The following is a 72,089-nucleotide window of genomic DNA, read 5'->3' as shown; positions in this document are numbered from 1 at the left end:
GTATACAGTGTATAGTGTAAGTGTATAGGTAATACAGTGATTACCAGTGACAGACACAGGAGTTCTATATATAGTGTATAGTGTACATGTAATACAGTGATTACCAGTGACATTATACACAGGAGCTCTGTATATAGTGTACTGTATAGTGTATAGGTAATACAGTGACTACCAGTGACATTATACACAGGAGCTGTTGCTGCGATTAATAAAAAAAATGACATACTCAACTCTCGTCGCTCAGTCCCCCAGCACTTGCAATATTCACCTGTCCTCGTTCCACCGCCGGGTGCCGCTTCATCTTCTGCATCCTCTGCACTGACATTCAGGCAGAGGGCGCGCACTAACAACGTCATCGCACCCTCTAACCTGAGGGTCACAGCAAAGGACGCGGAAGACGGTGGAATGAAGACAGGTGTATATCGTGCAATGTTGCTCACCCTCCCCATTATACTCACCTGCTCCTGGCGTGGTCCCTGCATCTCTGATGGTCTCCGGGCGCTGATAGCTTCTTCCAGCATTGAGCGGTCACCGATATCGCTCATTACTGTAATGATTATGTGGCTCCACCCCTATGGGAGTGGAGTCGCGTCCATATTCATTACTGTAATGAACGGTACTATGTGACCGCTCAACGCTGGAAGAAGCTGTCAGCACCCAGAGACCATCAGAGATGCAGAGACCACGCCAGGAGCAGGTGAGTATGTGACAGCCGCCGCTCCCCCTCTCTCGCCAACCCCCCTGGGACAATGACTCGAGTATAAGCCGAGAGGGGCACTTTCAGCCTAAAAAAGTTCTCAAGTATATATGGTATATATGTATAAAAGTAGAGATTTTATTGAGACACCATCCATAACAGTTATAAAACAAAGTGCACAACCTGACCCTCTCTGTCCTACACAGTATAAGCTCTTATGGTTAGTAGGGTCCTCTCTCTCCTGTAGAGTGTAAGCTCTTATGGTCAGAGGAGTCCACTCTCTCCTGTAGAGTGTAAGCTCTTATGATCAGTGGGGTCCTCTCTCTCCTGTAGAGTGTAAGCTCTTATGGTCAGTGGGGTCCTCTCTCTCCTGTAGAGTGTAAGCTCTTATGGTCAGTGGGGTCCTCTCTCTCTCTCCTGTAGAGTGTAAGCTCTTATGGTCAGTGAGGTCCTCGCTCTCTCCTGTAGAGTGTAAGCTCTTATGGTCAGTGGGGTCCTCTCTCTCCTATAGAGTGTAAGCTCTTATGGTCAGTGGGGTCCTCTCTCTCCTGTAGAGTGTAAGCTCTTATGGTCAGTGAGGTCCTCTCTCCTGTAGAGTGTAAGCTCTTATGGTCAGTGAGGTCCTCTCTCTCCTGTAGAGTGTAAGCTCTTATGGTCAGTGGGGTCCTCTCCTGTAGAGTGTAAGCTCTTATGGTCAGTGGGGTCCTCTCTCTCTCTCCTGTAGAGGGTAAGCTCTTATGGTCAGTGAGGTCCTCGCTCTCTCCTGTAGAGTGTAAGCTCTTATGGTCAGTGGGGTCCTCTCTCTCCTGTAGAGTGTAAGCTCTTATGGTCATTGAGGTCCTCTCTCTCCTGTAGAGTGTAAGCTCTTATGGTCAGTGGGGTCCTCTCTCTCCTGTAGAGTGTAAGCTCTTATGGTCAGTGGGGTCCTCTCTCTCCTGTAGAGTGTAAGCTCTTATGGTCAGTGAGGTCCTCTCTCTCCTGTAGAGTGTAAGCTCTTATGGTCAGTGGGGTCCTCTCTCTCCTGTAGAGTGTAAGCTCTTATGGTTAGTGGGGTCCTCTCTCTCTCCTGTAGAGTGTAAGCTCTTATGTCAGTGGGGTCCTCTCTTTCCTGTAGAGTGTTAGCTCTTATGGTCAGTGGGGTCTTCTCTCCTGTAGAGTGTAAGCTCTTATGGTCAGTGGGGTCTTCTCTCCTGTAGAGTGTAAGCTCTTATGGTCAGTGGGGTCCTCTCTCTCTCCTGTAGAGTGTAAGCTCTTATGATCAGTGGGGTCCTCTCTCTCTCCTGTAGAGTGTAAGCTCTTATGATCAGTGGGGTCCTCTCTCTCTCCTGTAGAGTGTAAGCTCTTATGGTCAGTGGGGTCCTCTCAATCCTGTAGAGTGTAAGCTCTTATGGTCAGCAGGGTCCTCTCTCTCTCCTGTAGAGTGTAAGCTCTTATGGTCAGCAGGGTCCTCTCTCTCCTGTAGAGTGTAAGCTCTTATGGTCAGTGGGGTCCACTCTCTCTCCTGTAGAGAGTAAGCTCTTATGGTCAGTGGGGTCCTCTCTCTCCTGTAGAGTGTAAGCTCTTATGGTCAGTGGGGTCCTCTCTCTCCTGTAGAGTGTAAGCTCTTATGGTCAGTGGGGTCCTCTCTCCTGTAGAGTGTAAGCTCTTATGGTCAGTGGGGTCCTCTCTCCTGTAGAGTGTAAGCTCTTATGGTCAGTGGTGTCCTCTCTCTCCTGTAGACTGTAAGCTCTTATGGTCAGTGGGGTCCTCTCTCTCCTGTAGAGTGTAAGCTCTTATGATCAGTGGGGTCCTCTCTCTCCTGTAGAGTGTAAGCTCTTATGGTCAGTGGGGTCCTCTCTCTCCTGTAGAGTGTAAACTCTTATGGTCAGTGGGGTCTTCTCTCCTGTAGAGTGTAAGCTCTTATGGTCAACGGAGTCCTTTCTCTCCTGTAGAGTGTAAGCTTTTATGGTCAGTGGGGTCCTCTCTCCTGTAGAGTGTAAGCTCTTATGGTCAACGGGGTCCTCTCTCTCCTGTAGAGTGTAAGCTCTTATGGTCAACGGGGTCCTTTCTCTCCTGTAGAGTGTAAGCTCTTATGGTCAGTGGGGTCCTCTCTTCTGTAGAGTGTAAGCTCTTATGGTCAGTGGGGTCCTCTCTCCTGTAGAGTATAAGCTCTTATGATCAGTGGGATCCTCTCTCTCCTGTAGAGTGTAAGCTCTTATGGTCAGCGGGGTCCTCTCTCCTGTAGAGTGTAAGCTCTTATGGTCAGTGGGGTCCTCTCTCTCCTGTAGAATGTAAGCTCTTATGGTCAGTGGGGTCCTTGTTATGATCTGGTGACCTTGGAGCCACATGAAACTTTCTATGGAGTCGGTGGAACCTGTACTGACCTTAATCCTGAACTAACACCGCAACTAGAAGTAGCTGTGGGGTGTGCCTAACACTCCCTAGACACCTCCACACAGCCGGAGGACTAAATACCCCTATAGATGGAAATGGGAATGCTATCTTGCCTCAGAGCAGACCCCCAAAGGATAGGCAGCCCCCCACGAATAATGACTGTGAGTAGGAGAAGAATAGACACACGCAGGTAGAAAACAGGATTTAGCAAAAGAGGCCACACTAGCTAAATAGGAAAGGATAGGACAGATTACTAGGCGGTCAGCATTAAAACCCTTCCAAAAATATCCACAGCAGATAATACAAAAAGTTCCACAATCTAACTAAAGACATGGAATGTATATCTGCCACTCCAGAGAATCCAGCAGGACTGAGAAAATACTGACACAATCTAAGCTGGACAAGAAAACACAAAATATAGCACTGAATTGTAAAGCACACAACATGTGTGCCACAGGGAAAAAGAACCAGACACTTATCTTTGCTGATTTGGCAGAAAGGCAGGAGGAACAAGGCAGAGGTCCTACACCTCCCAACAACAATTGACAACTGGCAAGGACTAATGAATCCTGCACGCCTAAATACCCCAGTCAGATCTGCAATCAGCAGATACACCTGACCAGGACAGCAACTCAGGGGCAACTGCATTACCACCTACAACCACCGGAGGGAGCCCAAAAGCAGAATTCACAACAGGTCCTCTCTCTCCTGTAGAGTGTAAGCTCTTATGGTCAGTGTGGTCCTCTCTCTCTCTCTCCTGTAGAGTGTAAGCTCTTATGGTCAGCGGGGTCCTCTCTTCTGTAGAGTGTAATCTCTTATGGTCAGTGGGGTCCTCTCTCCTGTAGAGTGTAAGCTCTTATGATCAGTGGGCTCCTCTCTCTCCTGTATAGTGTAAGCTCTTATGGTCAGCGGGGTCCTCTCTCCTGTAGAGTGTAAGCTCTTATGGTCAGTGGGGTCCTCTCTCTCCTGTAGAGTGTAAGCTCTTGTGATCAGTGGGGTCCTCTCTCTCCTGTAGAGTGTAAGCTCTTATGGTCAGCGGGGTCCTCTCTCCTGTAGAGTGTAAGCTCTTATGGTCAGTGGGGTCCTCTCTCTCCTGTAGAGTGTAAGCTCTTATGGTCAGTGGGGTCCTCTCTCTTCTGTAGAGTGTAAGCTCTTATGGTCAGTGGGGTCCTCTCTCTCTCCTGTAGAGTGTAAGCTCTTATGGTCAGCGGGGTCCTCTCTCTCCTGTAGAGTGTAAGCTCTTATGGTCAGTGGGGTCCTCTCTCTCCCGTAGAGTGTAAGCTTTTATGGTCAGTGGGATCCTCTCTCCTGTAGAGTGTAAGCTCTTATGATCAGTGGGCTCCTCTCTCTCCTGTATAGTGTAAGCTCTTATGGTCAGTGGGGTCTTCTCTCCTGTAGAGTGTAAGCTCTTATGATCAGTGGGGTCCTCTCTCTCCTGTAGAGTGTAAGCTCTTATGGTCAGCGGGGTCCTCTCTCCTGTAGAGTGTAAGCTCTTATGGTCAGTGGGGTCCTCTCTCTCCTGTAGAGTGTAAGCTCTTATGATCAGTGGGGTCCTCTCTCCTGTAGAGTGTAAGCTCTTATGGTCAGTGGGGTCCTCTCTCTCCTGTAGAGTGTAAGCTCTTATGGTCAGTGGGGTCCTCTCTCTTCTGTAGAGTGTAAGCTTTTATGGTCAGTGGGGTCCTCTCTCCTGTAGAGTGTAAGCTCTTATGATCAGTGGGCTCCTCTCTCTCCTGTAGAGTGTAAGCTCTTATGGTCAGTGGGGTCTTCTCTCCTGTAGAGTGTAAGCTCTTATGATCAGTGGGGTCCTCTCTCTCCTGTAGAGTGTAAGCTCTTATGGTCAGCGGGGTCCTCTCTCCTGTAGAGTGTAAGCTCTTATGGTCAGTGGGGTTCTCTCTCCTGTATAGTGTAAGCTCTTATGATCAGTGGGGGCCTCTCTCTCCTGTAGAGTGTAAGCTCTTATGGTCAGTGGGGTCCTCTCTCTCCTGTAGAGTGTAAGCTCTTATGATCAGCGGGGTCCTCTCTCTCCTGTAGAGTGTAAGCTCTTATGGTCAGTGGGGTCCTCTCTCTCCTGTAGAGTGTAAGCTCTTATGGTCAGTGGGGTCCTCTCTCTCCTGTATAGTGTAAGCTCTTATGGTCAGTGGGGTCCTCTCTCACCTGTAGAGTGTAAGCTCTTATGGTCAGTGGGGTCCTCTCTCTCCTGTAGAGTGTAAGCTCTTATGGTCAGTGTGGTCCTCTCTCCTGTAGAGTGTAAGCTCTTATGATTAGTGGGGTCCTCTCTCTCCTGTACAGTGTAAGCTCTTATGGTCAGTGAGGTCCTCTCTCTCCTGTAGAGTGTAAGCTCTTATGGTCAGTGGGGTCCTCTCTCTCCTGTAGAGTGTAAGCTCTTATGGTCAGTGGAGTCCTCTCTCTCCTGTAGAGTGTAAGCTCTTATGGTCAGCGGGGTCCTCTCTCTCCTGTAGAGTGTAAGCTCTTATGGTCAGTGAGGTCCTCTCTCTCCTGTAAAGTGTAAGCTCTTATGGTCAGTGAGGTCCTCTCTCTCCTGTAGAGTGTAAGCTCTTATGGTCAGTGGGGTCCTCTCTCTCCTGTAGAGTGTAAGCTCTTATGGTCAGCGGGGTCCTCTCTCTCCTGTAGAGTGTAAGCTCTTATGGTCAGTGGGGTCCTCTTTCTCCTGTAGAGTGTAAGCTCTTATGGTCAGTGGGGTCCTCTCTCTCATGTAAAGTGTAAGCTCTTATGGTCAGTGAGGTCCTCTCTCTCCTGTAGAGTGTAAGCTTTTATGGTCAGTGGGGTCCTCTCTCTCTCCTGTAGAGTGTAAGCTCTTATGGTCAGTGGGGTCCTCTCTCTCCTGTAGAGTGTAAGCTATTATGATCAGCGGGATCCTCTCTCTCCTGTAGAGTGTAAGCTCTTATGGTCAGTGAGGTCCTCTCTCTCCTGTAGAGTGTAAGCTCTTATGGTCAGTGGGGTCCTCTCTCCTGTAGAGTGTAAGCTCTTATGGTCAGTGGGGTCCTCTCTCTTCTGTAGAGTGTAAGCTCTTATGGTCAGTGGGGTCCTCTCTCTCTCCTGTAGAGTGTAAGCTCTTATGGTCAGCGGGGTCCTCTCTCTCCTGTAGAGTGTAAGCTCTTATGGTCAGTGGGGTCCTCTCTCTCCCGTAGAGTGTAAGCTTTTATGGTCAGTGGGATCCTCTCTCCTGTAGAGTGTAAGCTCTTATGATCAGTGGGCTCCTCTCTCTCCTGTATAGTGTAAGCTCTTATGGTCAGTGGGGTCTTCTCTCCTGTAGAGTGTAAGCTCTTATGATCAGTGGGGTCCTCTCTCTCCTGTAGAGTGTAAGCTCTTATGGTCAGCGGGGTCCTCTCTCCTGTAGAGTGTAAGCTCTTATGGTCAGTGGGGTCCTCTCTCTCCTGTAGAGTGTAAGCTCTTATGATCAGTGGGGTCCTCTCTCCTGTAGAGTGTAAGCTCTTATGGTCAGTGGGGTCCTCTCTCTCCTGTAGAGTGTAAGCTCTTATGGTCAGTGGGGTCCTCTCTCTTCTGTAGAGTGTAAGCTTTTATGGTCAGTGGGGTCCTCTCTCCTGTAGAGTGTAAGCTCTTATGATCAGTGGGCTCCTCTCTCTCCTGTAGAGTGTAAGCTCTTATGGTCAGTGGGGTCTTCTCTCCTGTAGAGTGTAAGCTCTTATGATCAGTGGGGTCCTCTCTCTCCTGTAGAGTGTAAGCTCTTATGGTCAGCGGGGTCCTCTCTCCTGTAGAGTGTAAGCTCTTATGGTCAGTGGGGTTCTCTCTCCTGTATAGTGTAAGCTCTTATGATCAGTGGGGGCCTCTCTCTCCTGTAGAGTGTAAGCTCTTATGGTCAGTGGGGTCCTCTCTCTCCTGTAGAGTGTAAGCTCTTATGATCAGCGGGGTCCTCTCTCTCCTGTAGAGTGTAAGCTCTTATGGTCAGTGGGGTCCTCTCTCTCCTGTAGAGTGTAAGCTCTTATGGTCAGTGGGGTCCTCTCTCTCCTGTATAGTGTAAGCTCTTATGGTCAGTGGGGTCCTCTCTCACCTGTAGAGTGTAAGCTCTTATGGTCAGTGGGGTCCTCTCTCTCCTGTAGAGTGTAAGCTCTTATGGTCAGTGTGGTCCTCTCTCCTGTAGAGTGTAAGCTCTTATGATTAGTGGGGTCCTCTCTCTCCTGTACAGTGTAAGCTCTTATGGTCAGTGAGGTCCTCTCTCTCCTGTAGAGTGTAAGCTCTTATGGTCAGTGGGGTCCTCTCTCTCCTGTAGAGTGTAAGCTCTTATGGTCAGTGGAGTCCTCTCTCTCCTGTAGAGTGTAAGCTCTTATGGTCAGCGGGGTCCTCTCTCTCCTGTAGAGTGTAAGCTCTTATGGTCAGTGAGGTCCTCTCTCTCCTGTAAAGTGTAAGCTCTTATGGTCAGTGAGGTCCTCTCTCTCCTGTAGAGTGTAAGCTCTTATGGTCAGTGGGGTCCTCTCTCTCCTGTAGAGTGTAAGCTCTTATGGTCAGCGGGGTCCTCTCTCTCCTGTAGAGTGTAAGCTCTTATGGTCAGTGGGGTCCTCTTTCTCCTGTAGAGTGTAAGCTCTTATGGTCAGTGGGGTCCTCTCTCTCATGTAAAGTGTAAGCTCTTATGGTCAGTGAGGTCCTCTCTCTCCTGTAGAGTGTAAGCTTTTATGGTCAGTGGGGTCCTCTCTCTCTCCTGTAGAGTGTAAGCTCTTATGGTCAGTGGGGTCCTCTCTCTCCTGTAGAGTGTAAGCTATTATGATCAGCGGGATCCTCTCTCTCCTGTAGAGTGTAAGCTCTTATGGTCAGTGAGGTCCTCTCTCTCCTGTAGAGTGTAAGCTCTTATGGTCAGTGGGGTCCTCTCTCCTGTAGAGTGTAAGCTCTTATGGTCAGTGGGGTCCTCTCTCTCCTGTAGAGTGTAAGCTCCTATGGTCAGTGGGGTCCTCTCTCTCCTGTATAGTGTAAGCTCTTATGGTCAGTGGGGTCCTCTCTCACCTGTAGAGTGTAAGCTCTTATGGTCAGTGAGGTTCTCTCTCTCCTGTAGAGTGTAAGCTCTTATGGTCAGTGGGGTCCTCTCTCTCCTGTAGAGTGTAAGCTCTTATGGTCAGTGGGGTCCTCTCTCCTGTAGAGTGTAAGCTCTTATGGTCAGTGGGGTCCTCTCTCTCTCCTGTAGAGTGTAAGCTCTTATGGTCAGCGGGGTCCTCTCTCTCTCTCCTGTAGAGTGTAAGCTCTTATGGTCAGCGGGGTCCTCTGTCTCCTGTACAGTGTAAGCTCTTATGGTCAGTGGGGTCCTCTATCTCCTGTAGAGTGTAAGCTCTTATGGTCAGTGAGGTCCTCTATCTCCTGTAGAGTGTAAGCTCTTATGGTCAGTGAAGTCCTCTATCTCCTGTAGAGTGTAAGCTCTTATGGTCAGTGGGGTCCTCTCTCTCCTGTAGAGTGTAAGCTCTTATGGTCAGCGGGGTCCTCTCTCCTGTAGAGTGTAAGCTCTTATGGTCAGTGGGGTTCTCTCTCCTGTATAGTGTAAGCTCTTATGATCAGTGGGGGCCTCTCTCTCCTGTAGAGTGTAAGCTCTTATGGTCAGTGGGGTCCTCTCTCTCCTGTAGAGTGTAAGCTCTTATGATCAGCGGGGTCCTCTCTCTCCTGTAGAGTGTAAGCTCTTATGGTCAGTGGGGTCCTCTCTCTCCTGTAGAGTGTAAGCTCTTATGGTCAGTGGGGTCCTCTCTCTCCTGTATAGTGTAAGCTCTTATGGTCAGTGGGGTCCTCTCTCACCTGTAGAGTGTAAGCTCTTATGGTCAGTGAGGTTCTCTCTCTCCTATAGAGTGTAAGCTCTTATGGTCAGTGGGGTCCTCTCTCTCCTGTAGAGTGTAAGCTCTTATGGTCAGTGTGGTCCTCTCTCCTGTAGAGTGTAAGCTCATGATTAGTGGGGTCCTCTCTCTCCTGTACAGTGTAAGCTCTTATGGTCAGTGAGGTCCTCTCTCTCCTGTAGAGTGTAAGCTCTTATGGTCAGTGGGGTCCTCTCTCTCCTGTAGAGTGTAAGCTCTTATGGTCAGTGGAGTCCTCTCTCTCCTGTAGAGTGTAAGCTCTTATGGTCAGCGGGGTCCTCTCTCTCCTGTAGAGTGTAAGCTCTTATGGTCAGTGAGGTCCTCTCTCTCCTGTAAAGTGTAAGCTCTTATGGTCAGTGAGGTCCTCTCTCTCCTGTAGAGTGTAAGCTCTTATGGTCAGTGGGGTCCTCTCTCTCCTGTAGAGTGTAAGCTCTTATGGTCAGCGGGGTCCTCTCTCTCCTGTAGAGTGTAAGCTCTTATGGTCAGTGGGGTCCTCTTTCTCCTGTAGAGTGTAAGCTCTTATGGTCAGTGGGGTCCTCTCTCTCCTGTAAAGTGTAAGCTCTTATGGTCAGTGAGGTCCTCTCTCTCCTGTAGAGTGTAAGCTTTTATGGTCAGTGGGGTCCTCTCTCTCTCCTGTAGAGTGTAAGCTCTTATGGTCAGTGGGGTCCTCTCTCTCCTGTAGAGTGTAAGCTATTATGATCAGTGGGGTCCTCTCTCTCCTGTAGAGTGTAAGCTCTTATGGTCAGTGGGGTCCTCTCTCCTGTAGAGTGTAAGCTCTTATGGTCAGTGGGGTCCTCTCTCTCCTGTAGAGTGTAAGCTCTTATGGTCAGTGGGGTCCTCTCTCTCCTGTATAGTGTAAGCTCTTATGGTCAGTGGGGTCCTCTCTCACCTGTAGAGTGTAAGCTCTTATGGTCAGTGAGGTTCTCTCTCTCCTGTAGAGTGTAAGCTCTTATGGTCAGTGGGGTCCTCTCTCTCCTGTAGAGTGTAAAGCTCTTATGGTCAGTGGGGTCCTCTCTCCTGTAGAGTGTAAGCTCTTATGGTCAGTGGGGTCCTCTCTCTCTCCTGTAGAGTGTAAGCTCTTATGGTCAGCGGGGTCCTCTCTCTCTCTCCTGTAGAGTGTAAGCTCTTATGGTCAGCGGGGTCCTCTGTCTCCTGTACAGTGTAAGCTCTTATGGTCAGTGGGGTCCTCTATCTCCTGTAGAGTGTAAGCTCTTATGGTCAGTGAGGTCCTCTATCTCCTGTAGAGTGTAAGCTCTTATGGTCAGTGAAGTCCTCTATCTCCTGTAGAGTGTAAGCTCTTATGGTCAGCGGGGTCCTCTCTCTCCTGTAGAGTGTAAGCTCTTATGGTCAGTGGGGTCCTCTCTCTCCTGTAGAGTGTAAGCTCTTATGGTCAGTGGGGTCCTCTCTCTCTCCTGTAGAGTGTAAGCTCTTATGGTCAGCGGGGTCCTCTCTCTCTCCTGTAGAGTGTAAGCTCTTATGGTCAGCGGGGTCCTCTCTCTCTCCTGTAGAGTGTAAGCTCTTATGGTCAGCGGGGTCCTCTCTCTCTCCTGTAGAGTGTAAGCTCTTATGGTCAGTGGGGTCCTCTCTCTCTCCTGTAGAGTGTAAGTTCTTATGGTCAGTGGGGTCCTCTCTCTCTCTCCTGTAGAGTGTAAGCTCTTATGGTCAGCGGGGTCCTCTCACTCCTGTAGAGTGTAAGCTCTTATGGTCAGCGGGTTCCTCTGTCTCCTGTACAGTGTAAGCTCTTATGGTCAGTGGGGTCCTCTCTCTCCTGTAGAGTGTAAGCTCTTATGGTCAGTGGGGTCCTTTCCTGTAGAGTGTAAGCTCTTATGGTCAGTGGGGTCCTCTCTCTCCTGTAGAGTGTAAGCTCTTATGGTCAGTGGGGTCCTCTCTCTCCTGTAGAGTGTAAGCTCTTATGGTCAGTGGGGTCCTCTCTCTCCTGTAGAGTGTAAGCTCTTATGGTCAGTGAGGTCCTCTCTCTCCTGTAGAGTGTAAGCTCTTATGGTCAGTGGGGTCCTCTCTCTCCTGTAGAGTGTAAGCTCTTATGGTCAGTGGGGTCCTCTCTCTCTCCTGTAGAGTGTAAGCTCTTATGTTCAGCGGGGTCCTCTCTCTCTCCTGTAGAGTGTAAGCTCTTATGGTCAGTGGGGTCCTCTCTCTCTCCTGTAGAGTGTAAGCTCTTATGGTCAGTGGGGTCCTCTCTCTCTCCTGTAGAGTGTAAGCTCTTATGGTCAGCGGGGTCCTCTCTCTCCTGTAGAGTGTAAGCTCTTATGGTCAGTGGGGTCCTCTCTCTCCTGTAGAGTGTAAGCTCTTATGGTCAGTGGGGTCCTCTCTCTCTCTCCTGTAGAGTGTAAGCTCTTATTGTCAGCGGGGTCCTCTCTCTCCTGTAGAGTGTAAGCTCTTATGGTCAGTGAGGTCCTCTATCTCCTGTAGAGTGTAAGCTCTTATGGTCAGTGGGGTCCTCTCTCTCCTGTAGAGTGTAAGCTCTTATGGTCAGTGGGGTCCTCTCTCTCTCCTGTAGAGTGTAAGCTCTTATGGTCAGCGGGGTCCTCTCTCTCTCCTGTAGAGTGTAAGCTCTTATGGTCAGTGGGGTCCTCTCTCTCTCCTGTAGAGTGTAAGCTCTTATGGTCAGTGGGGTCCTCTCTCTCTCTCCTGTAGAGTGTAAGCTCTTATGGTCAGTGGGGTCCTCTCTCTCTCCTGTAGAGTGTAAGCTCTTATGGTCAGTGTGGTCCTCTCTCTCTCTCTCCTGTAGAGTGTAAGCTCTTATGGTCAGTGGGGTCCTCTCTCTCCTGTACAGTGTAAGCTCTTATGGTCAGTGGGGTCCTCTCTCTCCTTTAGAGTGTAAGCTCTTATGGTCAGTGAGGTCCTCTCTCTCCTGTAGAGTGTAAGCTCTTATGGTCAGTGGGGTCCTCTCTCTCCTGTAGAGTGTAATCTCTTATGGTCAGTGGGGTCCTCTCTCTCCTGTAGAGTGTAAGCTCTTATGGTCAGTGGGGTCCTCTCTCCTGTAGAGTGTAAGCTCTTATGGTCAGTGGGGTCCTCTCTCCTGTAGAGTGTAAGCTCTTATGGTCAGTGGGGTCCTCTCTCTCCTGTAGAGTGTAAGCTCTTATGGTCAGTGGGGTCCTCTCTCCTGTAGAGTGTAAGCTCTTATGGTCAGTGGGGTCCTCTCTCTCCTGTAGAGTGTAAGCTCTTATGGTCAGTGGGGTTCTCTCTCCTGTAGAGTGTAAGCTCTTATGGTTAGTGGGGTCCTCTCTCTCCTGTACAGTGTAAGCTCTTATGGTCAGTGAGGTCCTCTCTCTCCTGTAGAGTGTAAGCTCTTATGGTCAGTGAGGTCCTCTCTCTCCTGTAGAGTGTAAGCTCATATGGTCAGCGGGGTCCTCTCTCTCCTGTAGAGTGTAAACTCTTATGGTCAGTGTGGTCCTCTCTCTCCTGTAGAGTGTAAGCTCTTATGGTCAGTGGGGTTCTCTCTCCTGTAGAGTGTAAGCTCTTATGGTCAGTGGGGTCCTCTCTCTCCTGTAGAGTGTAAGCTCTTATGGTCAGTGGGGTCCTCTCTCTCCTGTAGAGTGTAAGCTCTTATGGTCAGTGGGGTCCTCTCTCTCCTGTAGAGTGTAAGCTCTTATGGTCAGTGGGGTCCTCTCTCTCCTGTAGAGTGTAAGCTCTTATGGTCAGTGGGGTCCTCTCTCTTTCTCTCCTTTCCCCCGGATGTATTTTGTGAGCAATTACCAGCCGTCCATATTTGCAAGTTTATTCACAACAAATTAATTTTTGGGGGAAAATTCAATGAAGTTGGCAAATTTGAATTTCAAAAGATCTGCTCTTTTTTAGTGGATAAGTAATTATGTATTTATAATGCCATATATTACAAGTAAATATACACAAGTGCAAATCACGTTCCCACAAAGACAACAGGAAAATATTTGAAAATATTTGTACAATTCTCAGTTCATCACTGAATAATAAATTCCTTATCTGTAAAAACAAACAACAAACAAAAGAGAGCGACAAATAAATTAATGGCTTCATTCATGTACAAGAGGTATAGGATTTTGTCTTCTATGAAGGTTTCATTGATGGATGTCTGGTCTTGTCTGCTGAGTTCCTTTATATTCTGTGAAGTCGCCGGCTGTGCTGTATATGGTATTGACTTTTTCAGTAAAACTAGCATATGGCTCCACTTCTTCAAACTAGTGAGAAAAAAGAGATAAAAAGTTCCATAAGTTATTGACACAAAAATATCCAAATAGGCAATGTATGGAGTTGGTTATTTTTCTTTTCATTTTTTCCTCCCTTTCTTCCAAGACGCATAATTTTGTATCATTTGCATTATTTTCCTATCAATATAGACATACAAGGGTTTATTGTTTGTAACACAAGTGGCAGATGTGAATATTATAATTCATTTTACCACATTCGTGGCTAAAAACCGAAAAAGAAAAACTGAAATGTTGCCGTTATTTTTTGGGTTTCGTTATTACATCATTCACTTTATGAGAAAAATAACTTTCTAATTATTTTTATCATTAACTTTACTTTTTATAGGCACCATTTTGAGTTCCATATGATTTTCTGATTTTATTTTGTTCTATTTTGGATGGGATGCAAATAACAAAAAACATTGCAATTCTGACATTTAACTTTTCTTCCTCTTTCCGTGTCCATATGGCATAAATATATTAATATTTTATTAGTTTGAATAATTTAGCAAACAATACTTTATATATATGTGTGTGTATGTACATATATATATATATATATATATATATATATATATATATACATACATACAGCACAGACCAAAAGTTTGGACACACCTTCTCATCATTTAAAGATTTCTCTGTATTTTCATGACTATGAAAATTGTACATTTACACTGAAGGCATCAAAACTATGAATTAACACATGTGGAATTATATACTTAACAAAAAAGTGTGAAACAACTGAAATTATGTCTTATATTCTAGGTTCTTCACAGTAGCCGCCTTTTGCTTTGATAACTGCTTTGCACACTCTTGGCATTCTCTTGATGAGCTTCAAGAGGTAGTCACCGGGAATGGTTTTCACTTCACAGGTGTGCCCTGTCAGGTTTAATAAGTGGGATTTCTTGTCTTATAAATGGGGTTGGGACCATCAGTTGTGTTGTGCAGAAGTCTGGTGGATACAAAGCTGATAGTCCTACTGAACAGACTGTTAGAATTTGGATTATGGCAAGAAAAAAGCAGCTAAGTAAAGAAAAAACGAGTGGCCATCATTACTTTAAGAAATGAAGGTCAGTCAGTCCGAAAAATTGGGAAAACTGTGAAAGTGTCCCCAAGTGCAGTGGCAAAAGCCATCAAGCGCTAAAAAGAAACTGGCTCACATGAGGAACGCCCCAGGAAAGGAAGACCAAGAGTCACCTCTGCTTCTGAGGATAAGTTTATCCGAGTCACCAGCCTCAGAAATCGCAGGTTAACAGCAGCTCAGATTAGAGACCAGGTCAATGCCACACAGAGTTCTAGCAGCAGACACATCTCTACAACAACTGTTAAGAGGAGACTTTGTGCAGCAGGCCTTCATGGTAAAATAGGTGCCAGGAAACCACTGCTAAGGACAGGCAACAAGCAGAAGAGACTTGTTTGGGCTAAAGAACACAAAAGAACACAAGGAATGGACATTAGTCCAGTGGAAATCTGTGCTTTGGTCTGAGGAGTCCAAATTTGAGATCTTTGGTTCCAACCACCGTGTCTTTGTGCGACTCAGAAAAGGTGAACGGATGGACTCTACATGCCTGGTTCCCACCGTGAAGCATGGAGGAGGAGGTGTGATGGTGTGGGGGTGCTTTGCTGGTGACACTGTTGGGGATTTATTCAAAATTTAAGGCATACTGAACCAGCATGGCTACCACAGCATCTTGCAGCGGCATGCTATTCCATCCGGTTTGCGTTTAGTTGGACCATCATTTATTTTTCAACAGGACAATGACCCCAAACACACCTCCAGGCTGTGTAAGGGCTATTTGACCAAGAAGGAGATGACCTGGCCTCCACAGTCACCAGACCTGAGCCCACTCGAGATTGTTTGGGGTGAGCTGGACCGCAGAGTGAAGGCAAAAGGCCCAACAAGTGCTAAGCATCTCTGGGAACTCCTTCAAGATTGATGGAAGACCATTCCCGGTGACTACCTATTGAAGCTCATCAAGAGAATGCCAAGAGTGTGCAAAGCAGTCATCAAAGCAAAAGGTGGCTACTTTGAAGAACCTAGAATATAAGACATCATTTCAGTTGTTTCACACTTTTTTGTTAAGTATATAATTCCACATGTGTTAATTCATAGTTTTGATGCCTTCAGTGTGAATGTGCAATTTTCATAGTCATGAAAATACAGAAAAATCTTTAAATGAGACGGTGTGTCCAAACTTTTGGTCTGTACTGTGTATATATATATATATATATATATATATATATATATATATAAAAATACCGTACATATGTTTACTATATACTCATTGATGCTTTTGCTATTCTTAATTAACATTCTTAAAGGTGTTGAACATATGGTTATATGATTGCCTGATTGGTTACAGAATGATATCGAGGTGTAAAAACATGACGGACAAGGATGCATTCAGTAATTACAGCCCACCAGCACACCAGCATCCCCAATCTCATCACGGGGGGTAGACGATGGGCATCAAAGTTGACACCCCCAATACCTACCCTCAAAAATGTATATGTCATGATTGACATAGGCTTCTAGGAGACTAAAATGCTGCAACTGGTGCTAGCTCCGATCTTGGGTGTCGACTGTATTACACAGCCAGCACTTGAGCTATATGGAGCTGTTTAAGCTCCTGTATCCACCCCATACAGTAATATATTGTTGATGGATGTCAACAAGGGCATTAATGGGGTGTGAAATCATGCTTAGGGCTCATGCACCTCGGAGGCAGAACTGTTTTGATTCCGTACAATAGTCTCTTTAAGTTGACAAAAATTGATTTGGAAATGTGAAATCTAGAGTCTCAATGGTTTACAACGTGCGATGATCAGTTAGAAAATTACAATTGAGGCCAATAGTCTTTCACATCTGTTGTTTTTTTCACCCTTCAATTTAATAAAGCCTTTTCACCTGTCTTTTATACAAACTGTGACAAAGCCAGTGCGCTATTCCAATATTCCAGAATTCAAGTAAAATACAGTGAAAAGTAATGATAATAAATAAATTCTTACCATGACGGGATTTTCTTGCATCGTGGGACTGTTGGTATTAACGCTGAGACAAGTTCTGGAGAGTAGAAAATGATGGTGATGTTTTGGGAGGATCTGGTCATAGAAATTTTCAGTCAGGTGTCAAAAATGTTGTGCTATAATCAGGGCTTACCACCTATCCATAAGGTGCTGATCACTTGGGGTCCTACGACTTCATAACCCTTGAAATTATGAGATTGGGGTCCCCCAGTTTTCTCGCAACAGTGGTCAGTTGTGCACTGACAGTTGATGGAGCTGCTGGAAATAACCAAGTACAGAACTCGTCTGTATCCATAGGAGTCTTCCAAATGTCCGTGCCAATCGTATGAGATTGGACCATAATGCACGGACTGGCCGTTGTTCTCTTGACTGGAGCATGACAGCTTTGTGTATTTCTATGAGACTATTCAAATCGTCTTTTCAAAGAGGAAGAGGATTTGAGCTCTAGTGCCACCTATTGAAAGTAGCAATCCTAAAAGTCAATATTGACTCTTTAACGAGCCTTCTCACATGATCTAGGATAAAAGCCAATTCAGAATCTTAATTTGCAAACACGTTTCAGGGTGTTGTTCCTTCATCAGTGCAAATCATGAGATCTGATTTGGCTGTATAAGAGGTCTCTGACTGGCATCTGAGGGTTAACATTTCTACTTGTGAAGTTTGACATGGCTCACATACCAGGGTTATGGGATGGTAGACTGTCACGCTCGGGTCAGGAGAACTACGGTCAGTCCATGCATCAGAATGAGTCCTTAGGTTGGGTTAAAATCATGTTTGACCCTATTTTCAAGCCTTTGTTGGGAGCTTATATTTGAAGCACCATAAAAGGAGATTCAGCCTAAACCTCTTCAATGGAGCCCTTGCAGAGCCATTTACTATAATGAGGCAGCTGGAGACACTTTGCACTGTGTCTGGCCTTGGTGTCTGAAAAGTGCTGTCTACCAAAGAGACCAGGGGGAGCACAAAGTGACTTGTGTGATCCATCAGGGTGTTATGCTAGTGTAGCTACTCACTCGGGATAATAGGTAAATCTAAATACTGCAACTGACCCTGCTGGTTCCTCCCCTCAATGTGTCTGGGATGCAGTTACTGACAGCCAGCCATCCTATCTGGTACAGGGGCGTGCTGAAGCTGTCGGTACTTTGATTGACAGCTCAGTCATCCAGGCTGGTGCAGGGGCATGCTCAGCTGTCAGTGTGTTGATTGACAGCTCAGCCGTCCAATCTGAGACTGGGAGGTGCTGGCTGTCTCCAGGTGTTCATTAACTCAGGTGATTGCCAAGCTACTTAACTGGGCTGTTACTCTCAGACCTCTGCCAGACAAACATTCAGCTACTGTGTGGTTTGTCTCTCTGTGCCTTGAATTCTGTTTGTAGAACTTGGTTGCCTGACCTTGGACCTCATTCTGACTATCTGTCTATTTAACCCCTTGTGCTCTGATCCACTATTTTCCTGGTATTCTGACCTCAAAACATAACCTGACTATGTCTTTGTCTCTTCCTTCTATTTACGATGTAACTTCCTGGCTTTTGACCTTGGACTCCTGACTATCCTGTCTCACTTATTGGCCTTGAGAAGTGACTCAGTGTAACACTGTATAGACTACAGACCCTGACCCCACAGTCCCTAGTGGTTCCTGCATGAGCAGAGATTGCCCTAACCACAGATTAGAAGACATCAACTCGAACCCTTGCTGCCTAACAGACCATACAGTGCATCACATTCATCCTAAAGAATCGGAGGGCAGAGCAGAGTGTGAATTACCTGCAAAGGGGAAAGGGTGCTGAAAAAAGGAAAGATCCCAGAGTGAATAAAATAAACCATGAAATACGAAATAAAATATAAAGTACACACTGTTCTATTATATTGCTCCTTCTTCCTAAAAAGAAACATAAGCTAGGTGCAGAGCAAAAAAACAGAAAGAGCAAAGAGATAAATCGTAGCTGGAAATACAGTGACTGCCTTTTAACTACAGCAGAATGGCTGAACACTCAAATGAGAATATCACCAGCAGGAAATGCCAGCAGAATATAAAGACGCACCTGAAAGGTGATAGGGCAGAGAAATGAAAACACCTGTTTTATGCTAAACAGACTGCAGACAAAATAGCAGAACTCAAACACCCAGAAAAAGGTGTGTCTGCTGTGGCTCGGGGTAAAGAGTAGCCAACCACAAAACACAGGTTCAAGGGTTCAAACTCTGGAGCATGACACAGGGATTCCATAAAAATGCTGTTTTTTGGTGGAAGCCTCTATAGCAATCTCAAAAGTGGGGTGAAACGTGAGGTGAGTCCAGCATGAGCTTCATAAACTTTGAATGGAACAGCAGTGCAAGATGTTCTGTCATTTCTCTACTGAAATGAGGGACTTGTTCTCATAAGTGTGGTCCTAATGGAGGGATCCCCAGTGATCAACAACTTATTACCCATAGTACGCTCTTGTAAAGTGATAGTTTGCGATTATGGCACAAGTATAAAGAGACTGAAAGGAGACACTTTTGGGGTATATTTTGATATTTACTCAAGGACCTTTACATTGATGACCTACCCTTAGGATAGGTCATCAACATCTGACCGGTGGGGGAGCGACACCCGGCACCCCTGCCAGTTAGATGTAGATGTTATTAGTGCCATGTGTGAAGGAGGATGTTTGATTGCTAATTTCAATAGCTTAACCAAACTAGCCACCTTCTTTGAGACACATCTAAACCTTTTTATTGTCCACTTAGGAGCCTCTTTAATAAGTGTCTTTGCTGTCACTTGATATTAATCTTATACCAAATAGCTAAGAAATATTAGATTTCAGTAGAAATACCTGATATATGATCGCTGCCAGAACAGAAGGATCCCAAGAAACAGCACAAAGACTAATATTAAGCTTACGCTTAAGATTAAGTGATTTGGTCCGGCACCTTTAATAAAAAAAAGAAGAAAGGTAAAAATAGAATATGAAATACATCTGCATTAGGGGTTTTCAGTACCAACCCATGTAACCCAAGCTTTAAAGAGGTTATCCAGCCTTAGGGTACAAGTCTGGAGTCACTCCATGTGACTGCAGACTTGTGAATCCTCACATTGAGTGCACCGAGCGCTGCGAGGATACTCTGGTGTCAGCGCTGGGGACGCGTTACTGCAAGTATCTGATTTGCATATATATTATCACATGCTGACTAGATGTGTGCAGCCTCGCTCAATGCAAGGATATAGAGCGAGGCCGGAAATGTCTAGTCGGAATGTGGCTGGAAGAATCGCACAATGTGAGGATTTACAAGTCTGCAGTCACATAAAGTGACTGCAGACCAGTAATCTAACTGCTTTCACCCCTTTCCTATGCCGATGTCAGAAATCGCCCCTTTGATGTGGGCTCTGGCAGTGAGCCCACAACTTTCCCAGCACATGTCAGCTGTTTTGAACAGCTGACATGTGCCTGGAACAGCCAAGGGTGGAATCGCGATTCACCTGCAGTTATTAACCTGTTAAATGCCTCTGTCAAACGCTGACAGCGGCATTTAACATGCGCTTCCAGCAACTGCGCCAGAAATCTGCCCATCGGTGACCCCCCGTCACGTAATTGTGGGTCACCAATGAGTTGGCATGACAACCAGAGGTCTCCTGCAGACCTCTATGGTTGTCACTGCCGGATTGCTATGAGCACCGCTCGTTGGTCAGCGCTCATAGCAAGTGAGTTATACTGCTACATACAGGCGATTTGATCATCACCTGTATGTAGCTGAGCAGATCGGTTATGGCAGCTTCTAATATCCCATGGAGAATATTGAAGCATGCCAAAAGTAAAAAAAAATGTTTTAAAAAATATAAAAATAAATAAAATTTCAAATCACCCCACTTTCGCCCCATTCAAAATAAAACAATAAAAAAAAAAATCTAACCTACACATATTTGGTATCGTCGCATTCAGAATCGCCCCAATATATATCAATAAAAAAAAAATTAATCTGATCGCTAAACGGTATAGCTAGAACAGTCAAAACACCAGAATTACGTTTTTTTGGTCGCCACAACATTGCATTAAAATGCAATAATGAGTGAGCAAAAGAATGTATCTGCACAAAAATGGTATCATTAAAAACGAAAGCTTGGCGCACAAAAAATAAGCCCTCACCAGACCCCAGATCACGAAAAGGGAAGACGCTACGGGTATTGGAAAATGGCGCAATTTGTTTTGTTTGCTTTTAACAAAATTTGGAATTTTTTTCACCACTTAGATAAAAAAGAACCTAGACATGTTTGGTGTCTATGAACTCGTAATGACCCGGAGAATCAAATTGGCAGGTCAGTTTTTGCATTTAGTGAACATGGTGAAACAAAAAAAAAAAACGACTGTGGGATTGCACTTTTTTTTGCAATTTCACAGCACTTTTTTTCCCCGTTTTCCAGTATAAGATATGTTAAAACCAATTGAGTCATTCAAAAATACAACTTGTCCTGCAAAAAACAAGCCCTCACATGGCCATTTTGACAGAAAAATAAAGAAGAAGGGGAGCAAAAAAACTAAAACGTAAAAATGAAAATACCTCTGGTGGTTAAGGGGTTAATCATAGAATATAGATATTATTAATTTAATTACGGCAGGGTATTTGCTCATTATTTTTATCCTAGGTTCTGTCTGTTAATGGCCACAGTGTGAACGTGCTCATACACATTGCACTTATACTAACATAACGTGTGCCGGCTCGTTTCTTTGGTTTAGCCATATCTGAGGAACATAGAGGCTCAGGAAGAAAAGAAGGACATCGCCAGATTCAGGAGAACAGCAGCACTTACAGTAATGACTAGGGTTGAGCGACTTTTATTTTTATAGGATCGGGTCGGGTTTCACGAAACCCGACTTTCTCAAAAGTCGGGTCGAGTGAAATCGGCCGATCCTATAAAAAAGTCGGGGTCGGGGTCGGCCGAAACACGAAACCCAATGCAGTGCAATGGGATACTATGGTTCCCAGGGTCTGAAGGAGAGGAAACTCTCCTTCAGGCCCTGGGATCCATATTTAAGTGTAAAATAAAGAATCAAAATAAAAAATATTGATATACTCACCCTCGGACGCGCCCTGGTACTAACCGCCAGCTTCCGTTCATAAGAATGAGCGCTTGAAAGTCCTTAGATGACTTCGCGGCTTGTGATTGGTCGCATGAGCGGTCACATGGGCGGTAGCGACCAATCACAAGCCGTGACGTCATCTAAGGCCCTTCACGCGCTCATTCTTAGGAAGGAAGGCTGCCGGAAAGAAGCCGAGGGTGAGTATATTCCTATTAGGTATATACTCACCCTCGGACGCGCCCTGCTTCTTTCCGGCTGCCTTCCTTCTTAAGAATGAGCGCGTGAATGGCCTTAGATGACATCACGGCTTGTGATTGGTCGCGGCCGCCCATGTGACCGCTCACGCGGCCAATCACAAGCCGTGACGTCATCTAAGGCCCTTCACGCGCTCATTCTTAGGAAGGAAGGTTGCCGGAAAGAAGCCGAGGGTGAGTATATTCCTATTAGGTATATACTCACCCTCGGACGCGCCCTGCTTCTTTCCGGCTGCCTTCCTTCTTAAGAATGACCGCGTGAAGGGCCTTAGATGACGTCACGGCTTGTGATTGGTCGGGGCCGCCCATGTGACCGCTCACGCGACCAATCACAAGCCGTGACATCATCTAAGGCCCTTCACGCGCTCATTCTTAAGAAGGAAGGCTGCCGGAAAGAAGCCGAGGGTGAGTATATTCCTATTAGGTATATACTCACCCTCGGACGCGCCCTGCTTCTTTCCGGCTGCCTTCCTTCTTAAGAATGAGCGCGTGAAGGGCCTTAGATGACGTCACGGCTTGTGATTGGTCGCGGCCGCCCATGTGACCGCTCACGCGACCCATCACAAGCCGTGATGTCACCGCAGGTCATTCACGCGCTCATTCTTAGGAAGGAAGGCTGCCAGTTAGTACCAGGGCGCGTCCGAGGGTGAGTATATCAATATTTTTTATTTTGATTCTTTATTTTACACTTAAATATGCATTCCGATACCGATTTCCGATATTGCAAACATATCGGAACTCAGTATCGGAATTCCGATACCAGATTCAGAAGATCGCCGACCTCATGGCCGACCCCACACAGGGGTCGGGTTTCATGAAACCCGACTTTGCCAAAAGTTGGCAACTTCTGAAAATGGCCGACCCGTTTCGCTCAACCCTAGTAATGACCAAACGTTTTGCATTTTAATTACTTCTGTCTGGTTGTAGTGATGCCATATTCCTGTTGATTTTAGTAAACTGGAGACAAATGGTTGTCAGCTATAAGGATGAAAATTGTGTTTGACCCTGTTTTTTCCCTTTATTAGTTTTCAACATTTGCTGGGCCAAATGTTTTGCATATTTTTTCATGGGTAGTCGAATTTTGCCTAAATTTGTTTTTTTTTTGTGTGTGTGTTTTTCGGTTAAAACATGGCAGAGACAGCCAAATTTATCACCAGATATCAGGAAGCTTATTATGAGTCAAGTGAGACAAAAGTCAAAAAGAGCGAACTATGGAATTCAGCTGTTCTCAGAGTCAAGTGTCAAGTATAATAAAGAAAGAAAAAGAAGGTTATGGAACATCTGACAAATCTAGTGGACGACCACGGAAAATTTCCTCCAAAGTTGATCACATTATTAAGAAAAAGTCAGTATCTGACGTCCATAAAAGTTCTGCACAAATTTCACACAAAATGAACAAAGAATTTGGACTCAAAGTGGGGGCAATGGCTAAGAGCTGCAGGTGAAAGCACTAGGTCCAGTCAAGAAGCTTTTCATCTCTGCAAATAACTGGAAGGTCCAACTTGAGTTTGCCAAAGAACAAGGCCAATGGAAAGAGACACATGTTAGATGAATCGAAGTTCAATCTGTTTAGTAGTGATGGCAAGCATTATATATACCACCCAACTGGAAATTTAATGATGTAAGGTAACAAACGCCTACAGGGAAACATGGTGGTAGCAATGTCATGGTTTCTGGCTGCTTTATGCACCTGCCATTGGCCCTCTGCATAGAATTGATGGAAATATGAATGCTACCATGTACAAGGACATACTGGAGAATGTAATGCCGCCATATGGTAAAACCAAAGTAGGCAAAGGCTGGAAATTACAGCAAGACAATGATCCTAAGCACATATCCAATTTAGTCAAATTGGTTAGCAAAGAAAAATGTTCGCCTGTTGCAATGGCCAAGCCAATCACCTGATTTGCACCCTATAGAGCTCATTTGGAATGAGTTGGGGTCCGTACCCATAACAATATACAGTACAGACCAAAAGCTTGGACACACCTTCTCATTGAAAGATTTTTCTGTATTTTCATGACTATGAAAATTGTACATTCACACTGAAGGCATCAAAACTATGAATTAACACATGTGGAATTATATACTTAACAAAAAAGTGTGAAACAACTGAAATTATGTCTTATATTCTAGGGTCTTCAGAGTAGCCACCTTTTGCTTTGATGACTGCTTTGCACACTCTTGGCATTCTCTTGATGAGCTTCAAGAGGTAGTCACCGGGAATGGTTTTCACTTCACAGGTGTGCCCTGTCAGGTTTAATAAGTGGGATTTCTTGCCTTATAAATGAGGTTGGGACCATCAGTTGTGTTGTGCAGAAGTCTGGTGGATACACAGCTGATAGTCCTACTGAATAGACTGTTAGAATTTGTATTATGGCAAGAAAAAAGCAGGTAAGTAAAGAAAAACGAGTGGCCATCATTACTTTAAGAAATGAAGGTCAGTCAGTCAGAAAAATTGGGAAAACTTTGAAAGTGTCCCCAAGTGCAGTGGCAAAAAGCATCAAGTGCTACAAAGAAACTGGCTCACATGAGGAACGCCCCAGGAAAGGAAGACCAAGAGTCACCTCTGCTTCTGAGGATAAGTTTATCCGAGTCACCAGCCTCAGAAATCGCAGGTTAACAGCAGCTCAGATTAGAGACCAGGTCAATGCCACACAGAGTTCTAGGAGCAGACACATCTCTACAACAACTGGTAAGAGGAGACTTTGCGCCGCAGGCCTTCATAGTAAAATGGAATTTATGGAGGAAAAGGGCTGCCCTTTCATATGTTAAGGGTCTTTTTATCTCATTCCTTTCATTGACTCACAATAAAGCTGCTACATTAAGGATTATGATTATTATTTGTGGCTTTATATGTTATTATTTATTTTGGAGTGGGATGGTTTGTTTTGGTATATGTGGTCCCCGGGGATGGTGTGCAGGTATGGGTGTGTTGTATGAGTGTGGTTGGTATGGGTTATGCTTCCCGTAATCCATATGTACATATTGCTTTCGCCCCCATTCATGCTCGTGTTCTATTGTCCTTCTCCCCCCTCCCCTTTCTTTAATGTGCGGGGTTTTTTGTGCTTATACTGGTTTTGATAGTATCTCCCTTCATGTTGTATGATACACAATTTGGGTGCAACGCTTTATCATGAGCTTTGTATTGATGTCCGCGGTGTTCAATTTTCCCTGCCGTCTACTCCGTGCCACAGATGACAAGTTATTTTCCTCCTCTCTTTTATTGCGCTTGCGCGGTTGTGGTCTATATCGCGCATGCTCGGGCGCCAAGCTTGCGGCTCAGCCGGCAGCTGTGCACCCTTTCTCGTTGCGTTCCAATGCACGCTTGCGCAGTACATTCCTTACTTCGCAGCAGTATTGCACGGGCGGCTTTTACCACTTCCGCCTTGAGATGGATCACAGCATCGGTGGCTTGTGCTACTTCTGCCTTGGATGGATCACGGCGTCCACACCAGTGGGCTATTAGGCATTATAATCTTGTATATATATCCACGTTTGGATGGTTTTCCTTCACTTCCCCTGACGAAGCCTCATCTTTGAGGCGATACGTGTGGGGCCATGGTCTGTGGTCCGTCCCGGGTCCTCTAACCTGCTTCTCTTCAGGTTCATATTACTTTGGTGATTTTCTCTTCTCATGGTACATGTATGGATTATCCATATTTAGGGTTGTAGGTACATGGGTTGTTATAGGTAATCTGGGGTTTGCCGTATTACTAGCGCCCTTTATATACAGCCATTTCATGCCAGTATTGCTTTTTCTTTTTGGATGGTTTACCCTGGGTACCCCATTAGCCATTGAGGGAGGGAGATATTCCATATGTATGTATATGTATTCTCTGCATATGTATTATCGTGTACCAGGTTGTGTATTGGGGTCATGATATATGCCTGGGATGGCAACAGTTGTGTGTTCATTTTAATTATGTTTTAACTGTGTACTAATAAAGTGGATCTTTTTCTCATATTATTATTACTGCGGTGTGCATACTATGGTAGTGCTTTGTCTTCTATTTTTTCAATTGTTGTCCTCTACCTATTGCACCCCGGCTTTTTTACAATGTTCCTGGGTGTGCGCCGGGTTTTCTTTGTTTTGATATTGACACTTTCCATTCATCACCAGGAAAATGACCTCACAACAACCAGAAAGAAGGAATCACTCTTTAAAAAAAATACAAAAATGACAAATTATTTAAGAAACCAAGAGTCATTGTATCCTACAAAACAGACAAGGTCCACTCTACCCAAGTAATATTTCTTACAGATCTGCCAGACTTGTGATGACTTGATTGACCTCTGGCTTGTGTTTGCACCATCTAAGAAGGGGTTGGGCAAATAGTGGACAACCTCCTTAAGAAACATAATGAAACACTTGATACAAACCCAAAACAAGTCTCGATAAGCGTCTTTGTATAGGATTTGGGAAGGTCGGATGAGACACGATGCAGGTGACTTCTGTGATGTTGGATGTATTGTATGAGCTGAATACGGTCGTGGTTCCGTTAATTTCTATTTTGTTCCAAGTCTCTACTTTGTCTTCAGATTCTGGAGTCCATGAGATATTGGCCGCTGGATTCCCACCAATTGCGTGGCACTCCTGGTGACCATTTTCATCCACATTTATTGTTACAAAAGGTTCGGCTGAAAGTATAAATTAAAAAAATAAAAAAGAAGAATACTGATTGTTGCCGCTACAAAAGATAAAATCTAATCTGGACCCTAGTGAGCAGTCCCGAAGGCCAATCTGCCCCATTAGAAGAAAAGAGTCCAATGCATAGTAGCGCAAATGTGAATATCATGATAATTGCACACTAAGGCAGTAGGGGGCAGTCTTGGTACATATTTTGAATTTGGGTTCCATGAAGTTCAAGCTTCACATTTCTGAAAGTTTTACATCCTGAGATTCACTTTGCCTTTCATATGGTTACCTGACTCCTATTGAAGTGGCCTAGCAGATTTCGAGTATTATTCTCCAGAGCTGAACTCACAATTCTGCAGATATAAAGGCGTGATGAAGACGTCGGCACCTCCTGAATACTGACTGCAATGTCTTCATCTTACATTGTATGATATGTCATTATTAATGTGATACAAGTCTGATGTACTTGCTCCTTTGTACTGTGGATTGCAGTCAGTGTCAGACTGAAGAACATTTGGCCCCCCAGAGGATTTGATTCTGAGGGCCCACCTTCCTTCCCCACTCAATAGCCCCATAGCAGCTGCAATATTTGCACTATGAACTCTCCTGAAGGAGAAGGCAGGGCCCGCCGTAGGATTCTCCAGTTCTCTGGTGGGCCAGTCCAAGTCTGATTACAGCAGAGTCAAATGTAGTTGTTATTGAACACAACAACATTTGCAGAAACAATGGTTTATGGGGTTTTATTTTTATAGGAAAGTTGTGTCCTCAGACACCACTTGTAAAGCAAAAAAACAGACTGTACTTTAAGCTATTGTAAGATGGCCGCCTGTCATGATTCCCAATGGCAGGGACATGGGCAAAAACGGACTAGCTCTAGGAAGATGGTAACTCAGGTAACCGCGATGCTGAACCTAACACGCAAATAGAAATAGCCAGGGGGTGTGCCTACGTTATTCTCTAGACACCTCGCGCCAGCCGGAGAGCTAACTACCCCTAGAAGAGGAATGTAATAACGGTTAGGTAAGAGGAAAACACAAACGCAGTATGAATATAGTTTCAGCAAAGTGAGGCCCTCTGACTAGATAGATGAAAATACAAAAGAGGACTTCGCGGTTACCTCAAAACCCTAAGCAGCCATCCTGAAACTACCTTAACTCCGTTATCAACTCATGACACCGGAGTAGTAATTTCAGATCACTAGAGCTTCCAGCAGCACAAGAAATATAAATGCATGCTGGACAAAACAAACACAAAAAAAAAGCCAAAGATTCAACTTAGCTGAATTGCAGACTTGGAGCAGGTAGCAAGCAACAGAGATGCTCTGGTAACATTGATTGCCAGCACTAGAGTGACTGAGAAGCCAGACTAAATAGGAAACTCCCAATTTCCTGATGAAAACAGGTGCACTGGAAACTCAAGACCAAAGTCAACCAGTACCACCAGTAGCCACCAGAGGGAGCCCAAAAACAGAATTCACAACAGTACCCCCCTCTTAAGGAGGGGGCACCGAACCCTCATGAGAACCACCAGGGCGATCTGGATGCGCCCTATGAAAGGCGCGAACCAAATCAGAGGCATGAACATCAGAGGCAGTCACCCAAGAATTATCCTCCTGACCGTATCCCTTCCATTTAACCAGATATTGAAGTCTCCGTCTGGAAATACGAGAGTCCAAAATCTTCTCCACAACATACTCCAATTCACCCTCCACCAGCACAGGAGCAGGAGGCTCAACAGAAGGAACAACCGGTACCTCGTACCTCCGCAACAACGACCTATGGAAGACATTATGAATGGTGAAAGATGCTGGAAGGTCCAAATGAAAAGATACAGGATTAAGAATCTCCAAAATCTTATAAGGACCTATGAACCGAGGTTTGAACTTAGGAGAAGAGACCTTCATAGGAACAAAGCGAGAAGACAACCACACCAAGTCTCCAACACGGAGATGATGACCCACACGACGATGACGATTAGCAAACTGCTGAGTCTTCTCCTGAGACAACTTCAAATTGTCCACCACATGACTCCAAATCCGGTGCAGTCTATCCACCACAGAATCCACTCCAGGACAATCCGAAGACTCCACCTGACCAGACGAAAAACGAGGGTTAAACCCTGAATTGCAAAAGAAAGGAGAAACCAGAGTAGCAGAACTGGCCCGATTATTGAGGGCAAACTCTGCCAACGGCAAAAAGGCGACCCAATCATCCTGATCAGCAGACACAAAACACCTCAAATATGTCTCCAAGGTCTGATTAGTTCGCTCCGTCTGGCCATTAGTCTGAGGATGGAACGCAGATGAAAAAGACAAATCAATGCCCATCCTGGCACAGAACGCTCGCCAGAACCTAGACACAAATTGAGATCCTCTGTCAGACACGATGTTTTCCGGGATACCATGCAAGCGAACCACATTCTGAAAAAATAAAGGAACCAACTCCGATGAAGAAGGCAATTTGGACAAGGGTACCAAATGAACCATCTTAGAAAAACGGTCACACACCACCCAAATGACAGACATTTTCTGAGAAACCGGGAGATCCGAGATAAAGTCCATAGAGATGTGCGTCCACGGCCTCTTCGGAATAGGCAAGGACAACAACAATCCACTAGCCCGAGAACAGCAAGGCTTGGCCCGAGCACAAACATCACAAGACTGTACAAAGGTACGCACATCCCGAGACAGGGAAGGCCACCAGAAGGACCTGGCCACCAAATCTCTGGTACCAAAAATTCCAGGGTGGCCCGCCAACACAGAAGAATGAACCTCTGAGATGACTCTACTGGTCCACTCATCTGGAACAAACAATCTCCCAGATGGACAACGATCAGGCTTATCAGTCTGAAACTCCTGCAAAGCACGTCGCAAGTCTGGGGAGACAGCAGACAAAATCACTCCATCCTTAAGGATACCCGTAGGCTCAGAATCACCAGAGGAGTCAGGCTCAAAACTCCTAGAAAGAGCATCTGCCTTCACATTTTTCGAGCCCGGCAAGTATGAAACCACAAAATTAAACCGAGAGAAAAACAATGACCAGCGCGCCTGTCTAGGATTCAGACGCCTGGCGGACTCAAGGTAAATCAGATTCTTGTGATCAGTCAAGACCACCACCTGATGTCTAGCACCCTCAAGCCAATGACGCCACTCCTCAAATGCCCACTTCATAGCCAAGAGCTCCCGATTGCCGACATCATAATTTCGCTCGGCGGGCGAAAACTTTCGAGAGAAGAATGCACATGTTCTCATCACTGAGCAATCGGGACTTTTCTGCGACAAAACCGCCCCCGCTCCAATCTCGGAAGCATCAACCTCAACCTGAAAAGGGAGCGAAACATCAGGCTGGCGCAACACAGGGGCAGAGGAAAAGCGGCGCTTAAGCTCCCGAAAGGCCTCCACAGCCGCAGAGGACCAATTGGCAACATCAGCACCCTTCTTAGTCAAATCAGTAAGAGGTTTAGCAACACTTGAAAACCCAGTTATAAATCGACGATAGAAATTAGCAAAGCCCAAGAACTTCTGAAGACTCTTCAGGGAAGTAGGCTGCGTCCAATCACAAATAGCCCGAACCTTGACAGGATCCATCTCAACAGAAGAAGGGGAAAAAATATACCCCAAAAAGGAAATCTTCTGAACCCCAAAGATACACTTTGAGCCCTTTACAAACAGAGAATTGGACCGCAAAACCTGAGAAACCTTCCTAACCTGTTGAACATGCGACTCCCAGTCATCCGAAAAAATCAAAATATCATCCAAATACACAATCATAAATTTATCCAGGTATTTACGGAAAATATCGTGCATAAAGGACTGAAAGACTGAAGGAGCATTAGAAAGACCAAAAGGCATTACCAAATACTCAAAATGGCCCTCGGGCGTATTAAATGCAGTTTTCCACTCATCTCCCTGCTTAATCCGCACCAAATTATACGCACCCCGAAGATCAACCTTAGAGAACCACTTTGCCCCTTTAATACGAGCAAATAAATCAGTCAATAGTGGCAAAGGATACTGGTATTTGACTGTAATCTTATTCAACAGGCGATAATCAATACAGGGCCTCAGGGAGCCATCTTTTTTACCCACGAAAAAAAAACCTGCTCCTAAAGGGGATGAGGATGGACGGATATGTCCCTTTTCCAAGGACTCCTTAATATACTCTCGCATAGCAGCATGCTCAGGCACAGATAGATTGAACAAACGACCCTTAGGAAACTTGCTGCCCGGAATCAAGTCTATAGCACAATCGCAATCCTGGTGAGGGGGGAGAGAACTAAGTTTAGGCTCCTCAAAAACATCACAACAAATCAGACAGAAATGCCGGAATTTCAGAGGGAGTAGATGAAGCAATGGAAACCAAAGGTACTTCCCCATGAGCCCCCTGACATCCCCAACTTAACACAGACATTGTTTTCCAGTCGAGGACTGGATTATGAGTTTGCAACCATGGCAATCCAAGCACTAAGACATCATGCAAGTTATGCAACACAAGGAAGCGAATCACCTCCCGATGGTCAGGAGTCATACACATAGTCACTTGTGTCCAGAATTGTGGTTTATTCCTAGCCAAAGGTGTGGAGTCAATACCCTTCAGAGGAATAGGAACTTCCAAAGGCTCTAGGCTAAACCCACAACGTCTGGCAAAGGACCAATCCATAAGACTCAAGGAAGCGCCAGAATCCACATAGGCATCCACAGAAATAGTTGATAATGAACAGATCAAAGTTACAGACAAAATAAACTTAGACTGTAAGGTGCCAATTGCAAAATACTTATCAACCTTTTTTGTGCGTTTAGAGCATGCTGATATAACATGAGCAGAATCACCACAGTAGAAGCACAACCCATTTTTACGCCTATAATTCTGCCGTTCACTTCTGGACAGAATTCTATCACATTGCATAATCTCTGGTGCCTGCTCAGAAGACACCGCCAAATGGTGCACAGGTTTGCGCTCCCGTAAACGCCGATCAATCTGAATAGCCATAGTCATGGATTCATTCAGACCTGTGGGCGTAGGAAACCCCACCATGACATCTTTAACGGCGTCAGAGAGACCTTCTCTGAAATTCGCCGCCAGGGCGCACTCATTCCACTGAGTAAGCACAGACCATTTTCGAAATTTTTGACAATATATTTCAGCTTCATCATGCCCTTGAGAGAGGGCTATCAAGGCCTTTTCAGCCTGAATCTCCAAATTAGGTTCCTCATAGAGCAACCCCAGTGCCAGAAAAAACGCATCCACATTAAGCAGCGCAGGATCCCCTGGTGCCAATGCAAATGCCCAATTCTGGGGGTCACCCCGCAACAAGGAGATAACAATTTTAACCTGCTGAGCGGGGTCTCCAGCGGAGCGAGATCTCAGAGAAAGATACAATTTACAATTGTGCTTAAAATTCAAAAAGCGAGATCTATCTCCAGAAAATAACTCAGGTATAGGGATCTTGGGTTCAGACATAGGAGCATGTATAACATAGTCTTGGATATTTTGAACCTTAGAGGCAAGAGTATTAAGATTTGAAGCTAAACCCTGGATATCCATTTCTCAACAGCAGAGGTCTGAGCCATTCAGGGGTTAAGAGGAGAGGAAAAAAAAACAAAACAAAAAAAAAACAACCAGCAGATTGCAATTATGGCTAGACAGAACCTCTGAGTAAAAAAAATAAATATCAGAAACGTCTTTTTTTCTCTCCTTCTTTAGCCAATACCTTTAATACATTATGGCCGGCAATACTGTCATGATTCCCAATGGCAGGGACATGGGCAAAAACGGACTAGCTCTAGGAAGATGGTAACTCAGGTAACCGCGATGCTGAACCTAACACGCAAATAGAAATAGCCAGGGGGTGTGCCTACGTTGATCTCTAGACACCTCGCGCCAGCCGGAGAGCTAACTACCCCTAGAAGAGGAATACACAGACCTGGCTTGCCTCCAGGGAAACCCCAAAAGTTATAGTAGCCCCCCACATGTAATAACGGTTAGGTAAGAGGAAAACACAAACGCAGTATGAATATAGTTTCAGCAAAGTGAGGCCCTCTGACTAGATAGATGAAAATACAAAAGAGGACTTCGCGGTTACCTCAAAACCCTAAGCAGCCATCCTGAAACTACCTTAACTCCGTTATCAACTCATGACACCGGAGTAGTAATTTCAGATCACTAGAGCTTCCAGCAGCACAAGAAATATAAATGCATGCTGGACAAAACAAACACAAAAAAAAAGCCAAAGATTCAACTTAGCTGAATTGCAGACTTGGAGCAGGTAGCAAGCAACAGAGATGCTCTGGTAACATTGATTGCCAGCACTAGAGTGACTGAGAAGCCAGACTAAATAGGAAACTCCCAATTTCCTGATGAAAACAGGTGCACTGGAAACTCAAGACCAAAGTCAACCAGTACCACCAGTAGCCACCAGAGGGAGCCCAAAAACAGAATTCACAACAGCCGCCCGACGAGTCCTTGAGGAGATATATTTGTCATTGCAGCTGTTAGCTGCGGTGATGTGAGCTCAGTAGTATGCTCCAGCACGTATAGTGATGAGCGTTATTTGGCCTTTCCAGGACCGGGTTTTACGAGCGGTCATAAGAGATGGGTGGGAATGACCGCTCACATATCCCAACCCCAGGTGCGTGATTTGGCTAATAAAATCTAGGCCAAATGTCTCATTCAGTGTCTGTGACTGGAGGTGTGGAGACCTCCAGTGTGTGTTGCTATAGACACTGACCTGAGCGGGCGGACCCACAGGACTATATGGACTATTTATTTTTCTGTTTGCTTTTCACTTTGTGCCGTAAAAGGCTGTTCGATTGTTTTGGCTATTCCGAGCAGTTTATACAGTTTTAATAAACTTGCTTGGACATTTCAACAATTCCGCTTCCTGCGCCTACCTCAACTGCAGCCGAATGCGTACAGAGCTCTACAATTGGTGCTAGAAGCATGGGCACGAATCCCAAGAGGCAGTGTGGCTGCCAATACCGCATGTCCTGGGTGAAAGAGGCTGCAGGAGGGAAATCTGACAGCATGGAGGAGCTTGTAAAGCATTTGGTCCAGGTGCAACAACAGCAACAGCTTGCCAATCAACAGCAGCAATTGGAAGAGCAAGATGCGAATAAGCTGTCGGCACAGCAGCTACAACACCAGCAGCAGTGACAGCAGCAGGAGGTGCTAATGTGGCAGATGGAACTCCTCACAGAGGCGGTTCATGGGAGGCTTGCTGTCTCCTCCCCAACTCCAGGTGAAGCTAGTACACCAGAAAGACGGTAAGAAGAGCGTTGTAAAAGATGACCCTGGGGGATGACGTTGAGGTCTTCCTGATGGTTTTCGAGAGGGTGGCGGAATGGGAGAAACTGCCTCCGGAGCAGTGTATGGAGGTCCTGGCGCCATATTTAGCAGGTGACAACAAAAAGTGGGTGAGCGGGCACCGTCCATTTGAAATTAATTAAAGGGGATCACCATATGCATACTCTAAACAGTATACCACATAAGCAAACGTGTATGCACAAACTTGGGATCACCACACAGTAATTAGAAAAATATACACAATCTTTATTTAGAAACAGTCCACAAAAAACAATTTAAAAACATTTAAAAACCCACACCATCGTAGTGGGGTACTGAGTCCATAACAATAATTGACAAATGTCACAAAATAATTGTAAAACACACCACAGCCTAATATTTGATATAATATCAATGCACATAAACAGATCACATATATTGACCCATATACAAAGGTTGCATTGACAATCACACTGTGTACCAGTGTGATTGGCTGATATAAAAGAGCCTGCCAAAAAAACCTAATTTCCTAGCTATGAACCCTTTGGTTCCCAAAGTGGGGCTGACACCCAAAAGAGGGGAGATAGAGCCACACTTTTGATCAGGATCATTTGGATGTTTTGGGTTGTCATTATGATTTAAAAAGGGAAAACACAGTAGTCTGACAATACATGGTTTCACCCAACCACTAACCATGAGAGGATAAAAAGTATTGGTGTTATCATTCATATTCTCTGAAAAAAAGGCCAAGAAAGCAAAACTTCTGTCAGGGTGTGTAAACTTTTGAGCACAACTGTATGTCATAAGCAGTTGAATAAAATGACAAGCTGATATCTGCAATATGATGTCTTATCACAGAGAAATCTACTTTTTTCTTAATATGTAAATGAGCTGTTAAGATCTATGGGCTGGACATACTTTAGATCTCTTTGAGGGTCTGCCTCTGGGGCTTATTACAAATGAAAGGGGGCGTTACCCATGTGAGACATGTAATGACTGACAGTCTGCTCTCCCGGTCTACAAGTCTCACAGTGGTAACTTTTATTTATAATAATCTCTGGAGGCAGATTCTTAGAGAGATCTATGTCCTGCCCATAGATCTTAATAGCTTATTTACATATAACAACAACAAAGATTTCTCTGGAATAGGAAATCAGGTAGCAGATATCAAGGTATCATTTTATTCAGCACCCTAGGACCTCATGCCCATATAGACGGCTTAGGAGGGTTAATCCTAATGACAGATCCCTTTAAGGATAGGTCAGCAATATTAAACTACTGGGGGTCCGACACTCGGCACATCCACCAATCATCTATTACCAGTTCCAGCAGCGGTTGGATGTTAATGGTCCACAGAACACAACATCACAACTCCTTCCACTGCCTAAAAGCCACTTCCGAGTACTGTAGGTCAGCTCCTATTCAATTAATAGTACTTGGCAGAGGCCACGAAAATTGTCCTGTTCTTCTCCGGACAATGTTTACACCCAGGTACAGGATATGGTAACAGATGTCAGACTCCAACCGATTTATATTGATATCATAGTCCAATAATGGGTCATTCACATAATATAGCAAAATCGATATAACTAACACTAGCTACGAAGTTCATTGGCCCAACTCAACAGTACAATTCAAGGATTGGCTTTTTGTAAAGGTTGTTTCAATTTTTCTTGATTCAGCCTCCTTACAATCTAATTTAATTAGTAGATTATCTTGTGCTGAGTTCAGAATGGACGTATTCTCTTACCTAGTACCTGCAAAACAATCGAGTGGAAAAAGTTTCCCGATCCATTGGCAATATCGCATGTATAATTTCCATCATCGATGGCCATGCTATTGGGTATTCTCAGAGATGTTTGGTTCTTATCTACATCCAGATGCATTCGACTGCTGCAGTTTCCTTTGGGATCATGTCCAATAGTTGACAGGTAACAATAAGGCTGATTAAGAAAATGCACCTTCCAGGTGATCATGGTGAAGTTTTTTATTGAGTGGATACAGTGCAGGACAGCCTCATCTCCAACATGAACCCTCAAGAAATCTGAAAAAAAAGAAAGGTGATAAGTTCCAAATTTGATTGGAAATAAACTGGACTCAGAAACTCCCCTGTGTCCACGATATCAACGTGTTTCTGGTGACCAAGCACCCTTAATCATGATTAAGGGTGCTTGGTCACCAGAAACGCGTTGATATCGTTTTTATCTTTGTTGCTGCTGATGTTTTATCCTCCACTGAACATGATTTGAAGTGAATAAAGAAAGGTTTTTTTTCACTACCTCGTTGAGCTGGATCTCCTATTTTTTCTTGGAATAGAAAAGGGACACAAAATGTTCCCACAAAGCTGGGAGCTACAATTGTCCACAATGTCTTGTGCTGAAGTATTAAGATTTCCCTTTACTGGAACTAAGGGGCCGAGGCTGTCCCCTGATAACAAGCCCATAGCATTATCGTTCATCAAACTGTACAGCTGGCACAATGCAGTCAGGTGGGCAACGTTCTCTTGATATTAACCAAACCCAGACTCTTCCATCAGGAAGTTTGGACTTTGCATCCCACTTGGTTAGAAGCCTTTCAGTATTTATTTCAAGTGGAAGTCTGCTCTAATGAAATAGTTAAAGCTGCAGATTATCAGGTCACATACAAACACCAAGATCCAAGTATTAATACAAGTGTGGGTAGAAAGTATGATTTTTTTATCATGGGCAGTGAATTTATTAATAAAGAGTTGCTTAGTCGACAACCTTTTTAAGTGGAATCTGTGCTGTAGAACCCCGATATACTTGCTGCGCTAATAACCTAAGACATAGCCAATGATTGAAGACCAATAAAGCTGGTCTCGTTAGATGTCACAGTCAATAACAATCAATGCACCTAAGGTCATTCTGTCAACTCATTGCCTTTCCTCAACATGCTTTACTATGACAGTCGTAGATCTGAAGAAAGACGCTCTGGTCTACCATAAGCATATTAAGCTGGGGCTCCACATAACAATCAACAAGCAGCACACTGTTGTGTTGCCAATGATTTTCCGATGTGTCATTAGAATATATGCTTATTGTTAATAGCCACATGGTTTTGTGGTTTCTCAAAATGACTTTCTGATCAACAACCATGTGACCAGATCTGTCCATCAGCCTCCTCCAATTGAACGACAGCATTTCCATCTGCAATGTTTTTCCATTGTTGGAGGATGATGGATAGGTTTTGTCACATGGTCATCCATTAGCAACCATTTTGAAATTAGAAGAGTTTATATTATATATCTAATTAATAATGTCCCGATACATTTGTTAAAATAAAGACAGTATGGACAAGGGTTCCTATGTTTAGTGGAGTCTAGAGAGATATTTGTTCCTGGACAATTCTTTGGCCAACAGCTATCTCATGTGTATGGCAGCAGGTAGATGAAAACCTCTTTGTACTTTTGTCTAGATATCGTGAAGATAACTATAGGCACAGGTGAGTGATGAGTTCATGTGTCAGTACTGCCAGGGGAAATTAGAGCACATAAGACTGCAGTTACAAAGAAATTTGCTAAAAGATCCTGAGACATGAGTGTTGTGGGGAAAGTTAACCCAAGATAGAGGAACATACCAAGAATATTACTAGCCATTAGGATGAGTCTAAAGAAACTGCTTGAAGGTCTGTGATAAACAACTGGAAGAGATATTGAAGGAGATTGAGGCTTAACAAATTGATTAATCCTATAATCCAAAATTAAATTGGCAATAGCACTTCGTTCATAAATGCTTACATACGATACCTAATGAGGTATGAAGTGACACAAAGGGTATGAACAGAATGTAATCTTTATTGACATAATGTTAAAAATATTCTAAAGTTTAAAAGACAGAGAGATGGAACAAATGAGACCTCCAAAAAATCAGGGTGTGGCACAACACAAGAAAAAAATGGTATTTTTCGTAATCTATCTGCACATGGAAAATATTTTTGTAATTTATCTGTACATAGAAAATGTCGTCATGAAATAGGTATATGGACTTATATAAAAACGGGTGGACGCACAGGTGTCTCGTGTTTTCCCTATATAGTCCTTATGAATTCTAAGGTGAAAAGCTGTGCGGCGTGTGCAGAGAGTAGTGTCACATCCTGCGCCCCCCGACGAGCGCCGTTTCGCGTTACCACTTCTTCATAGAGGGGGCGTGATGGAGACTAGGCTGTAGGAAAGGTCAATTTATCCTGAATGTGAGCGTGACATAAATTGGGGGGTGGAGTGGTGGGCGGGGTAAAGGAGTGGTAAGGATGTATTGTGGCGCATGAAGATGGTCAGATACTCCCATCGCAAAAGGGACTTCCGGTCCTGCGCCTGATGACACGCGGTGGAACGCACCACGCCTCATGGGACTGGCGCTGATCGGAAGTCAGGGCGAGACATTAGACCGGCGCACGCGTGCCATCCAATGAGGGGAGGGGAAGGAATACCCGTATGTGTGACCGCGGAGGTAATACCGTCCCCTCCCCTAATCCCAATCTGAATGCCCAAAAGATAATGAACGAGAGAAAACAGGAAGGAGAAGAAGGAGCGAAAAGGGGGCGGAACGGGGACAAAACAGAAGGTGATTATGATAGTATACCGCAACGGCTGGAGATTATGCATAATATGTGCCCTAGGTGACAAAGGACCAATAAATAAGTGCGTGCCTAAAAGGAATAATAGGAATGAACGTGACTTAGTACAAATGTAAGCAGAACGGTACTGCAGAAAACTGCGCTGAAGTATTGCTCCGGACTGAGAAGGTGTATGTATTCTAAAAAAAGGAGAAAGGGAAAGAAAGGGGCAGAATATTGGGCAAGTGCCCCGGACAGGGACTGAACATTTTAGACTCTATATGTGTCAGAAGCAGATAATAATATAACAGTATAAGCAGGACTCAGTGCAATTGTACAAAATATATCTATTAATAGTAATTGCACCAATGCTAATTACCGTAGTAATGGCACATAGATATTGCAGTAAGCAGAATATTATGAAGTAAGCAAGACATTATGCAAATATCTAAGACAAGAAAACTCATAATATGTGCCCTAGGGGAATGGGGATCCATGAATATATTATGGATCTGACGTAAATGACAAAATAAGCAGAACTTTAGTGCAGCTATAAGAATGGCTGCACAACACAAGATCGCACTTATGTGATGCCCTGAATAGAAAAGTGCAAAAGGAAAAAGGAGGGCAGAATATTCTGCAAATACCTAGAGCAGGGACTGCGCATTTTACACTGTATATAGCAATGTGAACAGGACCAAGTGCAGATTATACAACATGAGCGCACGGTAGCTAGTTATAAATACTTATGGACATTGCCCTAAATATAAGGGGACTAAAGGGATGTGTGCCTATAAAAAAGGGGAAAGGTGGACCAAGGAATGTGGTGCAAAGTACATGGACACAGGAAATAACTGTCATAGACTCCAGTGAGATCGTAATGAAGGTGCCATAGTGTATTAACGATAAAGAGTGAGAGAAGTTGGGGAGGGTAAAAATGGGAAAAGTGAAAAATACAAATCCTACAAATAGATCACATTCATGTTGCCAACCCTTATTAAAATCCAACATTATACGGTAATAACATTACATCTAGAAGAATTGTCCATCAGAGTCCCTTGTGCAGCCAAATGTCCCTCTCATTTCTCTGTTTTCCATGTTCAGTTTCTCCATTGAAGCTAAGGGAGGGACCATCCATAACGAACGGCAAATCTGCGCCAAATCAGAAGACGCGAAAACGAATATCTACACAACTCCTCCAAAGGAGAAAAGACCAAAAAAAAAACCACATAGAATACCTAAAGGTAAGTAAAAGAATAGATGTTAGAAATGAAATACTGTTAAATTATAAATATATGAACAAGGGGAAAAGGGAATAAAAAAGCTTTTCACCTTTGAGTTCAGGTCACACCGTCTGCTCCTTTACCAGCTTTATTACATAACATTCAGCTTTGGGCCCGCTGCACTCACTCCACTATCTACATGTTAGATCGCCATCTAGTGGCCCCTTTTAATATTACATCATTGTGGAGTTTTTTGAAGGTTGCCTTAGGGTATGACTCCACGGTACGGATGGCCGGCGGTATCGCCGCAGCGGCGAAGCCGCTCGGCGCTAAGCCCCGCCCCCTTAATGGGACGCGATCATGCCGGATGTGTTAACTCTTCACATCCGGGATGATCGCTCTCTCCCATAGCGCCCTGTGATATGCCTTGCGGGGACGCTGCGTTCCCGCAAGGTGTACGGGCATGCTGCGATCTGAAAAGACGCGCAGCATGTCCGTAGTCGCAGGGCCGCCGCGTGCGGGTTTCCACGCATAGTGGAGATGGGATTTCATAAAATCCCCTCCACTATGCTGGAACATCTGGACGCTGCTTGTTTGACGCTGCAGCGCTGCGCAGCGTCAAACAAGCAGCGTTTCCTGAACGTGGAAACATACCCTAATAGTAGAGATTGTCTCCTTTGGGCTGGATTGTAGCAATTTATATCTAAACTGAAACCTGTCGCAAGGTTATTAGCAGTGCGCCCCTTTTTTTCTGTTCTATGTTTTCTTTTTGGTAAGGACTATAGAGGGAAAATACGAGACGCCTGTGCGTCCCCCCGTTTTTATATAAGTCCATATACCTATTTCATGACGACATTTTCTGTGTACAGATAAATTAAAAAAATATTTTCCATGTGCAGATAGATTACAAAAAACACCATTTTTTCTTGTGTTGTGCCACACCCTGATTTTTTGGAGGTCTCATTTGTTCCATCTCTCTCTCAATATTTTTAACATTATGTCAATAAAGATTAAATTCTATTCATGTGTCACTTCATACCTCATTAGGTATCATATGTAAGCATTAACAAATTGATCGTCAATCCATGATCATCAAGATAATGGTAAACCCTCGATCTCAAGGCAAATCAGAGATGAAATCAATGGAAATTCTAGTTTAGGGTCGAGGACAGAGAGCAAGCGGCTGCTGAAGACTTGAACATGCTGAAGTGTTTTATCTGAGCCACATCTTAGACATAGAAAAAAGCCCTGATTCAGCAACCAATTTTTCACACATTTTCTAGTGTAAAACTGCTTGGAATGTCCGTATTTGCACAACTCGTAGTTTCTACTTTTGGTCTATTTACACCGGTCACAGTCAGCTTTGCCAACTTTTTGAAAAGTGGATGGACCTCAGCTGGGATGAGGCATGGCCAAGTGCCCCAAACAAAGTAATCAAAATTTATGCAACAAAAATAACATAAATGACAACAGAAATGTATTCCCATCCAAGTGGAGTACATTTCTTGTAGCGGTTCCTTCCATTTAAGAGATATGCCCAATTATTCCAGGGCATACTTCAACAAGATGGAGTACAAAGCACTAGGGTTGAGCAAAACGGATCGTTCATTTTCAAAAGTCGCTGACTTTTGGCAAAGTCGGGTTTCATGAAACCCGACCCGACTCCAGCGTGGGATCGGCCACGTGGTCGGCGATCTTGGCGCCAAAGTCGCGTTTTGTATGACGCCTTCCCCGCCATTTTTTCAGCCAATTAAGGAGTGTGGGCAGCGTAATGACATAGGTTCCGGCCCGGTTTCTGCGGCGTCATAGAGCCATATTACCGTTTGGGCTGCAGTGATTTCCGCAGTCAAACACAACATATGCTTTGCACGGAGGAGAGAGAGAGAGAGAGAATCCACATTGACTTGCATTGGCTTTCGTGTTCCGGTCCGGAACCCGACTTTACAGTAGAATCGGCCGATTTCACGCGATCCGACTTTCGAGAAGGTCGGGTTTCACAAAACCCAACTCGATCCTAAAGAAGCAAAAGTCGCTCAACCCTACAAAGCACCAGTCTTGATGAGTCAAAGTAAACCATTTTTTTTTCACTTTACCACCAAAAGTAGCAGGATAGATGTTTGCAGATTTTCATGACTTCAAGGAGACAAGACATGAGGGAAGAATTAGCCCACGACTGGCATGAAGCAAGAATTACATAAAATCATCCTCTTGGAGGACTTACCATATAAAGCATGGTTACAGAAGGAATGCATGTGGAGACATTAATGTGCATCAGATCTACAGAAAATCAGTTGGACAGATCAAAGTATCAGAAGAATGGGTTTGTTCTGCAATTTTTATCAGATGAAAATTAAGAAAAAAAAATCAAATTGTGAAAAGTCCCATTCCAAAATTAAGAGAAAGGTCTGACCGGAGGCATTCCAAGTTATTTTCGCCACTAAAAATGTTATCTTTTTGAGAGACATGTTTTTATTCCTTTAGATGTGATTGCCTCCTAGCTAGTGATGAGCGAGTATATTCATTGCTCGGGTTTTCCTGAGCACACTCGGGTGGTCTCCGAGTATTTGTTAGTCCTCAGAGATGAAGTTTTCGTCGCCGTAGCTGCATGATTTACGGCTGCTACACAGCTTGAATGTGGGCCTAGCAACCAGGCAACCCCCACATGTACTCAGGCTGGCTAGCAGATGTAAATCATGCAGCTGAGTCAACAAAAACTAAAATTCCGAGCAGTCACAAATACTCGGAGACACACAAGCGTGCTCAGGAAAATCCGAGCAACGAGTATACTCGCTCACCACTACTCCTAGCAGTTCTCCTTCTTAGCTATTTTTCTTAGTTGGCCAAATTTTTCTAAAGAATAAACCACACAAAGTAAACTTGTTCTTCAAAATCTGTTGAGTGAGAACAGCTCCAACCCTTGTCGAGGAGGCATCAACTTCTAGATAAAGTGGTTCATGACGTTCCTTGAGACAGAGTACTGGGGCTGCATATAAATATGACTTGAGATTAGGTTTAAACATCTGAAATTACTCAATCTCAAGAATTTTTTGATCCCCAAGTGGAAGAAAAGAGATGGAACTTCACCTTGGAACATTTATCAATAGTAATCCGAGGAACACAAAGTCTTGTGTCTCAAACACACATTTCTCTAATTTGGAATAAGGAGGATTTATTCAAAGTTGTAAAACTTTACAAACATTCAACCAATGAGTCTTCCAATTTTTTGGAGAAAATGGGAATATCATTAGAGTACATGAATACATGTAGATACAGAATGTCCCGGAATATATCATCGATGAACCGGTAAAGCCAAATGGATCACAAGTAGTGTTGAGCGATACCTTCCGATATCCAGAAGTATCGGTATCGGATTGGTTCGGCCGATATCCAAAAAATATCGGATATCGCCGATACCGATACCCAATACCAATGCAAGTCAATGGGACACAAATATCACAATGCAAATAAGCCCTTTCTGTCCTTCTACATCCTGTTCCAGAGGGGGAAAGAGTGTGGGCGGTGCGTGGGCGGACACTATGCGTGGCTGTGTGTGCAGGCGGGGTCTGTGCGGGCCTGCCGGAGATCTGTATGGGCCTCTCGGGGCTCTGTGCGGGCTGCTGGGGCTCTATGCGGGCTGCCGGGGCTCTGTGCGGGCTGCCAGGCCTCTGTGCGGGCTGCCGGGGCTCTGTGCGGGCCTGCCGGGGCTCTGTGCGGGCTGCTGGGGGCTCTGTGCGGGCTGCTGGGGGCTCTGTGCGGGCTGCTGGGGGCTCTGTGCGGGCTGCCGGGGCTCTGTACAGCCTGCCGGGGGTTGTGTGCAGGCTGCCGGGGCTCTGTGTGGGGTGCCGGGTCTCTGCGCGGGGTGCTGGGGGCTCTGTGCGGGCTGCCGGGGGCTCTGTGCGGGCTGCCGGGGGCTCTGTGTGTTCTGCCGGGGGCTCTGTGTGGGCTGCCGGGGCTCTGTGCGGGCTGCCGGGGCTCTGTGTGTGTGTGCAGGCATCGTCCGATGGGACAGTGATTGACACATTAGCCAATGATGGGACAGTAGTAGTCCCATCATCCGGCTAATGTGTTGAATGTAAAAAAAAAAAAAACAACATACATACTACATACATGCTACATACATGCTACATACATGCTGCATACATACTACATACATACAACATACATACTACATATATGCTACATACATACTGCATACATACTACATGCTACATACATGCTATATACATACTACATACATACTACATACTACATACATGCTACATACATACTACATACATACATACTACATACATTACATACATACTACATACATTACATACATACTACATACATACTACATACATTAAATACCTACTACATACATACTACATACAATACATTCATACATTACATACAATACATACATACAGACATACAGTACATTAAACATAGAGTACATACTCACCATTACTTGTCACTTTGTTCCCCGAAGCCAGTGTCATCTGTAAAATAGATTAAAATAACAAACAACCAATATGCTCTCTGTCCGCAGTAATCCACGAGTGTCGCACGACGATCTCCTGTGGAGAACGGCAGCATCTGCTGATGCGACTGCTCTCCAGGGGCTCCAGAAACACAATGACAGGAGGAAGGTATCCTTCCGCACTGTATTCCTCCGCCGCTGTAAAAAAAATAGTCCCTAGTCTCACTTTATGCCATTGCTGTGTGAGAAATTTTCCCATGCAGCAATTGCCATAAAGTGAGACTCAGAAGTTACTTTAGTTCAGTGATACACTGCAGGAGCCATTGCCTCCTGTCAGTGTGTCACTGAAGGTCCTATAGAGCAGTGACATCACCCGATGTCACTGTTCTATAGGGGAGATCGTCGTGGGACACTCGTTATTAATTGGACTACGGCGGAAAGGTAGTATACGGTTTATTATTTTACGTTTTTTGCAGGCGCTGAAGTATGGTAAGTATGGTGAAATGAAGAATATTAAAATACTTTTTTCCTAATGTGTGTGTGTTTTATTAACCCTTTATTACTATTGGATTAATAATGGATAGGCGTCTTATTGACGCCTCTCCGTTATTAAACTGGCTTAATGTCACCTTATGATAGCAAGGTGACATTAACCCCTTATTACTCCATATCCCACCGCTACAAGGGAGTGGGAAGAGAGGGGCTAAGTGCCGGAATTGGCGCATCTTACAGATGCGCCATTTCCGGGGCAGCTGCGGACTGGTATTTGTAACTGGGGGGGCAATATCCATGGCCCCTCTCTAGGCTATGAATATCAGCCAGCAGCTGTCTGCGTAGCCTTTCTGGCTATAAAATATAGGGGGGCCCCACGTCATTTTTTTGGGGGGTCCCCCTATTTTAATAGCCAGAAAAGGCTACGCAGACAGCTGCGGGCTGATATTCATAGCAGGCTACAAATATTGGCCCCCTCGCCGTTGGCTTTCACCCTCTGGTGCAGAAAATTGCACGGGAGCCCACGCCATTTAATCCAATAGTAAGAAAGGGTTAATAAAACACACACACATTAGGAAAAAAGTATTTTAATATTCTTCATTTCACCATACTTACCATACTTCAGCGCCTGCAAAAAACGTAAAATAATAAACCTTATACTACCAGTCCGCCGTAGTCCAGTGACACACTGACAGGAGACAATGGCTCCTGCAGTGTATCACTGAACTAAAGTAACCTCTCAGTCTCACTTTATGGCAATTGCTGCTTGGGAAAATTTCTCACACAGCAATGGCATAAAGTGAGACTAGGGACTATTTTTTTCACAGCGGCGGAGGAATACAGTGTGGAAGGATACCTTCCTCCCATCATTGTGTTCCTTCCTAGAGCCCCTGGAGAGCGGTCGCATCAGCTGATGCTGCTGCTCTCAATGGGAGATCATAGTGGGACACTCGTGGATATCTGCGGACAGGGAGTATATTGGTTGTTTGTTATTTTAATCTTTTTTACAGATGACACTGGCTTCGGGGAACAAAGTGACAAGTAATGGTGAGTATGTACTCTATGTTATATGTACTGTATGTCTATAGGTATGTATTGTATGTAATGTATGAATGTATTGTATGTAGCATGTATGTAGTATGTAGTATGTATGTATGTATGTAGTATGTATGTAATGTATGTAGTATGTATGTAGTATGTAGTATGTATGTAATGTATGTAGTATGTATGTAGTATGTATGTAATGTATGTAGTATGTATGTAGCATGTATGTATGTATGTAGTATGTATGTTGTATTTATGTAGTATGTATGTAGTATGTATGAATGTAGTATGTATGTAGTATGTATGCAGCATGTATGTAGCATGTAGTATGTATGTAGCATGTATGTAGCATGTATGTAGTATGTATGTAGTATATAGTATGTATGCAGTATGTATGTAGCATATATGTAGTATGTATGTAGTATGGATGTTGTATGTATGTAGTATGCATGTTGTATGTATGTAGCATGTATGTAGTATGTATGTAGCATGTATGTAGTATGTATGTATGTAGTATGTATGTTGTATGTATGTAGCATGTATGTAGCATGTATGCAGCATGTATGTAGTATGTATGTAGTATGCATGTAGTATGCATGTAGTATGCATGTAGTATGCATGTAGTATGCATGTAGTGTGTATGTAGTGTGTATGTAGTATGTATGTTGTATGTATGTAGTATGTGTGTAGCATGTGTGTAGCATGTATGTAGTATGTATGTAGTATGTATGTAGCATGTATGTAGTATTTTTTTTTTTTTACATTCAACACATTAGCCGGATGATGGGACTTCTACTGTCCCATCATTGGCTAATGTGTCAATCACTGTCATTGTAGCAGGCATCATCCGATGGGACTTGTAGTCCCATCGGACGATGCCTGCACAGACACAAAGACTCCCAGCAGCCCGCACAGAGCCCCTGGCAGCCCGCACAGAGCCCCCGGCAGCCCGCACAGACCCCCCTGGCAGGCTGTACAGAGCCCCAGCAGGCCGCACAGACACCCCGGCAGGCCGCACAGACCCGCAAGAGGCTGCACAGACCCCAGGCAGGCCACACAGACCCCCCGGCAGGCCACACAGACCCCCCGGCAGGCCGCACAGACCCCTGGCAGGCCGCACAGACCCCCCCGGCAGGCCACACAGACCCCCGACAGGCCGCACACTCCCCCCCGGCAGGCTGCACAGGCCCCCGGCAGGCCGCACAAACCCCCCACTGTCCCGCACAGACCCCGCCCGCACAGAGACATGCATTCTCTGCCCACGCACCGCCCACACACCGCCCACACTGCATTATAGTGCATTATTGCACTATGGGAACTTCCGATTCCGGTATCCGATATCGCAAAAATATCGGAACTCGGTATCGGAATTCCGATACAGCGAATATCGGCCGATACCCGATATTTGCAGTATCGGAATGCTCAACACTCTTCATAACTAATTCCTAGGGGCTATCCTGTGCATGGAAACCGATCTTCCATTGTCTTATCTCTCTGGAAATCCAATTTTAAAAAGTAGTCACCCACTAGATTTGAAATACTGAAGCTTATCATCAATGGAGGCCCAAATCAGTCCTTTATCATGATCTTATCCAACCTGTGGTAGTCAATACAACGTCTCAATCATACATTCTTTTTCTTCTTATTTCAGAAGTAACCTTCCAAATGTTTCTGGATGTTAAGTCTTCAAGCAGATTGGACCCCGTACGTTTGCTTTAAAGGGGACATGTCACTTGCCATAATTATGTATCTTTTTAATCTGGTGTAAATGCCGCTGTTTTCCTATATCTGACTAAGTTTTTCTTCTGTTCTTGCGCCTTTTCATTGCTGAGATAGGGCCCCTTTTTTACCCTTATAGGAATTTTGTCAAAGGGGTGTGGTCATAAACTGTTCTTTGTGGGTGTATACATAATGAGCATGCCTTATTGGCTAATAAGAATGGATTTATATACAGGTAGGAGGGAGACATATCTCAGGAACAGAGAGGCGCAGAAACAAATGAAAAACAACGCCGGACTCAGGAGAACAGCCGAATTCACACCAGATAAAATAAATACACATTTGTGGCACGTGATAAGTCCTGCTTAAAGAGATTCAAGTATTATATGTAAAAATACTTTTTTTACTTTAATTTTTTTAACATAACCAAAACTTTAAAATAGATTGCTGTCTAGTAAAAAAAACATCATTGGCTTGTAAGGAGCCAAAAGTAGAGATGTGAAAAGGCTGCAACCAAACATCCATGAGAAAAAGCAAACTGAAAGCTGATCCCGTTTCTTTCAGAAAACATGGCGTCCCTCAAACACATTAGGTTATTGGTTGAAAGCTTTTTGTCAGTGTGATCTCTAAAAGTGTATCCAGGCCTATAGTGTGGGATCCAGGCCTATATGTTCCACCATCCTTCTAGATTGTAACAAGCATTGAAGAGAGGAGATTCAAAGAAAGATCAAAATAGGTTCCTTATTCTCATGAAGAGAATCTGGTGTCTGTTCCCCTTCTGTGCCGATATCATGCACTAATGCAGCCAATAATGGTATAATATACAGTCATGGCCAAAAGTATTCACACCCCTGCAATTACGTCAGATAACACTCAGTTTCTTCCTGAAAATGATTGCAAACACACATTCTTTGGCATTATTATCTTAATTTAATTTGTCTTAAATGAAAAAACACAAAAGAATTGTTCTAAAGCCAAATTGGATATAATTCCACACCAAACATAAAAAAGGGGGTGGACAAAAGTATTGGCACTGTTCGAAAAATCATGTGATGCTTCTCTAATTTGTGTAATTAACAGCACCTGTAACTTATCTGTGGCACCTAACTGGTGTTGGCAATAACTAAATCACACTTGCAGCCAGCTGACATGGATTTAAGTTGACTCAACCTCTGTCCTGTGTCCTTGTGTGTACCACATTGAGCATGGAGAAAAGAACAAGACCAAAGAACTGTCTGAGGACTTGAGAAACCAAATTGTGAGGAAGCATGAGCAATCTCAAGGCTACAAGTCCATCTCCAAAGACCTGAATGTTCCTGTGTCTACCGTGTGCAGTGTCATCAAGAAGTGTAAAGCCCATGGCACTGTGGCTAACCTCCCTAGATGTGGACGGAAAAGAAAAATTGACAAGAGATTTAAACGCAAGATTGTGCGGATGTTGGATAAAGAACCTCGACTAACATCCAAACAAGTTCAAGCTGCCCTGCAGTCCGAGGGTACAACAGTGTCAACCCTTACTATCCGTCGGCGTCTGAATGAAAAGGGACTGTATGGTAGGAGAACCAGGAAGACCACACTTCTTACCCCGAGACATAAAAAAGCCAGGCTGGAGTTTGCCAAAACTTACCTGAAAAAGCCTAAAACGTTTTGGAAGAATGTTCTCTGGTCAGATGAGACAAAAGTAGAGCTTTTTGGGCAAAGACATCAACATAGAGTTTACAGGAGAAAAAAAGAGGCATTCAAAGAAAAGAACACAGTCCCTACAGTCAAACATGGCGGAGGTTCCCTGATGTTTTGGGGTGGCTTTGCTGCCTCTGGCATTGAACTGCTTGACCATGTGCATGGCATTATGAAGTCTGAAGACTACCAACAAATTTTGCAGCATAATGTAGGGCCCAGTGTGAGAAAGCTGGGTCTCCCTCAGAGGTCATGGGTCTTCCAGCAGGACAATGACCCAAAACACACTTCAAAAAGCACTAGAAGATGGTTTGAGAGAAAGCACAGGATACTTCTAAGGTGGCCAGCAATGAGTCCAGACCTGAATCCCATAGGACACCTGTGGAGAGATCTAAAAATGGCAGTTTGGAGAAGGCAACCTTCAAATATCAGGGACCTGGAGCAGTTTGCCAAAGAAGAATGGTCTAAAATTCCAGCAGAGCATTGTAAGAAACTCATTGATGGTTACCGGAAGCGGTTGGTCGCAGTTATTTTGGCTAAAGGTTGTGCAACCAAGTATTAGGCTGAGGGTGCCAATACTTTTGTCTGGCCCATTTTTGGAGTTTTGTGTGAAATGATCAATGTTTTGCTTTTTGCTTCATTCTCTTTTGTGTTTTTTCATTTAAGACAAATTAAATGAAGATAATAATACCAAAGAATTTGTGTTTGCAATCATTTTAAGGAAGAAACTGAGTATTATCTGACAGAATTGCAGGGGTGTGAATACTTTTGGCCATGACTGTACATACTATGAAGGAATAATCTACAATAATAATATTAAGATTAGCAAGTATCTCCAATTAGAAATGTAGTACAGCTTTTCTGATTAGCTAGGTCTCTTTCCTCATGTGCAGGCATTGCAGGACCTTAGGTTTCCATGGTTATGATCACTAGCAACTAGCTAAATTACTGTCTCCTCCTCAATGGATGTCCCCATGGATACCTAAGGTCCTGCAATGCCTGCACATGAGGAAAAAGACATAGCGAATAAAAATAAACTATACTACATTTCAATCTGGATGTATTTGATATTATTATTATTATTACACCTACTACATATTGGGATAGGATCTTGGAAATAGGAATGCCCCTTTAAGGGGCCTTATTCCTACGAGCTGTTTTTTAACATTGCTGAGAAATAAGTCAGTAGTGCCCCCAGTGTTGGAAAATCTCCAGTAGTTCAGCTGCCGGGGGTAGCTGATTAGGGCCGTTTTTTTCCAGTCCTCTGTCACATGAACGCCGTTGTTCTCCTAATTCACAAGATCTCACATGTCAGAGGAGGGAGAAATGATATCCCCAGGCCCCCCACAGTACCTCAGTACCAGCGACCCCATCCTCCTTCTGTTTCCAAAACATAGCGGCAGGAGCATGCATGTGTGCCCACTGCTGGCCCGCACAGAGCAACAGCAAGGAATTTTTCTATTGGTCACTGACTTTTGATCACTGCGATAGATCCTATCACAGTGACCAAAAGCCCAATATTTGTCATCCCCTAGTCAGATTACATTTTTTCTCTTTTTTTTTTCTGTTAGAATTTTTATTTCATTCTTTCTTTGCCTTTAGCTAGGGTTAGTGTTGTGCCTTAGGGTTTAGGGTTAGGGTTAGAATTTTGGGTTAGGTTGTAGGGTTAAGCTTTAGGGTTAGGGTTTGTTGAAAAGATTGTTTACAAAATTATAAAAAAAAATTACTACTGTGATTTTCAGATGTAATTTCTGCAAAAGGAGGCTCTACAAAGTACTGACTTTAGGGGGGTGAATAGTTATGTACACTGATGTTTTCAGTTAGTTTGTCCTTTTTGTTGTTTACTTCACAATTAAAAGAAAGCCAAATGTTCAAAGTTGTAGGAATGTTCTTTACATGAAGTGATGAACTAAAAAACCCCTGAAATTCCAGGGTGTGAGGTAGCAAAACATGAAAAATGGCAAGGGGCGTTAATACAATCACAAGCCACTGTAGGTTAGGCTTACTAGTGTATGCTCCAAAACGCGCGTCAGGGTGAGCGCTGCAATCCAGGCAAGATCCCACCAGGACCAGGTAATCCCCCTTTCCATCAGTATTATATTCCATATATCCATACATATCTCCTCATATGTACTGTCAACAACAACATTATAGGTGATGGATTACTCAATGTGAGCATCGTTTATTAACTAAATATTACATCTATATGTATAATAAATGCTATATCCTTGCCCGTGATTGTAGAAGTAGTAGCTTTTATGGTATAGTGGTTTTTGCAGCATTTGTAGTAAGAGTAGAAGTTGTAAGATGATTCAAATTAGTATGTATAGTTATAGTAGTATTACGCATAGCAGCACGTCTAGCAGTAGCATTATGGTACATATAATATGTATAGTATGTATAGTAGTAAAGTGGTAACAGAGTGTGTATAGTACATATAGTAGTATTATAGTACATATATTATGTATAGTAATATAGTAGTATAGTAGTATTATAGTATGTATAGTACTTATAGTAGCTATAGGAAAAAAAATGGAGACACAAAGCGCAAAATAGGGTCTTATCCTTTAGATAACCAAGAGAGCTTTCTTAGAATTGCTCACCTGATTTTGTTGAATGAAGAGCATGTAGCGATTTCGGCTGCTGCAGATCCACAAGCCGATCAACGGCCGTATGACAATATAAACTGTGCAGGAGGTGTGGGTTAAATCCGCGCTGCCTTAATGATGAAGTTCCAAGGATAATAAATTTAAAAGGTGGTTTATTCAACGCGTTTCAAGGTCAGTGCGACCTCTTCTTCAGGAAATTCCACATACAACATGATGTTGTATGTGGAATTTCCTGAAGAAGAGGTCGCACTGACCTTGAAAAAAGGAGCTAAGTAAAGAAAAACGAGTGGCCATCGTTACTTTAAGAAATGAAGGTCAGTCAGTCCGAAAAATTGGGAAAACTTTGAAAGTGTCCCCAAGTGCAGTTGCAAAAACCATCAAGTGATACAAAGAAACTGGCTCACATGAGGACCGCCCCATGAAAGGAAGACCAAGAGTCACCTCTGCTTCTGAGGATAAGTAGTAGTTATAGTAGTGTTGGTCACAAGAGAAATAATGTTACCAGTGGTAGTATTAGCATTGGGAATGAGTAATATTAGTACTAATCACAATGGACCTATGGTATTAATATTATTCCTGAACTGTATTTATAACATTTTGCTTTCTTCCAGCGCCCTCTCGTGTTACGACAATGCTCCTGACAGCTGTGCACTGCGTCTTACCTGTCTTGACCTCGTTCACACAGACAAGTAGAATCAGCTGCAGGGTACAGCGGGTCGTGTCCTGAGGCTTCATATTTGACCTTCTACCTTTCTTGCTGACGGCCGGACTTCTAAGACCTCAGCAGTGAGTAAACTCTCGTCACTTTTGTCTCACACCCTTCAGTGTATTAATAACTTCTCTATTTCCTGCTCCGTTCTATCTAATATATAAAGCTGAATGTGTGTGTGTGTGTATGTATGTATGTATGTATGTATGTCCGGGATTGGCATCTGAACCGTCGCAGCTACAGCCACAAAATTTTGCACAGTCACACGTCTGGACCCCGAGAGCGTCATAGGCTATGTTGTGAGGTGAAATTTTAACCCCGCGCTTTCCAATTCACCAAACAATTTTGCCCCTATCGACATAATGGGGAAAAAGTGAAAGGAAAAGTGTTGGAGGCGTCGCAGCTACAGGCACAAAATTTTGCACAGTCACACGTCTGGACCCTGAGAGCATCAAAGCTATGTTGTGAGGTGAAATTTTAACCCCGCGCTTTCCAATTCACCAAACAATTTTGCCCCTATCTACATAATGGGGAAAAAATGAAAGGAAAAGTGTTGGAGGCAAATTAACAGCTGCCAGATGTGAACAAGGGGGACTTAAAGAATGACAGCGATGGCGCCAAAGAGTATATACTGTACAGTTGCTAAGGTGGGGCCCCAACATGGGATAATCACCACACCACCACGGGGATATGAACACACACACAAAATGCGCCACATACTACCACGTGCTCGAACACATATACCACCCTCAGCGCACATTTCACCACACATACACCAACCTCGCCACATAAAAGTAGAAACACAAAAGTCGCCGCTCAAAACTCGCCACGCGCAAAACTCTCTACATGCAAAACTCGCCACACGTGCAAAACTCACCTCATGGAAAACTCGCCACACGCAAAACTTGCACACGCAGAAAAATTGCCACACGCAGAAAAATTGCCACATGCACAAAAGTTGCAACACATGCAAAAGTTGCCTCACACAAAACTTGCACATACTCAAAAGGCACCACACATAAAACTCGCCACGCGCAAAACTCGCCATGCGCAAAACTTGCTGCACACAACGCTAACCTGTCACATGCAACTCGACACACAAAAAGTTGCTACACGCATGTCGCCACACAAAACTCATCTCACAAAAGTCCCTACATGCATGTCGCCACACGCAACTCAACACACACAACTTGACACACGAAACTCGCCCTAAAACACACACAAGTCTGGTATTATCCTTCAAAAATAAAAATCTGATTAATAAGCAGACAAACTACAAGAGCAACAAATGTACCATATAGGAATCCGGCAGCTGTCAGTCACATGACCAGTCTATTATGTGTATGTGTGAGCTAATATATACTGCCAGGGGGTGGGCTTACTGTTGGCTGGGGATTTATCAGGCTGCCATTTTAGCTTACAAATACTGAGGTAAAAATACTGACCAAATAACGTGTGAACGAGGTCTAATACAGGAGGAGATGACATACAGATATATACTATATACAGGAGGAGATGACACACAGGTATATACTATTTACAGGGGAGATGACACACAGGTATATACTATATACAGGAGGAGATGACACACAGATATATACTATATACAGGAGAGATGACACACAGGTATATACTATATAGAGGAGGAGATGACATACAGGTACATACTACATACAGGACGAGATGACATACAGGTATATACTATATACAGGAGGAGATGACACACAGGTATATACTATATACAGGAGCAGATTACCTACAGGTATATAGTATATACAGGAGGAGATGACATACAGGTATATGCTATGTATAGGAGGAGATGACATACAGGTATATACTATATACAGGAGGAGATGACACACAGATATATACTATATATAGGCGAGATGACACACAGGTATATACTATATACAGGAGATTACATACAGGTATATCTAATATATAAAGCTGAATGTGTGTATGTATGTATGTGTGTATGTCCGGGATTGGCATCTGCACCGTCGCAGCTACAGCCACAAAATTTTGCACAGTCACACGTCTGGACCCCGAGAGCGTCATAGGCTATGTTGTGAGGTGAAATTTTAACCCCGCGCGTTCCAATTCACCAAACAATTTTGCCCCTATCTACATAATGGGGAAAAAGTGAAGGGAAAAGTGTTGGAGGAAAATTGACAGCTGCCAGATGTGAACAATGAGGACTTAAAGAATGAGAGCGATGGCGCCAAAGGGTATATACCGTACAGTTGCTAAGGTGGGGCCCCGACATGGGATACTCACCACACACGGGGATATGAACACAAACACAAAATGCGCCACACACTACCACGTGCTTGAACACATATACGACCCTCAGCACACATTTCACCACACACACACCAACCTCGCCACATAAAAGTCGAAACACAAAAGTCACCACTCAAAACTCGCAACGCGCAAAACTCGCTACATGCAAAACTCGCCATATGCAAAACTAGGCTCACGCAAAACTCGCCACACGTGCAAAACTCACCTCATGGAAAACTCACCTCATGCAAAACTTGCACACACAGAAAAATTGCCACATGTACAAAAGTTGCACCACATGCAAAAGTTGCCTCACACAAAACTTGCACATACTCAAAACGCACCACACATAAAACTCGCCACGCGCAAAACTCGCCATGCACAAATCTTGCTGCACACAACTTGCTACACTAACCTGTCACATGCAACTCGACACACAAAATGTTGCTACACGCATGTCGCCACACAAAACTCATCTCACAAAAGTCGCTACATGCATGTCGCCACACGCAACTCAACACACACAACTTGACACATGAAACTCGCCCTAAAACACACACAAGTCTGGTATTATCCTTCAAAAATAAAAATCTGATTAATAAGCAGACAAACTACAAGAGCAACAAATGTACCATATAGGAAATACGGCAGCTGTCAGTCACATGACCAGTCTATTATGTGTATGTGTGAGCTAATATATACTGCCAGGGGGTGGGCTTCCTGTTGGCTGGGGATTTATCAGGCTGCCAATAGCAACCAATCACAGCTCAGCTTCTATTTTGCTACAGTTAATTAACCTGAGCTCTGATTGGTTAATATAGGCAACAAAGACATTCTCAGTATAACAAAGCTAATATATGTTGTGAAATGCTTCTATTAGCTTAGTTTTTGCCTTTTAATAATTACATTTCTATCTATTTGTTTTGTGGTTTTTGTGTGCAGAATACATTTTTGTTAACACATTCTATTTTGCTAACAGCAGTCATTAACCCGGGCGAAGCCGGGTAGTACAGCTAGTATTTGATAAATGGGGATTTGCTGCAGAGAGATGAGTCCTGCACAGATTTTACCACCTGGAGGCAAATGATGGGAGCGGTCAGGGTTGGGCCCCTGCTCTCTAAGGGCCCAGTGGGAGCTCTATGACCTGTCACTCGGCCGCTATGTTTTGTACACCAATGATTTTGAGCATCTTGAAGTATCTGGATCAGTAAAGCATGACCGCCTTCAAAGATAAACGGAAGACATCACTGTCATGAGGGAAACTGAAACCAGACACAATTGTCTGAAAGGGGGAATTTTGCCACAGGCGGTGAATGTCTTTCTTTTTTTTTTTTTTTTCGATCACCAATATTTTAGCTAAAGCTTAGTCAGCATGAAAGGCATACTCATGATTTTGTTGCTTCACTAATTGCCCTGTAGAATGCTTTATCTAAAATTCTAAAGATTTATCCTTTAACACACTTATGAGATTTCTTATTAAAATTAAAGGGTTATTCCCATTTCTGCCTCCCATTGCCGATATGAAAAAATCAGGTTCTAGGTCGCAGCCGTCAATGGCGAATGATGAGAGTGGAGGAGTGCAGCTCCGAAACTCTGTGGAACTCGCAAATAAATTAATGGAGTATTGGAGTATTGGAAATTTTAGAAATTTGGGAATTGTAGAACAACCAGCTAAGCTTTTCCAAAACTTGGAAGTTGTCCCGTAGCGTAGAGGACATTGCTGCATTTCTCATAGTCGTATATAAGGTGGTTATTTCAGGTCAGGAGATCCATGGTTGGTCACAATAGTACTAGAAGTATTTGTAGTGGAAATAGTAGTATTACTAGTGGTGAGGTGACGACTACGTTTAGTGATAGAATTGGTATTAGTCCCAGTGGATGTAGTAGTACTAGTACTAATGAATAGAGATGAGCGAATTTGTTCGGAAAACGATCAACAAACATAAATTCAGCATGAATATGGCACATTCGGATTCATGATCGGAAACCCAAGCAAAATTTTATATAATTGGTAACATTCGGTAAAAGTGCAGGAAAATATTTGCGTTGCCACAAAAATATTTTCAGCACATTAGCAACGATAATAGTGGAGTATCATGAGCGCTTGGCACGTGTTTGATGAGGGGAGGAGGCTTGCTGAACTCAGAGGCACAGCGTTCTTTGAAGCACAGCAATCATTTGTTTGCAGTCATTTTTTTTCCTAACTTTATGTGTGCACATTGCGGCTAGCCAGTCAGGGCGCAGGAAACACCCACAATGTCCTGACACAACGGCTTGTGTCATTGGCTGCTGAAATCACATGTCCCTCTCCATATAAAGAGCGGACATCTTGTTTTAGCGCCATTTTGAAACTGTAACAGCTGTTATGACCCCAGTGGACAGGGTCTCAGAGGAACGTGTAAGTCTGCGAGATTCAAAAATCCAGCTCATAGGGCTGTGGTAACTGGGTTGACCAAATAGCTACTCCTAACGCCAACACTAGAAGTAGCCGGGGATCATGCCTACGGTGATCGCTAGATGACTCGCGCCAGCCGGAGAATCTAACTACCCCTAGGAGAAGAAAACAAAGACCTCTCTTGCCTCCAGAGAAAGGAACCCCAAAGCAAGATACAAGCCCCCCACAAATAATAACGGTGAGGTAAGAGGAAATGACAAACACAGAAATGAACCAGGTTCAGCAAAGAGAGGCCAGCTTACTAATAGCAGAATATAGCAAGATAACTTATCTGGTCAACAAAAACCCTATAAAAATCCACGCTGGAGATTCAAGAACCCCCGAACCGTCTAACGGTCCGGGGGGAGAACACCAGCCCCCTAGAGCTTCCAGCAAAGGTCAGGATACAGATTGGAACAAGCTGGACAAAAATACCAAACAAAACAAAAGCAAAAAGCAAGGAAGCAGACTTAGCTAGAAATACAGGAACCAGGATCATAGGACAAGAGCACAACAGATTAGCTCTGATTTCAACGATGCCAGGCATTGAACTGAAGGTCCAGGGAGCTTATATAGCAACGCCCCTGAACTAACGGCCCAGGTGAGGATATAGGAAAAGACAGAAGCTCCAGAGTAAAATCACTAATGACCACTAGAGGGAGCAAAAAGCAAAATCACAACAGTACCCCCCCCTTAGTGAGGGGTCACCGAACCCTCACCACGACCACCAGGGCGATCAGGACGAGCGGCGTGAAAGGCACGAACTAAATCGGCCGCATGAACATCAGAGGCGACCACCCAGGAATTATCTTCCTGACCATAGCCCTTCCACTTGACCAGGTACTGAAGCCTCCGCCTGGAGAGACGAGAATCCAAGATCTTCTCCACCACGTACTCCAACTCGCCCTCAACCAACACCGGAGCAGGAGGCTCAGCAGAAGGAACCACAGGCACAACGTACCGCCGCAACAAGGACCTATGAAACACGTTGTGGATAGCAAACGACACAGGAAGATCCAGGTGAAAGGATACAGGATTAAGGATTTCCAATATCTTGTAAGGACCAATAAAACGAGGTTTAAATTTGGGAGAGGAAACCTTCATAGGAACAAAGCGGGAAGAAAGCCACACCAAATCCCCAACACGTAGTCGGGGACCCACACCGCGGCGGCGGTTGGCAAAGCGCTGAGCCCTCTCCTGTGACAACTTCAAGTTGTCCACCACAAGATTCCAGATCCGCTGCAACCTATCCACCACAGAATCCACCCCAGGGCAGTCAGAAGGTTCCACATGACCCGAAGAAAAACGAGGGTGGAAACCAGAGTTGCAGAAAAACGGCGAAACCAAGGTGGCGGAACTAGCCCGATTATTAAGGGCAAACTCAGCCAACGGCAAGAAGGTCACCCAATCGTCCTGATCAGCAGAGACAAAACACCTCAAATAAGCCTCCAAAGTCTGATTAGTTCGCTCCGTCTGTCCATTAGTCTGAGGATGGAAAGCAGACGAAAACGACAAGTCAATGCCCATCCTACTACAAAAGGATCGCCAGAATCTGGAAACGAACTGGGATCCTCTGTCTGACACAATATTCTCAGGGATGCCGTGCAAACGAACCACGTTCTGGAAAAACACAGGAACCAGATCGGAAGAGGAAGGCAGCTTAGGCAAAGGAACCAAATGGACCATCTTGGAGAAGCGATCACATATCACCCAGATAACAGACATGCCTTGAGACACCGGAAGATCAGAAATGAAATCCATGGAGATATGTGTCCAAGGTCTCTTAGGGACAGGCAAGGGCAAGAGCAACCCGCTGGCACGAGAACAGCAAGGCTTAGCTCGAGCACAAGTCCCACAGGACTGTACAAATGACCGCCCATCCCTAGACAAGGAAGGCCACCAAAAGGATCTGGCCACCAGATCTCTGGTGCCAAAAATTCCTGGGTGACCTGCCAACACCGAGGAATGAACCTCGGAAATGACTCTGCTGGTCCACTTATCAGGCACAAACAGTCTGTCAGGTGGACAAGAATCAGGCCTATCAGACTGAAATCTCTGCAACACACGTCGCAGATCTGGAGAAATAGCTGACAAGATAATACCATCCTTAAGAATACCAACAGGTTCAGCGACTCCAGGAGCATCAGGCACAAAGCTCCTGGAAAGAGCATCGGCCTTCACATTTTTTGAACCTGGTAAATACGAGACAACAAAGTCAAAACGGGAGAAAAACAATGACCAGCGGGCCTGTCTAGGATTCAGGCGTTTAGCAGACTCGAGATACATCAGATTTTTGTGATCAGTCAAGACCACCACACGATGCTTAGCACCCTCGAGCCGATGACGCCACTCCTCAAATGCCCATTTCATGGCCAACAACTCCCGATTGCCCACATCATAATTTCGCTCCGCAGGCGAAAACTTCCTAGAGAAAAAGGCGCAAGGTCTCATAACAGAGCAACCAGGGCCTCTCTGCGACAAAACGGCCCCTGCTCCAATCTCTGAAGCATCCACCTCAACCTGAAAGGGAAGCGAGACATCAGGCTGGCACAAAACAGGCGCCGAAGTAAACCGACGTTTCAACTCCTGGAAAGCCTCCACGGCAGCAGGAGCCCAATTAACCACATCGGAGCCCTTCTTGGTCATATCCGTCAAAGGTTTCACAATGCTAGAAAAGTTAGCGATAAAACGACGGTAGAAGTTAGCGAAACCCAAGAACTTCTGAAGACTCTTAACTGACGAGGGCTGAGTCCAATCAAGAATAGCTCGGACCTTGACTGGGTCCATCTCCACAGCAGAAGGGGAAAAAATGAACCCCAAAAAGGGAACCTTCTGTACACCAAAAAGACACTTTGAGCCCTTGACAAACAAAGAATTTTCACGCAAAATTTTAAAGACCATCCTGACCTGCTCCACATGCGAGTCCCAATTATCAGAAAAAACCAGAATATCATCCAGATAAACGATCAAAAATTTATCCAGATAGTTCCGGAAAATGTCATGCATAAAGGACTGAAAAACTGAAGGGGCATTAGAGAGCCCAAAAGGCATCACCAAGTACTCAAAATGACCTTCGGGCGTATTGAATGCGGTTTTCCATTCATCCCCTTGCTTAATGCGCACAAGGTTGTACGCACCACGAAGGTCTATCTTGGTAAACCACTTGGCACCTTTAATCCGGGCAAACAAGTCAGACAACAGCGGCAAAGGATACTGAAATTTGACAGTGATCTTATTTAAAAGCCGATAGTCAATACAAGGCCTCAAAGATCCGTCCTTTTTAGCCACAAAAAAGAATCCCGCACCAAGAGGGGAAGAAGACGGACGGATGTGTCCTTTCTCCAGAGACTCCTTGATATATGAACGCATAGCGGTATGTTCAGGTATCGACAGATTAAACAGTCTTCCCTTAGGAAATTTACTGCCTGGAATCAAATCTATTGCACAGTCACATTCCCTATGAGGAGGCAATGCACTGGACCTGGACTCGCTAAAGACATCCTGATAATCAGACAAATACTCCGGAACTTCCGAAGGCGTAGAAGAAGCAATAGACACAGGCAGGGAATCCTCATGAATACCACGACAGCCCCAACTAGACACTGACATAGCCTTCCAGTCAAGGACTGGATTATGGGTCTGTAACCATGGCAGCCCCAAAACAACCAAATCATGCATTTTATGTAGAACGATAAAACGTATCACCTCGCGGTGTTCAGGAGTCATGCACATGGTAACCTGTGTCCAATACTGCGGTTTATTTTCTGCTAATGGCGTAGCATCAATACCCCTAAGAGGGATAGGATTTTCTAATGGTTCAAGAATAAAACCACAGCGCTTAGCAAATGAGAGATCCATAAGACTCAGGGCAGCACCTGAATCTACAAACGCCATGACAGGATAAGATGACAGTGAGCAAATCAAAGTTACAGACAGAATAAACTTAGGATGCAAATTACCAACGGTGACAGGACTAACAACCTTAGATATACGTTTAGAGCATGCTGAGATAACATGTGTAGAATCACCACAGTAGTAGCACAAGCCATTCCGGCGTCTATGAATTTTCCTCTCATTTCTAGTCAGGATTCTATCACATTGCATCAAATCAGGTGTCCGTTCAGACAACACCATGAGGGAATTTGCGGTTTTTCTATCACATTGCATCACATCAGGTGTCTGTTCAGACAACAACATGAGGGAATTTGCGGTTTTGCGCTCCCGCAACCGCCGGTCAATTTGAATAGTCAGGGACATGGTATCATTCAGACCTGTGGGAATGGGAAAACCCACCATAACATTCTTAATGGCCTCAGAAAGGCCATTTCTAAAATTAGCGGCCAGTGCACACTCGTTCCAATGTGTCAGCACGGACCATTTCCGAAATTTTTGGCAATACACCTCAGCCTCGTCCTGGCCCTGAGACATAGCCAGCAAGGCTTTCTCTGCCTGAATCTCAAGATTGGGTTCCTCATAAAGTAAACCGAGCGCCAGAAAAAACGCATCAATATCAGCCAATGCCGGATCTCCTGGCGCCAACGAAAAAGCCCAATCTTGAGGGTCACCCCGTAAGAATGAAATAACAATTTTTACTTGTTGAGCAGAGTCTCCAGACGAACAAGGTTTCAGGGACAAAAACAATTTACAATTATTCCTGAAATTCCTAAACTTAAATCGGTCTCCTGAAAACAGTTCAGGAATCGGAATCTTGGGTTCAGACCTAGGATTTCTGGTAACATAATCTTGTATACCCTGCACACGAGCGGCAAGCTGGTCCACACTTGTAATCAAGGTCTGGACATTCATGTCTGCAGCAAGCTTAAGCCACTCTGAGGTAAAGGGGAAAAGAGAAAAAAAAAAAAAATGAGAGAGGGAAAAAAAACTCAAAATTTTCTTTCTTATAATCCCACTTCTGCAATGCATTAAACATTTAATACTGGCCTGGCATACTGTTATGACCCCAGTGGACAGGGTCTCAGAGGAACGTGTAAGTCTGCGAGATTCAAAAATCCAGCTCATAGGGCTGTGGTAACTGGGTTGACCAAATAGCTACTCCTAACGCCAACACTAGAAGTAGCCAGGGATCATGCCTACGGTGATCGCTAGATGACTCGCGCCAGCCGGAGAATCTAACTACCCCTAGGAGAAGAAAACAAAGACCTCTCTTGCCTCCAGAGAAAGGGACCCCAAAGCAAGATACAAGCCCCCCACAAATAATAACGGTGAGGTAAGAGGAAATGACAAACACAGAAATGAACCAGGTTCAGCAAAGAGAGGCCAGCTTACTAATAGCAGAATATAGCAAGATAACTTATCTGGTCAACAAAAACCCTATAAAAATCCACGCTGGAGATTCAAGAACCCCCGAACCGTCTAACGGTCCGGGGGGAGAACACCAGCCCCCTAGAGCTTCCAGCAAAGGTCAGGATACAGATTGGAACAAGCTGGACAAAAATACCAAACAAAACAAAAGCAAAAAGCAAGGAAGCAGACTTAGCTAGAAATACAGGAACCAGGATCATAGGACAAGAGCACAACAGATTAGCTCTGATTTCAACGATGCCAGGCATTGAACTGAAGGTCCAGGGAGCTTATATAGCAACGCCCCTGAACTAACGGCCCAGGTGAGGATATAGGAAAAGACAGAAGCTCCAGAGTAAAATCACTAATGACCACTAGAGGGAGCAAAAAGCAAAATCACAACAAACAGCGCAGAGAGGCTGCTCCTGATGCTGCCACCGTTAAAAAGCAAGATTTTAGTTAGTTAGTTAGGCGGTTGTATATCAGTCAGATAGTGTAGCTAGATAGTGTCCAGTGTGGCTGTACAATTTACCTTCCGGAATTTTTTTTCCTTTGGGCCATTACTGAGGTTCAAAGACAAAGTCAGCAGGGCACATGTCCTACAAGCGTGTTCTTGCATTGCTTCAATTGTGTTCCATGCACAAGGATAGCATTCTAAATAATATTTTTTCAATAGCTAAATGTGAAAAAGTCTGCTGTATCCCACTTTGTCATTTATTGCTGTGGTGATATGAAACTGTCTGTAGACCTAAAGACCCCACTGACCATAAGATTCAACAGGAGAGAGAGGACCCCACTGACCATAAGAGCTTACACTGTATGGGAGAGAGAAGACCCCACTGACCATAAAAGATTACACTCTACAGGAGCGAGAGGACCAGCGCTAGGAAACATGCTGATCATGCGCAGTGCATGATCAGCAAGTCTCTCTGTCAGTGCAGAGCTGACAGTTTCTACAGTATGGGGATGCTGCTGCATCTCCATGGTAAATGTTTTGTGCACTTCTGAAAAGAAAGACACTGCTGAACAGAGGCCAGATGAAGTCCAGAGTAACTCTGCTGCCTCATTATAGTAAATGGATCTGTTGCACCCCAGGAGTCTGATTGCCACAGTGGCGTTGCCTCACTCACAGGGGGTGATCTAATGCCTGGAAGCAAGGAGGAATCCACTTACCTGGTAATACCAGCATCCAACACCTTCCTGACTCCAGACCAGAAGGGGGAGCTCTAACTCCCGGTTTCAGGGGAGCTTCCTTATAAGTTCTGGCCTGGAGGTGGGGTTAGTCAGTCTAGTCAGTAGTCTGAGAGTGAAAGGAGAGGAGGAAGTCGAGGAGAACCTGGGGAGTGGAGCTGTAGCCAGGCTCACCCCAGAACTTAGGGCTGCAAGGAAAAGCAGCAAGGGCCTAGAGAATAGAGCAGAAGGAAGGCCTCCAATCCCACCTGGCTAGGTGGATCTTAAGTTGCTTCCAGGCTGCCCAAACCCCATCATCATCTGTTATTCATGCCCCGGACTGCACCTGCACCAACAAGTAAAGGTAAAGGAAACTGCAATCCTTGTGTCCTCCAGTCATTTCCTGCACCCTCAGTCCTGCATCCCATCATCCACGATCACTTATCAACTATACCGGTAGCCCTGGGGCCCCGCTCCTGTGGGGAGCAGAACCATCCCAGCTGCGTCACCATCGGCCCCAACGGTCCCCTTAAGCATCCATTTCCGAACACCACAGGTGGCACCACGAACTAACTCCCTATAGACTCTATTTACCCTTCATTTCATTAATTTTATTGGACGCCCAGGGCCACGGACCAGGTCACTGCTGCCTTCGCTACCCCCTTAAGAACTCTCGGACCTGGCCCGAGTACCCCACGGCCCTAGCGGGTGCTCCAGATCCCTCAGGGGTTTCATCTGAATCATGTAATTCAGAGATTTAGATAGAAACCCCAAAGTAAGTGCTCAGAGTTGAGAAATGTGATCCCAAACGTTATGCAATATGTTCCCAATGAAAACTCGATCCACAAATAAAGCAAAACCTCACTCAGGTCTGTCATCTGTTAACGGAAATATAGGGGGCTTCCACGTTACCGGTAGCACAAAGGCTCTGGAAAAACAAAATAGCTCCTCACCCACCAATAAAAATTCAGCAAATCCTGTGCTCCAAAATCCAAATGCCCCCCTCTCTTCTGAGCCCCACAGTGTACCTAAACCACATATAGCATCCAATCCATGTTTAGCATTTTTGCAGTGATGAGAGCCCACCTAACTTACAGGTGATGCCTCCAAAAGCACGGGCTGGGCATAACGTACTGGACACTACAGCGGCAGTTTGCAATTTTCACTTCATACATTGCTGCTTGTTTCTGGAAAATACCCATGGAGTCAAAATCAGCACTTACACCTGTAGATAAATGCCCAAAGGGGTATAATTTCCAAAATGGGGTCACTTGAGGGGGGATTCTGCTCTTCTAGCAATTAGGGGCTCTGTATATGGAGTCCTCAAACTCTTCTAGAAAAATCTGCACTCCAGGAGGCAAATAGCTCTCTGTTCCTCCGAATCTCTCCTTATGGCTAAGTAGTACTGTACAGTCACATATGGGGTATTATTTGCCACGTTCAGTAGAAATTATGGGACAAATTTTGGTGCCATTTTTACCCACTTCTTGTGTGAAACTATAAAATCTGGGGCTAAAACTAAATTTTGCTGGTAAAAATGTAGTTATTTTTCCTTCAATGCTCAATAGTATACAGTAAAATTCTGTGACAAACTCATGGTGTTAATATGATCAGTGCACTCCTAGATGAATTAATTGAAAGGTGTAGTTTGTAAAATGGGGTCACTTATGGGGGGTTCTGCTGTTCTGGCACCTCTCATAGGCTCTCTCAGTGGGTAATGGCACCTGCAAACAATAAGGCTATGTTCCCACATTGCAGAAATGCCGCGGAAATGTCCGCAGCATTTCCGCAACTCCCTGCCGTGGGTAAAACACATGCGGAATTCGCATGCGTTTTCCTGCACAACACAAGCGTTTGACAAGTATTTTTAGCTTGCAGAATGCTTGCGATTTCCAAGTGATCTGTAGCATCGCTTGGAAAAGTGATTGACAGGCTGGTCACACTTGTCAAGCATAGTGCTTGACAAGTGTGAACAACTTTTTACTATTGATACTGACTATGCAACATCAATAGTAAAAGACAGAATGTTAAAAATAATAATAAAAAAAAAGGTTATTCTCACCTTCCGAAGGCCCCTGATCTCCTCAGCAGCGCTCCCAGTACGTTCCGTTCCCAGGGATGCTTTGCGCAAAGGACCTTTGTGACATCACAGTCGCGTGACCGCAACGTCATCCCAGGTGATTTGCGCAATGTATCCCTGGGAACGGAAGCCGCTGAATGCACCGCTGAGAGGCGGGAGGACTTCGGGGGCCATCGAAAGGTAAGTATATTCCTATTTTATATTTTAATTTTTTTTTTTACAGAAATATCGTTCCCAAGGGCCTGGAGGAGAGTCTCCTCTCCTCCAGACTGGGTACCATCCGCACATGAAGCGCTCACTTTATTTATGGTGGGCATAGCCTCATGCGTAAAGTGAGTGTTTCAATGCAATCCTATGGCTGCAGAGTCTGCGCGATTCCGCAGAAATAATGAACATGCTGCGGATTTTACCGCTATGCGATTCCGCAGCGGGAAAATCCGCAGGATGGGCACAGCAACAGCGGAATCCCATAGGATTGCATGGGAATGTGGTTTTTAAGTGTTTTTATGCGGCAGAAACGCATAAAAAGCGCAAGGTGGGCACACAACCTAACAGTAAAATCTGGTGCTCCATGCCTTCTGAGCTTTGCACTGTGTCTGAAAAATATTTCCCAATTATATGTAGGGCATTGGCGCACTCAGGAAAAAATGAACCTCAGCTTTTTGTAAAAAAAAATCCTATTAGCCATTAGAAAAATTAAAAATTTGGGGCTAAAACAAAATTTTTGTGCGGAAAATATGATTTTATTATTTTCACGGCTCAACGTTATAACCTTCTGTGAAGCACCTGAAGGTTCAAGATGCTTACCATGCATCTAAATACATTACTCGAGGGGTCTGTTTTCCAAAATGTTGTCACTTGTGGGGGGGTTTCCACTGTTTAGGTTCATCAGGGGCTCTCCAAATGGGACATGACATCCGCTAATGATTCCAGGAAATTTTACATTCAAAAAGTTAAATGATGCTCCTTTCCTTCCGAGCCCTGCCTTGCGCCCAAACAGTAGTTTTCTCCCTGATATGGGGTATCAGGGTACTCAGGAGAAATTGCAAAACCAATTGTATGGTGCAATTTTTCCTGTTGCCCTTATGAAAATGCAAAATTTTGTGCTAAAAACATATTTGTGGGGAAAATGTAACTGTTTTTAATTTTTATGGCTCAACGTTATACACTTCTGTGAAGCACCTGAGGGTTCAAAGTGCTCAGCACACATCTAGTTCAGTTCACTGATGAGTCTAGCCTCCAAAATGGTGTCACTTGCGGGGGATTTTCACTGTTTAGGCACATCAGGGGCTCTCCAAATGCGACATGGCATCTGCCAATTGTTCCCGCAAATTTTGCAGTCAAAAAGTCAAATGGCGCTCCTTCCCTTCTGAGCTCTGCCGTGCGCCTAAACAGTGGTTTTCTCCCTCATATGGGGTATCATCATGCTTAGGCGAAATTACACAACAAATTTTGGGGTCCATTTTTTCTTGTTACCCTTGTCAAAATAAAAAAAATGGATCTGAAGTCAATTTTTTGTGAAAAAAAGTTAAATGTTAATTTTTTATTTTTTATTTCAAAAATTCATGTGAAGCACCTGAAGGGTTAATAATTTTCTTGAATGCGTTTTTGAGCATCTTGAGGGGTGCAGTTTTAGAATGGTGCCCTTTGGGTATCTTTTTTCATATAGATCCCTCAAAGACACTTCAAATGTGATGTGGTCCCTAAAAAAAATTGCTGGTCAAGTTTTAACCCTTATAACTTCCTAACAAAACAAAATTTTGGTTCAAATAATGTGCTGATGTAAAGTAGACATGTGGGAAATGTTATTTATTAACTATTTTGCGTGACATATCTCTGTGATTTAAGGGCATGAAAATTCAAAGTTTGAAAATTACAAAATTTTCAAAATTTTTGCCAAATTTCCATTTTTTTTCCACAAATAATCGCAAGTCATATCGAAGAAATGTTACCACTATCATGAAGCCCAATATATCACGAAAAAACAATATCAGATCCGTTGAAGTATACACTGTACTAGGTGTGATAATCAGCTGGATGTCATCGCTGGAGGACACTATGGGGATACCACGCAGCAAAGAAAAGTGACATTATCCCGCTCTCTGGCGCTTCATCAGTGTGGGAAATAGCGCCGGGCAAGGTTTTGTTTTTTGCAAACTGCAAATCAAATCTCAAGATCCGCACATCTTTACTAATTATGTATAATAAATAAGAGCCAGTCACAAAAATAGTATTAGTAGTATTAGTATAATTGGCAGGTCTAGTAGAATTATTTGTACTGGTCGCAGTGAAATAAATCGTGTTATCATTAACAATGGAAATAGTAGTTTTGAGGATGAGTAACATTCATAGCATTGACAAGAGTTCCCGCAGTATTAATTCTAGTCACCATGGAATCATTAGTAGTATTAGTGTAGTATTAGTAGTAATCACAGTGACAGTAGTGGTAGCAGTTAAAAGTGGAGATACTATAGCAGTATATTCAGTAGTTATAGGGAGTATTGAAAGCTTCGGCAGCAATAGTAGTAGCATTAACACTAGTCACAATGGAAAAAGTAGAGTAAGTAGAGGTATTAATTAACATTCAAGAACAGCATTGATAACATTTTGCCTTTCTCCAGGTAAATTCTCATTTATGAGACACCTTTGTGTTACGACGATGCTCCTGTGCACTGCGTCTTACCTGTCTTGACCTCATTCACACAGACAAGTAAAAACAGCTGTAGCGTAAAGCGGGTCTTGTCCTGAGGCTTCATATTTGATTTTCCAGTCTTCTTGCTGATGGTAGGACTTCTAAGCGAGCAGCTGCGAGGAAACACTCATCATTTTTTCTTCTTAACACCCTTCAATATATAAATAACTTCTCCATTTTCTGTTCCATTAGATAAGGCTTGTCGTGTTGCCGAGAATCCCCAGTGTAGACCCAAAATAATTATTTCTACACCATTTCCTGTGTCGGATGACTCAAAGGAAATATACCGAGCAATAGACTCAAATTATACTAAAAAAGTGTCCTGATTAAAGTAAAGAGACACAAACAGGAGGCAGAAAATATTAGAATGTTATTGAGTGCAGCTTATGACTCTCATTTATACCCAGATGTGTAATGGGGGGAACAGAGCACCTTCACAAGTTTCGCTTAATGGCACTGAAGTTTATTGTCATAGATATTATTATTTGCCATATTATGTTATGTTTTCCCTGGTGGCAGAAAAGTACTGTTGGCATCATGCTTTACTATACATCGTGAGCAATTGGTACAACAGCTGGTGGAGGTCACAACACAAATGGTTTAGATGGGTACAAAGTCTAGCTGAGCAGACATGTTCTAGATCGGTATGTGGTTGGCTAACCTCACATGTTCTAGATGGGTATGCAGTCTGGCTGAGCTCATATATTCTACATGGGTATGCGGTCTGGCTGAGCTGACCTGTTATGGATGGCTATGTGGTCTGGCTGAGCTGACATGTTCTAGGTGGGCATGCGGTCTGGGTGAGCTGACATGTTCTAGATGGGTATGTGGAGCGCCCCCAGACGCAGAGCCGTGGGGTACTCGGTACCGGGTCTCTTCTGTCTCAGTCCTGGGGTTGTCACGGTGGCTAGACCCGGTCCGTGACCCTGCTAAGGGGCATCCAATGAAAGGTGTGATGATGGTGTGCGGTGCAAGGTGCGATGAATAACGAGGACACAGGGTTGCAGTCTCTTTACCTCTTTACTGAAGGCTTCGGGATCCGCAATCCAGAGCACTGCTAACAGGGCTGGCTGAGACCGGCCGGTCCGAAGGCACATCCAGAGTTCCCTTTGCAGGTGGAAATCAGTGCCTACCTTCTAGCGCCTGTGTGTTGTAGTACCTGTTATGGACCTGGGGTTAGGAGCACCCGGAATGACCTGATAGTTAAACTAGTAATCGAGACCAGCTTTGGGGAAGTGGGAACTCTGCTGACCGCAAACCCTACTCCTATCACACACACTAGAAATAGCCGTGGAGCGTACCTAACTCTCCCTAGACGCCTCTTCACAGCCTAAGAGCTAACTACCCCTAAAGATAGAAATAGAAGCCTTACCTTGCCTCAGAGAAATTCCCCAAAGGAAAAGGCAGCCCCCCACATATATTGACTGTGAGTTTAGAGGAAAGTCACAAACACAGGAATGAAACAGGTTTTAGCAAAGGAGGCCAGTCTTCACTAAATAGTCAGAGGATAGAAAAGGGAACTATGCGGTCAGCACAAAAAACTACAAAAACCATGCAGAGTATGCAAAAAGACCTCCACACCGACTCACGGTGTGGAGGTGCAACTCTGCACCCCAGAGCTTCCAGCTAGCAAGGAAATATCATGATAGCAAGCTGGACTAGAATAAGCAATACTAAGAAATATATTCAAGAAGCAGTAACAACAAATGAACTAGCAGGAACTTAGCTTCTGCTGGAGTAGACAGGTCATCTGAGAAGTCCAAGAGAGATCTGAACCAATACTGAGACATTGACAGCTGGCATGAAGTAACGATCTGAGTGGAGTTAAATAGGAAAGCCAGCATAGCAATAAACGAGGGCAGCTGAGAAAGCCAACCTCAAGGACCAGCAGTTCCACTCAAAGCCACTAGAGGGAGTCCAAGGACAGAACTCACCAAAGTACCGTTCATGACCACAGGAGGGAGTCCGAGAACGGAATTCACAACAGTACCCCCCCTTGAGGAGGGGTCACCGAACCCTCACCAGGGCCCCCAGGCCGATCAGGACGAGCCAAATGAAAGGCACGAACTAAATCGGCAGCATGGACATCGGAGGCAACAACCCAGGAATTATCCTCCTGACCATAGCCCTTCCATTTAACCAGGTACTGAAGCTTCCGTCTTGAAATATGAGAATCCAAAATCTTCTCTACCACATACTCCAACTCCCCCTCGACCAACACCGGAGCAGGAGGATCAACGGAGGGAACCATAGGCGCCACATATCTCCGCAACAACGACCTATGGAACACATTATGGATGGCAAAAGAAGCTGGAAGGACCAAACGAAATGACACAGGATTGAGGATTTCAGAAATCTTATAAGGACCAATGAAACGAGGCTTAAACTTAGGAGAGGAAACCTTCATAGGAACATAGCGAGAAGACAACCAAACCAAATCCCCAACACGAAGTCGGGGACCAACACAGCGACGGCGGTTAGCGAAACGTTGAGCCTTCTCCTGGGACAACGTCAAATTGTCCACTACGTGAGTCCAAATCTGCTGCAACCTGTCCACCACAGAATCCACACCAGGACAGTCAGAAGGCTCAACCTGCCCCGAAGAAAAACGAGGATGAAAACCAGGATTGCAATAAAAAGGCGAAACCAAAGTAGCCGAACTAGCCCGATTATTAAGGGCGAACTCAGCCAAAGGCAAGAAGGTCACCCAATCATCCTGATCAGTGGAAACAAAGCATCTCAGAGAGGTTTCCAAAGTCTGATTGGTTCATTCGGTTTGGCCATTTGTCTCAGGATGGAAAGCCGAAGAAAAAGACAAATCAATGCCCATCTTAGCACAAAAAGACCGCCAAAACCTAGAGACAAACTGGGAACCTCTGTCCGACACAATGTTCTCCGGAATGCCATGCAAACGAACCACATGCTGAAAAAATAATGGGACCAAATCAGAGGAGGAAGGTAATTTAGGCAGGGGTACCAAATGGACCATCTTAGAAAAGCAATCACAGACCACCCAGATGACAGACATCCTTTGAGAGACAGGAAGATGAGAAATAAAATCCATGGAAATATGCGTCCAGGGCCTCTTTGGGACCGGCAAGGGCAAAAGTAACCCACTGGCACGAGAACAGCAGGGCTTAGCCTGAGCACAAGTCCCACAGGACTGCACAAAAGAACGCACATCCCGTGACAAGGAAGGCCACCAGAAGGACCTAGCCACCAAATCTCTGGTACCAAAAATCCCAGGATGACCAGCCAACACCGAACAATGAACCTCAGAAATAACTCTACTAGTCCATCTATCCGGGACAAACAGTTTCTCCGCTGGACAACGGTCAGGTCTATCAGCCTGAAACTCCTGCAGCACCCGCCGCAAATCAGGGGAGATGGCAGACAGAATTACCCCCTCTTTGAGAATACCAGCCGGCTCAGGGACTCCCGGAGAATCAGGCAAAAAACTCCTAGAAAGGGCATCAGCCTTCACATTCTTAGTACCTGGAAGGTAGGAGACCACAAAATCGAAACGGGAGAAAAACAGCGACCATCGAGCCTGTCTAGGATTCAACCGCTTGGCAGACTCGAGATAAGTCAGATTCTTGTGATCCGTCAAGACCACCACGCGGTGCTTGGCTCCCTCAAGCCAATGTCGCCACTCCTCGAATGCCCACTTCATAGCCAGCAACTCCCGATTGCCAACATCATAATTACACTCAGCAGGCAAAAACTTTCTAGAAAAGAAAGCACATGGCTTCATCACAGAGCAATCAGAACTTCTTTGAGACAAAACAGCCCCTGCTCCAATCACAGAAGCATCAACCTCGACCTGAAAAGGGAGCGAAACATCTGGCTGACACAACACAGGGGCCGACGAAAAGCGACGTTTCAACTCCTGAAAAGCCTCAACGGCCGCAGAGGACCAATTCACCACATCAGCACCTTTCTTTGTCAAATCAGTCAAAGGTTTTACCACACTAGAAAAGTTAGCGATGAAGCGACGGTAAAAATTAGCAAAGCCCAGGAATTTCTGAAGGCTCTTCACAGATGTAGGTTGAGTCCAATCATAAATGGCCTGAACTTTAACAGGATCCATCTCGATAGTAGAAGGGGAAAAAATGAAGCCCAAAAAGGAAACCTTCTGAACTCCGAAGAGACATTTAGACCCCTTCACAAACAGGGAATTAGCACGAAGAACCTGGAATACCATTCTGACCTGCTTAAAATGAGACTCCCAATCATCCGAAAAGACCAAAATATCATCCAAATATACAAGCAAGAATCTATCCAGATACCTTCGGAAGATGTCATGTGTTG

The 72,089-nt window shown here is 44.4% G+C and overlaps 1 protein-coding gene across 4 annotated transcripts; it reads right to left on the bottom strand.

Moving 5' to 3' along the window:
• Nucleotides 1-12,564: 12,564 nt before the first annotated feature.
• On the bottom strand, nt 12,565-67,922 carry LOC143817906 (cell surface glycoprotein CD200 receptor 1-like). Of its 4 annotated transcripts, none has more exons than XM_077299375.1 (6): nt 67,770-67,922; nt 35,062-35,355; nt 25,776-26,033; nt 18,898-18,994; nt 16,068-16,122; nt 12,565-13,046 (listed from the first exon to the last, which is right to left on the bottom strand). In XM_077299375.1, the coding sequence occupies exons 1-6, from the start codon at nt 67,840-67,842 to the stop codon at nt 12,927-12,929; spliced, it is 897 nt and encodes a 298-aa protein (XP_077155490.1). In that variant the 5' UTR covers nt 67,843-67,922; the 3' UTR covers nt 12,565-12,926. The 4 variants fall into 4 exon arrangements, with proteins under 4 accessions (XP_077155490.1, XP_077155493.1, XP_077155491.1 ...); XM_077299378.1 differs by lacking the exon at nt 67,770-67,922 and adding an exon at nt 65,069-65,154; XM_077299376.1 differs by lacking the exon at nt 67,770-67,922 and adding an exon at nt 51,772-51,965.
• Nucleotides 67,923-72,089: the final 4,167 nt, after the last annotated feature.

The sequence above is a fragment of the Ranitomeya variabilis genome, chromosome 3 (assembly GCF_051348905.1).
Source record: "Ranitomeya variabilis isolate aRanVar5 chromosome 3, aRanVar5.hap1, whole genome shotgun sequence".
Classification (NCBI taxonomy): domain Eukaryota; kingdom Metazoa; phylum Chordata; class Amphibia; order Anura; family Dendrobatidae; genus Ranitomeya; species Ranitomeya variabilis.
Note: the sequence above shows the minus strand (reverse complement) of the source record. Positions and strands in the feature narration are given on the sequence as shown.

Coding starts and splice junctions, on each gene's coding strand:
- LOC143817906 (XM_077299375.1), bottom strand. CDS start 67,842: ATGAAGCCTCAGGACAAGACCCGCTTTACGCTACAGCTGTTTTTACTT. Junction 26,034..35,061: donor GATTGTTTTGCAGGTACTAG/GTAAGAGAATAC, acceptor TTATACTTTCAG/CCGAACCTTTTGTAACAATA. Junction 18,995..25,775: donor CTTATCGAGACTTGTTTTGG/GTTTGTATCAAG, acceptor TTTTTATTAAAG/GTGCCGGACCAAATCACTTA.